At 51.9% G+C, this 63,617-nt stretch overlaps 1 protein-coding gene across 3 annotated transcripts; it reads left to right on the top strand.

Moving 5' to 3' along the window:
• The first annotated feature begins 8,761 nt into the window (after positions 1 to 8,761).
• Positions 8,762 to 63,361, top strand: ACSS1 (acyl-CoA synthetase short chain family member 1). 3 transcript variants are annotated; one of them, XM_024238604.3, is made up of 14 exons: positions 8,763 to 9,424; positions 19,047 to 19,143; positions 38,675 to 38,874; positions 46,008 to 46,183; positions 46,557 to 46,709; positions 48,098 to 48,245; positions 49,480 to 49,617; positions 54,425 to 54,517; positions 55,578 to 55,690; positions 55,989 to 56,115; positions 56,784 to 56,911; positions 57,059 to 57,122; positions 60,228 to 60,346; positions 61,692 to 63,361. In XM_024238604.3, exons 1-14 carry the CDS (start codon positions 9,094 to 9,096, stop codon positions 61,869 to 61,871), a joined length of 2,067 nt encoding a protein of 688 aa, XP_024094372.2. In that variant the 5' UTR covers positions 8,763 to 9,093; the 3' UTR covers positions 61,872 to 63,361. The 3 variants fall into 3 exon arrangements, with proteins under 3 accessions (XP_054397628.1, XP_024094372.2, XP_054397630.1); XM_054541653.2 differs by lacking the exon at positions 46,557 to 46,709 and having other exon boundaries at positions 8,762 to 9,424; XM_054541655.2 differs by lacking the exons at positions 8,763 to 9,424; positions 19,047 to 19,143 and adding an exon at positions 37,020 to 37,264.
• Positions 63,362 to 63,617: the final 256 nt, after the last annotated feature.

The raw sequence follows: 63,617 nt of genomic DNA, 5'->3' as shown, positions 1-63,617 counted from the left end.
TGTGGTGTGTGTGGTGTATGTGTGTCTATCCCATGCCCCATCTCTTGCATCCTCTTTTCTAAATTTTCTTTCTTTTTTACTCTATGCTACAATTTCTATTTAATGGGAAAATTTAATTAATTCGGTTATTACTGATATGATGTATGGACATATCTCTTGATCTTATTTTATATTTCTCAACTTGCCATCCTTGCTTGTTCCTTCCCCACTCCACCCTTTCCTGTTTTGTTTTGTTTTTTAAATTGACCAACTTTTGTTCCATTTCTTTCACCAATGGTTTGGAAATCACATACTCTTTTTAGTTTTCTAAGAATTATACGTAAAATTTAAACATACCTAATCAACATGTGTTTCTATCACTATGTAGAGTTAGCCTGCATTTATATCATTCCTCCATCCAGACAAAAACTTTTGCATGGCTTTACTTTACTTCTACTTCGCCCTGGTCCCCAGCCAAAAAACCGACGTTTTCCCCAGAGCACCTTCCCAGTGCTCCCATCTGCCGTCTCAAGCCACTTCCCAGGTCTGGCTGCCATTGTCAGAAGCTACTGGACCGGAAATCTACCAAAACGTCAATGCCTGCTTGCACGTAAGTCCAGGATAAAGTTAATTCTAGTTAAACTAATATGAAAAGAAAACCACAAAGGGTGTTCCTGACTATATCCCTCAGTTATAGTTTCTGCCTTGAATTCCAACCCATTTGCCTGCTACCTGCCAGGGGCTCCTCCTCAGAATTTCTCTTCCACCAAGGGATTTGTGTTTTCCCAATTTATCAGACTTTTAAAGGAATCTGTCTATCTATCTATCCATCTATCTATCTATCTATCTATCTATCTATCTATCATCTATGTATCTTCTGTCTATCATTATCTATTATCTATCATTTATCATCTATCATTATCTATCTACTATCTATCTATCTATCATCTATCTATCTATCTATCTATCTATCTATCTATCTATCATCTATACACTTCCCATACCCAGTCCTCCGTCTTGATGGAGTATGTATCTTTGCGAGGGCGAACAGATTTCTCATATCCTCATCCAGAATTCCCCGAGTTCAGGACTAACACACTGCCTTGGCCATAGTCAATCTGTGTTGATTAATTTACTAAGGAGACAAAAGCTATTCCGAGAGGGCTCATTATTAGGGAAATGCTCCTGGGCTTCCTTTGATGGCGATATGATCTTAAGGAATGCGTGAGTTCTTCTGGTTGGCTTGTCCTGCGGAAGACTTGACAGATTGCTTAGATAGGCTGGAAAGCAGCATCAGTTACAGCGCCAGGGGGCAGTGTTGGCCAGCTTTACAATTTCTCAACATTCAGCCCGGTAAGAAATTTGACTAATGCTATTAGTTCCTCATCAATAGATACACATCCTCTTGGGTCCCCGCTGGTGTTTTCAGGGCTGGAGCTGTGTTTCATCTCTCTTTGGGACCCACAGAAACTGGTCCCTGAGAAAGCCATGTCCAGCCCTAGCGATCAGCACCTTTGCAGACTAATTCCTCCCCTGCCTGTGGTCTCTGCTCAAAGCTGTGACTGCATCATAAACCTTCACACTTGAGTTTGAGCTGAGAGGCTGGGAAGCCCAAGAAGTTCCTGAGGCGGTAGGCAGAGATGCGATGGCAGTTTTAGTGACCTTTGCCTTCTCAGGACAGAGCAAAGGGGCCGACAGCTCAGATCTAGACAAAGGCTGTTTCCTGGTTTCCCTCTCCCCCTTGTAGCCTCTTATCATGGAGGGATCAAGAAACCAGGTGATTGCTGCAAAACAAGCAACCGAGCAATATCTGCGTGACCGCTCAAGCGGTGCATCTGGCTCCCAGACCACTCAGGGGACAGGGTGGGCCACCAGCAGGCATCAGGACCCCTGGCCCTGCATGTGTGTGGGGACTGGTTCAGGCTTCTGCTGGACGATGAAACTACAGGGCAAAGCCATGAGGGCAAGTGGCCCCTGGTCTTTTGGGCACAGTGGAAAACCTGCTGCTGCCGGTGCCTCTGCCTGGGTGTGGGAGTCTGTTTCTCTGAGCACAGTGTTGAACTTGGGACTATCCCTTTTGTCCTCTGGACTATAAGCCTCCTCCTCTAAGGTCCACACTCTAGTTGTCACTCAAATTCAAACTAAAGCAAACGCTGAGTTCTAGCTGAGGATCCATTTCCTAGCTTCGCCTCTCAATTTTTAGTTTTATGCAAGTCAAAATCTAAACCTTCCCAGCCAGAGCTGGCTGCCATTCTCAGAAGCTACCGGACTGGAAATCTACCAAAATGTCAATGCCTGCTTGCACTTAAGTCCAGGATAAAGTTAATTCTAGTTGAACTAACATGAAAAGAAAACCACAAAGGGTGTTCCTGTCTATATCCCTCAGACATGGGCTTGGGTGGCTATGTCTCTGCTCCAGCCCTAAAGTAGTGTGAGAAACAGCAGTTGTCCCTGGCCCAGAGTGACGGCTCTCCCTTGATGGGGGTGGGGCAGTTGTGAGACAAAGAAGACACTGAACGGAAGGAAGGAGGGCAGGAGTTCTCCAGAGCCAGAGTCCGGTGGTCCTTAGGGAAATCTGTGGAGGGCCCCACACTGGCAGAGGCTGTGATTTTAGGAAAGGAGAAGAAACTCTGGTTATTAAGTCTGGCATGTCCTTAATAGGACTCATACACCTCTTGGAATTTTAGAGCTCAAGGATTCAGAATTTGGATCTCATTGGTTCATTTTGCAGATGAGAAAACTGAGGCCTAGAGATGTCAGGGGCCTTGCCACATGGCAGGTTGGAGGCAGAACAGAGGGCAGAAGCCAGGAGGGGTTCTAGGTCTCTCTCTTGGCTCCCTGTCTAGTGCTATCTGTACACTCAGGAGCTCCATGAAGGAGGAAGCCATTTTTGATCCACACAGGAGGCAGGACGGTGGCCACAGCTCAAAGTTCTCAGAGCTTTGCCCTTGGAGTGACCCCAAGATGTCCCTGTGATCTCAGAGACTTACAGCTGTCAAATAGCACTAAAAGTGATGCCTGGCCTTGAGTGAGAGCAGGCAGTGTGGCTACCGCAGTGGGGGACCCCCAGGAGAGGCAGCTTGGGAATGGGGAAGGGCATTGGCATGTGGGGGGAATTGCTGTGCCCCCCTTGGCCCTGTAGGCCTGGCAGTTAGGGACTGTTCTCCCAGGTGTAATGATTTTCATGGTGTCTTCCTTGAACACTGAGGGCTGCAAGGGGTCTTGTGGGGAAGTCCGTTCTATGGGTGGTGGATGGATGATGTCCCCAGCCTTGCATGCTCATGGATGGCTGGGGTGAGTGATTAAGAGTTACCAGGATTTGGTGCTGCTGGAATTGAGTTACCATGTCGCTCGTGCTGACCAGGAGCTGCCCCACCACAGAGCCCAACTGTTCTGCCTCCTGCACCGCCCTCAGAGCGTCAGAGAGCATAGCTGCCTGGCCGGGCATCCCACAGCCCCAGGAAGGACGCTGGGCAGTTGCTGGATTGCACTCCCACTTCCCAGCTCTTCTTGCACTTGAGGCCACCCTCTCTCATCCTGTGCTTCACTGTGTGTTGTTGGGTTGACCCCGCAGGGTCAGGGGCGCACAGCACATCTGCAGGGCTTGGTGCACAGTGCCACAGTGAATGAGGCTATGGTGTGTTGCAGCCATATGGGATCCTCAAGCCCCCTGCTGAAGCAGATGTATGCACAGACTCCACATACCTCATCCTCACCCGGAGTTTGTGGGGACATCGAGAAATAGGAGCCAGAAGGGAAGGGAGCCCTGTCATCTTGTGAAGCTGCCACCAGGGCAGCCCTGGAGATATAGCTGAGGAAGCTCCTTATTTTTTCTTATGCAATTTTTTTTTCTGATCTTTTTATCTATAGGTAAGCTTGCTTAAAAGAACTTTGGGTGGCCTGGGAACTTCAGGACGCTTCGCCAATTACCAGAGGAAGATAAGGCCTGCCCAAAACCGAGCAAACCAGAAACAGTGGCCCCTGTCACCTTTAGATCATTAGCATATCATTATAATGCTAAAGTCCCCATTCATAGAAGAGAATCGTTGCCACTTTCTGCACACGTGTCGTATGAAGAGCCTGTTCATGATCTGCACCTGCGTGTCTGAAGTTTCTCCCTACATAAGCTTACATAGCCCCTGCCCCACATCTAACCCTGTTACATTCCCCAGCTTCCCACCGCTCTGGAAGAAGCTGTCTTTAGAGCAAGCGCTCTCTCCTTCTCCATGCCTGGCCGGGAATAAAACCCGCTTGCCCTTTTCCCCAATCTGGTGATCTTTCTTTGTAGCCGATGCAGAGTAGAGAAAGAACTCAGTGAACTGGTGACGAAGCCAATTCCAGACTCCCAGCATCTGGGTCCTGTACTTGCTCTGAGCTCTGCCATGCTCTTCTTAATTCTGTGTTTTGGTTTTACGGTGCATTTCAGCTATTTGAACAGTGTCTGTCTCTCCCCAATTTGAATTGTGACCTGCTTGCTTGCAGGGACTATAACTGGACCATCCTTGTCCAACTGACAGCCCTCAGCTCTTGATGGTGCACATGGGAGAAGCTCACAGGTTTCTTCTGAGTGTCATTGGAAAGAGGTGTGTGTGTGGAGTCACAGAGACAAATGAAGAGAACAGGAAGAGGGAGAGATGGAGGAAAGAAAAGGAAGGGAGGGCTTTACCAGCTCTTTGGAGACCACTGAGTGCACAGGGAGTGGGTGGGGATCCGTTATCAGCCAAGACTGTTTCTTGAGCATCCGAGCACTGTGACTCTGGAGTAATGGGCATGGCAGGAGCTGTGAAGGCAAATGGCGAAGGCCGTGTTGGTGGGCTCTCTGTCCCTAAAGCTGTTAAATTAAGATGCTCTGGACGCTATGGCTCTGCTACCTACTAGCTGGTGGCCTCGAGTGAGCTTCTGTCCTCCTGCTTATTTTCACACATGTATAGCGAGGGCAAGAGCATTCACTGCTGCAGGTTGTAGGGTCAGTAGTCACAGCTGTGTTGGCATTTCTGGCCTAAACATCAGTCCCGAGACAGAAGCGAATCCCGGATTCCCAAGAACCCTGCCTCCGAAGCCCTTCGTGTGTCTGCAGCCCCTGCCTGACAGCATCCAGCGTTCCAAGGTGAGCTCTCCTGAAGTTGAGGCCAGTGGCTTCTTAGGGAGAAGATGTGACCAGCACTGCCCATATAGCCTGCTGCCCTCTCCAAACCTCTGAGGGTCCTCCAGGATGCAGGGCCAGGAGCGGGTGCTCCTTGTGCTTGTTCAACCTTGTGCTTGTTCTGCGAGAGTTGATGACTGGCTGCCAGGAGGGAGGCAGTGGGGACGACCTTGGCCTGGGCTGTGACACTCAGAAGGAAGGTCTCAAGGCCACCTCTAGTTAACTCGGGCAGCAAGAAGTGCAGTTCTGCACCACCTGGTTGGTTCTGACATGTTTGGTTCTGAAATGATCACTTCTTCTTATCCAACCAGAAGGAACGAGGTAGTATTTATTTTAAAACAGAATTAGTTCTATGTACTTTTTTCATTGCAATTGTAGAAGACCTTAGAAACGAAGGTAGTGGGAAGAAGGAGCCATCGCCCCGTGCACTCTCCATGGGGTGGCTGTTGGTGCCAGGCCCAGTCACAAGCAGCATAGCTGGTCTCTTCTCTCACAGGGCTCCCTCCTGGTAGGAGGACTGGGAAGATAAACACAGAGCTAATAAGTAACAGCCATGGAGAAAAATCAAGTCGGGGTTGGGACTAGGGAATGAGGGCGGAGGTATAACTTTATGTGGGTGACAGGGAAGGAAGGGCTCTTGGATGAAGGGATGTTTGAAGACACCTGAAGGAGGTGAGGGGGAGTCTCTGTGTACATCCGGGTGGAGCATTCCAGGCAGAAGGGACATCGTGTGGCAGTCCTGAGGTGGGAGCCTGCCGGGTGATGGGAAGGACAGGAGGAGGCTGATGTGCTGGAGCCCCAGTGAGTGAGGGAGAGCAGAGGAAGAGGGGACGCTGGATCAGGGAGGGCAGCACTTCTCTAACATGAATGTGCATGCAGCTCCCCTAGGGCTTAAGATGCAGATTCTGAGGCAGCAGGTCTGAGATGAAGCCTGGCATTCTGCATTTCTACAAAGTGTCCAAGTGATGCTGCTGGCCCATGGACCACACGTTGAGTAGTGAGGCTATGGCCTGTGGGCCAGGGAATGATGTGGTCTTTGTTTTGAGGAGACTGGGGAGCCTTTGGATTGTTCTAAGCTCCAGAGCAAGTTCCTCTCATTCTTGTTTTAAAGGAATTGCACTGGCTGCTGGTTAGGCTGTCAAGGGCAAGGGTGAAAGCAATTTGAAGCCTACTGAATAATCCTAAAAGAGATGGGTGTGGTTGGGATGGTAGCAGGAGGGGATGGTGATGGGGGAAGAGGTTAGTGCTGCAGGTGTTCTGAAGGTGAGCCACAGGATTTGCTGACAGGCTGCATGTGGAGTGTGAGAGGGAGGAATCTAGGATGACAAGGGTATGAGCCCAAACAACAGGAAAATGCCATTTCCGTTCACTGACATGGAAGATCTGTGTTGTGGGGAAGAATCCCAGGACTTGGTATGTTTCAGATGTGAATGAGACATTTGAATACAGGACTGAGATGTGGAGGAAAGGTCCAGGCAGGAGGTGTCAATATGAAAGTGAGAGGCTAGAGAGCTGGCTGTTGTTTCCTAGGGGGCAGGGGAGAAAGGGGGATTTGAGGGCTGAGCTCCTGGGCACTTCAACACTTGGAAGGCAGAGAGAGGAAAGGCACCCAGTACAGGGCACTGAGAGGCAATGGTCAGTGGGTGAAAGAACCATGCATTTTCCAGCCTCAGTTGTATCAGTTACCACTGCTGAGTTACAAACCATCCCAAAATTTAGTGGCTTAAAACAAAAATTTATTCCTTCTACAATTCTGTAAGTGGACTGGGAGGTTCCTTTGCATTGCAGGTGTTATCTGGGGTGACTCATGAGGCTGCCTTGGCTGGGGCAGGAGCCTCCCCATTGGCCTCATTCTTGTCTGGGAGTTGGTCCTGGCTGTGGATGGGGCAGCTTCATCCTCTCCCTGGGTCCCTTCCTCTGGAAAGCCAGCCCCGCTTCCTCACAGCTAGCAGCTGGGTTCCATGGGAGGACAAGCTGGGGCTGTGGGGTCTCTCAGGGCCTCCACATGGAACTGTCAGAACATCCCTCCCACCAGGCTGTACTGGCCAAAGCAATACAGCCAGCCAGGGTCCTCCTCTGGACAGAGCAGCACACCATCACGTGCAGGCGTGGGAAGGAAGAGTTGGTGGCCGTCTTTGGAACCCCCTGCCACAGTTAGGAGCTTTCTCAGTTTACAATTTTACTACCCACTGACCTCTGCCTCTCAGTGCCCTGTACTGGGTGTCTTTAATATTCTATTCAAATGGGAACTTAGGCCAACGAGCTCCGCACTGGGGGCACTGGGTGTTAGTCTTGCTCTTCCCTTAGCCAGCCGCATGCTCTTTAGTAAGTCCTTTTATTTGTTTGGGCTCAGTTTCCTCATTTTTTCCACCTGGAGTTTGACAGTTGGTGGGGGTGGACAGCACTAGATAAGTTTTAAATTAAGCAGACTAGTCGGGTGCCGTGGCAGACGCCTGTAGTTCCAGATACTCAGGAGTCTGAGTTAAGAGGGTCGCTTGAGCTCATGAGTTCCAGGCTGTAGCGAGCTGTGATGGGAACCACTGCACTCCAGCCTGGGCTACAGGCCCTATCTCTAAAAAAGTATCATAAATAAATAAACAAAGGAGAAAATGCAGGTCAAGCGCTAGCACTGTGCAGGGCATGTGTTATGCTAGTAGATGTCACTGATTCTCCAGCCCTAGGTACACTCCTGTCTTCTCTGGCAGACAGCAGCATTCCCCAGCAGGGGCTGGTGGCTGGCCCACGAGGAGGCTCCGCCAATGGCAGGCTCCTCCCCTCTGTAAGCCCTACAGCTCAAGGGAAAGAAACTTTCTCATTACAAAGAACTCAAGAAACCAGTTTTCCAAAACCTCTCTTCCCTGTGTTTACCCCTTTGTTATGAATTTACTTCTTGGGTGTCAAAATATTTAAGAACTCGGTGGAGACCAGTTTTATACGTTTCCTTCTGTCCTTCCTGGCTCCACAGCTGCAAAAACATCATCCCCACTACTGAGCTTACTATGGGGCCACGCAAGAGTAGACGCTTGACAGACATTATCTAATGTATTCCTTACTGCAGCTCCCCACCCCCGCCGTCCCCGCCCCCCAGGGAGACATTACTTCCGTCTTCCCCTAAAGGAAAACGAAGCACAGAGAAGTTAAGGAACTTGCTCAAGGTCACAGAGTTTGAACTCAGGCTACAGATGCTGCAGCAACAGGAGAAAGTCCTCACCGCCCCATATCACCCACCACCGACCCCCAGCAGGACGTGACCCCCGCCAGGACGGAGGCCGGCAGCTGGGGGGCTGGAGCATGGGACCCCAGACCACTGACTCAGGCTTGCGCAGCCTCCTGGCTTCTAGGCTCCCCGCCAGCCCCTTTCGCGTGCCGCTGAGACGCCAGGGGAGGGGTTCACTCTCAGGGGCGCACAAAGGCATGAAAACCTTGGCTTCAGCCTCTGAGATGCGGAACTGACCGACCTATTGTCTTGGGACCCACCAGTGCGCTTGGGTGCACCAGCCCCCTTAACGTTGTTGCCGGCTCCCTCCCGGCTCCTCCCCATCCCAGAGGGTCCCCTCGCCCCAGGCCCTGAGCTTGCGTCCTGGGCCGCACGTGCCTCTGGCAGCTCGAAGAAGCTGTCGGGGCTTGCAGGAGAGCGTGCAAACTGAAACCAAAACAGGCCGACGCGAGGAACGTCCGGGTGGGACTGCAGACCCGCCGGAGCGCAGCGCCTGGGCCAGGGCCTGGAACCTGCTCCGCCCCGCGCTCCCCTGCACCCCTTCCCCACGCTGCTCCCCTCTTCCTAAGCGGACCCGCCTCTCCCGGGCAGCAGAAAAAGGGGTGGGACCCGGGCGGGCTCCGGGAAGGGGCCCTGGAGGAATGGATGGTGGCCGAAGGGCGGAGCAGGGGCGGGGCCCGCGGAGACTCCAAGGGGGGCCCCGGGAGTGAGACACCCACTCTGGGAGCACAGAGAACTCAGGTAGTCTGGCTAGATGGCGGCGCGCACCCTGGGCCGCGGCGTCGGGAGGCTGCTGGGCAGCCTGCGAGGGCTTTCGGGGCAGCCCGCGCGGCCGCCGTGCGGGGTGAGCGCGCCGCGCAGGGCGGCCTCGGGACCCTCGGGCAGCGCCCCCGCAGTTGCAGCGGCAGCACAGCCCGGCTCGTACCCCGCGCTGAGTGCACAGGCAGCCCGGGAGCCGGCCGCCTTCTGGGGGCCTCTGGCGCGGGACACTCTCATGTGGGACACCCCCTACCACACCGTCTGGGACTGCGACTTCAGCACTGGCAAGATCGGCTGGTTCCTGGGAGGCCAGTTAAATGTCTCTGGTGAGTGGGTTTCGGGAGACCCAGAACGCCCCCAACTCTTGGGTCCCGAGGGGACTCGGAGCCTCTCGCCAGCGGCAGCCGTCCCCGGGCAGCGCGGATCGCAGCCCTGCAGGGGCTCCTCCTCCGGTATTCCATCCGCTCCGCCCGCTCTAAGCAGTGGCTCCACGTCACTCCGTCCCTCATCCCATCGGGCCCCAGATCCACGTGCCCAGCTCGGGCCGGCGCCCGCGGGGACCCGGCGGCCGTTTGGGACGCCCCGCTGCTGGCCTTGCTCGGCGCGGCTCCTCGCTCTGCGGACTCCAGAGTTGCGTTACCGGGTGCATAGCTCCGCGGAGCAAGAGCCGGCGGGTAGCCGAGGGCTACACCAGAGCGCCCCGGAGTCGGGACTTTCCCATTCCCATACCGGGGTGGAGGGAAAAACAAAGTGGTGGCGGTTGTCACTGCGGGCTGCGGTGCCCGGGGATCAGCCTGGGGACAAGCCCTGCCCACGTAAACAAACAGAGCTGTGGCGGGCGACCTGGGGAGGAGGAAACCCGGCGTGGCAGCTGGAACCAGTTATTTCTTCGCTGCGGGCCTGGGGCCTGTGGGCGGGAAGGAAGTAACGGCGGCCTCCCCGTTCTCGTTATCGGCCTCAGAGAACTGCACCCCAGCGACCTGGGGCCTGCTTTGGACCCGCGGGGTCTGAGGTCCCGGGAAACTGGCCCCAGCAGTCGCCGGTGGTCAGTTGTTTGGAACTTGCTGAGCAGAGGCCCCTGCTGCTCTGCTAAGATTTGGGGCTGGGGGTCGTACACAGCACCCTTGCCCCCACCTAAGGCGCTGACTGGGCAGCGAGGGGGAGGCCCTGAACTGCAGGCAGGGCTGGCCACGCAGGGTGGGTGCCAAGTGCGAGGTGGGCCCCGGATGCAGGGTGGGCCTGGGTGTGGGGCCTGCGGGGAGGGGCTGGCAGACACGGTGTTGATTAGAGGGATGCAGGCCAGAAGGGTGGCCATAACCAGCTTGCTGGATTTGGGAGTGTTTAAGAAAGGACCTGCGCGTCTTTATGGCAGGGTCACCAGGGCCCCATTTTCTCCAACTCCTCCCTCAGTTGTCCCTGTTGTTCTGCCCCCCCAGCCCTCAGTCTCCTCGTTGTGAGGATGGGGGCAGTCATGCTCAGAGGTTAGGCTGAGTGCTGCAAGGTGTGCAGCAGACCCAGCGCTTACTGGTGACCCATAAGCAGTAGCGATTTTAGTTTAACTTCAGAAATAGTCATACAATTATAGGTAGTGTCTTGCAGTTATTTTTCAAAGAAATTGAAAGGAACTTTGAACCTACCCCCCTCCCCGATATTGTATATTACTTTGCTGGTTTAATTAAAATGAGTCATTTACTAGATAAGTGTTTTCTTTAACATTGAGTCAGCAGCAAGTGCCCTTGAACTAGTGGGAGAAAAACCAAACCTTTTGGTTTGCAGAGTTGGGGCAATGTGCCCTTGAAGGAGACTAGAGCAGCTTGCCCAAGGACAGAGGTGGAAAGTGACCTGCTCTGGACTTGTGAGGCCAAGGTCATGGGGAACATTCACAGTTGGCCTGTGCACAGTTGCAGCCCCACTCAGATAAGACAGTGGGGCGGAACTCCTGGGGCCAACAGCAAGGACCTTCTGAACCTCGCTCGGTCAGAATCAGGGTGTGGTCAGCAAGCATTCTTTTGTCTCCTTTTCCTTTACTTATTTCTCCTGATAATATGGCCTTTATGGCTACCTTAGCCAGAAATTGAGCTTCAGAAAACTAACTTGAAAAACAGCTTTTCAGCAGCTTTCTCCCCTGGGATGTGCATGCCCTCCTGTTCATGGGTCAGCAATATCTCTTTCCTTTGCCGGTGTCTGCAAACCATAGAGGGGACAGTACGTAAAAGGGCCAGGCCAGGCCATGACTCTTCTGGGAGCCTCTAGAAAGTCGTGGGATGGGTGAGAACACTTTGGCCTGATCTGTCAGCTGTGTGTGATAAAGTCAGATGGTTTGTTCCAAAGGAATATCACTCTTGAAGAAAGCTTCACCTCACCCCCTCAAGAATACCAGTCGTTCTCAGCACATGGTCCTCAGACCTGCAGCATCAGCATTACCTGAGAACTTTTGAGAAACACAAATTCTGGAGCCCATCCTCGACATCTGGAATCAGAAACCTTGGGGTGGGACCTGACACCCGTGTTTCTAACGAGCCCTTCAGGTGCTCCAGAGGACACTCAGGCTTGAGAACCACTGGTCTGTACGCCTCAAACCAGGGCAGATGAAGGCACTTCTAAAACAGAATTGGGATTAGTGTCCTGGCCCTTGCCCTATTAAACAAACAGCAAGCAAACAATGGGCTGTGGATGGTGCAACACAGTTTCGTGGCTCCAGGTGTCTTTAGAATCATGACTCGGGTTGATTTCTTGCTTTCCCTGTACTGTACTTTGCATGTTTCCTCATCTGTAAAACAAGGGCAGTATGTAACTGAATTCTGTCCTGGTTACTACTGATGTACATCAAACCACCCCTAAGCTTAGTGGCACAAGATAACAACAATTTTATATTCCTCGCAGAGTCTGTGGGTCAGGACTTTGGACAGGGCCCGATGGGGATGACTCATGTCAAAGGGCAAAATTATGACAAATTTAGTTTAAAGATCTTAATTCACTTTATTCGTGATTATAGAATTGGGAAACACACCATTCCATAAAACAGAATGAATGTTTGATGAGCTGAACAGAGAAGGATGGTTTTATAGACAGAAGGGGCTGAAGAATGCAGACATGGAGAATAAAAAGTGGACTGGTTATTTCAAAGCTACTTTTGTTGTAAAGGTGAAAGTGGAAGGAGCTCCCTTATCACTCCAGCTTGTTTGGAGATTTAGCTATCTTTCACTCTCCTTGTTTCTTAGAAGGCTGGATAAACAACTTAGTTTCCACTTGGTGACACAGCACTTTAGCAAGAGTGACTCCATTTTTGTGTGATCTATTGGGCCTCATGCAGCTCAGTCCAGACCAGTGGCCTCCTATACATTTTATTTAACACTTGCTTCTGCTCCTCAGTGTCTGAGGTTGGAGTCATCTGCCTGTTTCTTACTCCCAAGTCTGGGGCCTGGTTTGGGACAACTTGCAGGCTGGCTTCAGCCAGAATTGTGGCCCAGAGCACCTCCTGGGGCTTGTCACAGCATGGTGGCTGGGCCCAGGCGATGTCCTGCAACCAGAGGTCCAAGAGACCAGCACAGATGTTCTTAGGCATCTTCTGACCTGGGGAAGGGGACCTGACTGTCTGCACCTGTTTTGTTATCCACAGGAGTATCTATCAGCACACCCATCCCAGGGCTGTTAGAATGAAATGAGGAAACGCTTGTAAGGCACTCAGCACTTTCTTAATACATTATACATCCCCAATCACTGGCCATTTGTTATTTATTAATGAAGCATGTGGGGAGGCTGTGACCTTGTGCTTGGCCTTCAGCAGTGCTGCTGAGAGAGCTGAGCTTCATCTGAACTGGACCACATGGGCTTGCATCTGATCGGCCTGGGATAGGTGGGGAATAGGCTTCGGAGAGCATACAGGTGGCTGAGGTGGCTTTCAAAGCACCATAGTATCCTGCCCATCCCACAACTCCAATAGCCAGGCGAGGTTATGGTGTCTGAGACTCACCAGGCAGGGTAGATAGAGTGTCTGTGCCCTTCTGTGACTTGCTTCTATTGTGTAAAACTGCCTTGCAGAAGGTTCTTTGGAGAGCCAGGTTCTAAAAGGCATTATTTCCCATCTGTGAAATTTGGCTCTGTCCTTTGTAGGGCTCTGCAGCTGTTTTTGCCCTGTGGCATGCCAACTCAAGATGTCAGGAAGTTGTAAATGCAGAACCAGAGGGTAATGACGTGTTGCTTTCAAAACACACAGCTAAGCTCTATTTTTAAAACCCCCAATTTTAAGAGATGTTTTTCAGTGTGTGTACTCTTAAGTAAGAGTGTAAAAATCCTCTTTGTAACCAAGCATTGAGCACTGGGAAATTTCTTGGATGCTTTTTGGAGATTAATTGCAGGAATAGAGGCCCTTTTGCTGTAGTTCCTCTGTGTTTGCTGTAGTTTCCTCTCTGTGGCATGCCTCCAATCGTTCAGAAGGCAGGACACTGACAGTGGCAAGACGCTGTGCGCCTGTGCTTCATTTTCCTCCTAGTGATTCCAGTGATTAAAGTAACTTTTATAAGGTTTTTCAGGGAACTCTACATGAAAAAGGATCCCCTAATCTTAGGAGGAGGATCCTCCTGAGGAATCCAAGTCCTCCCCAGCTGTCAGGGGCACGACTTACTTTAAATAACAGATGTTTTGGGAAAATTGTCCAAAACAATTTTTGTGACTGACGTAATATCTCAAAGCTTGCCAGGGAAGATTGCTATTAAAAGAAAGTCCATTGTGGGCCAGGCGCCGTGGCTCATGCCTGGAATCCCAGTACTTTGGGAGGCTGATGTGGGCAGATTGCTTGAGCCCAGGAGTTTGAGACCAGCCTGGCAACGTAGTGAGACCCCCATCTCAAAAAAAAAAAAAAAAAAAAATTAGCCAAGCATGGTGGTGCACACCTGTAGTCCCAGTTACTTGGAAGGCTGAGGTGGGAGGATCCCTTGAGCCCAGGAAGTGGAGGTTGCAATGAGCTGAGATCACGCCACTGCACTCCAGCCTGGGCAATGGAGTGAGACCCTGTCTCAAAAAAAAAAAAAAAAAAAAAAAAAGCCCATTGTGAATAGTAACTCCCTATTCAAATTGAATTTCTGTATGCTGGGTTCCACTTTCAGTTAGGGTGTGTGAGTGTGAGGGATGTATTTGAATAACCAACAAGAGTACTTGAAAATTCCTACATGTGTGTCAGGATTGTAATGGAAATCCCAATACTCTTATAATGCCTTTTTAAAACAAAATACAAAACCCCTGCCCCAGCCACGGGCATTGGCTGACTGCATCCAGCTGTGTTAGGCCCTGGGTGGGGCCCTGGGCATCTGTGAGCGAGATGGAGTGCCCTGGCTGGCCGGCCGGCCCTCTGCTCCGCATGGCTTGTCGCATCCTCATGGCACCAACATGAAGTGGTTGGTGGTCCCATTGCACAGATTTGGAAATAAAGGCTCCAATTCATGTATAGCAATGAATAATCCAGAAAATGCTCAATACCACAGAGCCCACATTCTAATGAGGAGATGAACCGTAAGTCAGTAAATGAGTAAGTCCACACTGGGGTGGGAGGGGAATTGTGATGTAATTCCCAACGCCGGTCTCCATGATAAAGGAATCTTAGGGACGCGGTCCCTGCCCTTGAGGAATGGCATTGTGCCCTGTAATGGGGACCACTGGGCAGCATGGGGAAGTGTGAAATGGTGTGGGCCTCTGAGAGGGGAAGGACAGGTCATCCATCATGTGCTGGGAAACTTGGGAAAGGCCGGAAGTAGGAGGTGGAGTTTCAGCTACACCTTAAATTGCCATAGGTCCTTGCCCAACTCTTCTTGGAAATGCTGAGAAATGGAATTTTCTTGTCTCACTGCCCAGTTCTTTGGGCAGATTTTTTTTTAAACTTTCTTTTCCTCCTCCCTCTCTTCCCGCCTTCCTTCCTCCTTTCCGTCCTTCCTCCTTTCCGTCCTTCCTCACCTTCTTACCTCCTTCCTCCCCCTCCCTTCCACCTTTTCATCCTGAAATCGAAGCACTAGCAGGAACCATAACTATGTGCGAAGAGCCATGTCACATGGGTGTTAGGGCCACTGTCCCCCCCAAACCCCACATGGAGCTTTCTCCAGGTGCTTGTGTGGTCTGAGCACCAGCTGTGGTGGCCAGAACAAAGACGGGGGGAGGGTTGTTCTGTTTGCCTTCTTGGGGGACACCTTGACTCCATCTGACCCACAGCCAGAAGCAACCTAATGGCACCTAATCCTTCCAGTCCCACCCAGACCAAGGATCATTATACCCACTCCAAGGATTAGGAAATGGGTTTGGATTAAATGATATGTGCATTGTCTGTGGTTAGTGAGTGGCTGGACAGGGGCTGGACTTTAGACCCTGAGTTTTTAGTGGTGACTCCAGGCTGCCAGCTACTGGCTCATGAGGCTGGCAAGTATGTGTAATCAACCCTGTCCCAAAGGAAAAAGAAAACCATGGGAAATCTGGCATCTGCGTAGAAAGTGGATGTGCATGTAGCTCCATGTGCACACATTGTCAGAGTCGGGTCCCAGGACCAGCAGTGGCTGCATCACTAGGATATTGTTAGAAATGCAGATGCCCAGAGTGGGGGCGGGGCACACCGGCTGCAGCTAACACGCCCTCTGGGGACTTCTGATGCTACTCAAGGTTGAGAAGCACTGATTTGGGCCAAAAAAGAGAACGTCTTCTACTTGAGGGATGAAACCACAAAGACAAGAAGAGGTCTGCTCCCTCCCTTGGGCATGAGGGGACCACCTGGTGCCAGTTACACCCCAATATGACCCTTTGGCTTGAGGACGCAAGTGGTCTGTTCCTCAGCTCTGTGTTCTGGACCAGGCTACCTGAACCTAGACCTGAGCAGGACACTCAGCCCTCGCCCTAGGGAGCGCAGCAGGCAGTGAGCATCTGGAAGAGTTGGGGGATGCGCAGGGTCCGGGACAGCGAGGTGCTCGGGAGAGTGAGCACCTTGGGCTGAGACCTGCAGTGTGGGTGTGAGGAGGGCACAGCGCCCCAGGCAGGGAGAAGCCACAGCAAAGTCCCCAGGGCAGGGGAGCTCACCAGATGTGGCCCGGCCAGCAGGGAGAGGCAGGTCACTGGGGCCTTGGTGGCCACTTTTTGAGCACCTTCTGCATGTGGTGAGGCACCTGGGGGACACTGTGTTTGGGACTCCGTTCTGATCTGCTGGACTCAGGTCACCTGTCAGCCCTGGAAAGACAGGGACACAGGGCTTATCTCACGGGCCACCCAGCCGCACCTGGGTGCTGTCCATCCTGGGGCTGGCCTGCCCCTCTCCACCTTCCTCACCTCTGCCTTCCTGCTTGGTATAAAATGGTGCAGGATGTCCTGCTGGGCTGGGAGGCTGTGAGGGCCTGTTTGAAGTCGGGCAGTCACTCTCTCTGAGAAGAGTGTCCTGGTGCCCTGACTGCTGTGGGAGCAGGTGAGGCGATGAGATGAATGCCAAGACGAAGTGTCCAGCGTGGTTTGAGCCCTTCCTGATTTGTCCTGGCTGGGACCTTGGGCAGGTCACCAGGCCATGCAGAGGCATTTGCTCATCTGCACCTGGGCAGGCCACTCTTCCGGGGGGTTCCAGGGTCAAATTTGGAGTGCAGCAAGTATGTCAGGCAGAGCTTTTCAGATGTGAGAGTGGGTTCACATCTCCTGGGGCTTCTTATGAGGCTGGTTGGGACTCAGCAGGTCTGGGTGGGGCTGAAGGTTTGCATTTGTGACCAGCTCCCAGCGGGGGATGGTGGGTACAGACAGTGTCGATCCTCAGCTGGACATTCCCAGGCTTGTCACAGCTGCCCAGAGTCACTGGAGGTGACAGTCAGGCAGCTGGGTGTAGGACCCTCTGTGGAAGGATGGTCTCCTGGAATTGTTCAGAAGCCAGAAGTCCATGGCTTTCATGTGAAAGCTCTTGATTTTTAAATATTGGACTGGATTCGCACATGCATGCCCACACACCCTGGTCAGGGTGGTTAGCACAACTGTATGCTGGACTCAGCCTGGGGACCACGTTGGCTAATATCTGCTGTACCCATGTATTAATTTTCTCCCTGGAAGTTGTGTTGATTTTCCATCTCCTTCAGGGTTTACATGATCCTGTCGCCTGCCTGAATTGGCCTCACTATTCTTCTCAACGGTTCTGTCTGCCATCTGTAAGACCAAGCCTGATTCATCCCTCCTCTCCAATTCCCCCACTACTGGCAAAGCTCGCTTCCCTCTCACTTGTTGCACAGAGCAGTTCTTCACCGCCTGGTGAAGAACTGGACTGTTATCGGGTGACTTTGGAGGGTAGGGTGGTGGGACAGACTGTGGAGCCAATCTGCCTGCGTTGAATCCAGCTCCGCTGCTGTGTGACCTTGGGCAGGCAGCTTAACTTCTCGGGGCCTCTGTTTTCCCATCCATAATGCGAGAAGCTGGTGGTGCGGGCGCTGTCTCCGTGGAGGCTCTTGCAGTAATTATTGTTTCAGCCCCAGGCTGCTCTTGACTTCCCAGGGTTTGCCTTCCCAGGGTAAATTCAGCTCCAGTGCCCTGTTTGGACAAGTGTCATGAGCCTGCTGCCACCAGCCTTGTGTATTTGGTCACTTTTGCATGTTTCTTACGTTTGCATCTGTCTCCTGCACCCATGGCAGGGGCGGCGAATCTGCCCTGGCATTTCCCTCAGTGCTCAGTGTGGGGCCTTGATATCAGGATTGGCACCCAGGACTGGTTGGGTTAAACCATCTCAGGGTTGTATGCTCCTTCTCTTTGCTCCTAAGAGACTCCCCAACACCCAGCAAAACTTTGTGGGGTTAATGCTGCACTTGGCATGACCACAGTGAACAGAGGTTAGCGTGCCTACCCCCTCAACACACACAGAGATGTTGTGTAAATTCAGGTCTGCCACTGATCCCCTTCTCAGTTTGTCTTCTTGTTTTTATCTTCTTCTATTTTTTGGGCATGTCTTCTCTTTTATTTTTCTGTTAATAGTAGTTCAAAGAACTTTCCTGTGTCTGTTACTAGTATTAGTAATTTTTTCCTGGAATCTGTCTTCATTTGTTACATTTTTTGAGGTGTAATTTACAAACAGGGCTACAGGGGTGACCCTGAGAGACCAGGTGGGTGGGTGCTGCTGCCCCTAAAACCATTCATGGGGCTCATGTCCCTGCATACCTGGGGACCCACCGATGGGCCAGTGCGTGAGGAGAGCTGGCTTGAGGGTTGCCAGAAGGGGCTCAGCTTTGGAATCTAATGAGTAGTGACCAGCCTGCCAGCGGAGGAGCCCTGTGCTGCTAATCTTCAGTCTCACGGTGTGCTGCAGAGCTGTTTCTGCCGGAGGGTCATGTGTGGGAGCTTGGGTAATGGAGAGGGAGGGAGCAGAGCCTTCTGCAAAACCAGGACATTTCCCCATCACGAGCCACTTCTTGGAACAAGGTTGGTTTACTCGGTGCCAGTGGAACAAGTGGGGGAGTTGGGTCCTCATCCCTTCTTGCACCTTTAACCTTGGGGGCAGGTCAGCACTGGGCACATGGGAACTGCAGGAGCCAAGCCCTGAAACGGGAACAACCTGTTTGCACTGAGTGTTCTTTCCAACAGCTCAGTCTGCAGTGCCCAGCCCTGGCTGCACATCAGAACCAACCATGGGGGCTTTGAGGCTTTGAAGGCCCAGGGCCCATTGGATAGGGTCCCTAGGGGTGGCCCAGGAGATGCCAATATGCAGCCAGGGTTGGGTCCACTGGTGTGAAGCAACCACTTCAGAATATTTGCAGGACATCACCTTGTACCTCTGAGATCATGTTTGTTCATCCTTCTCCTTGCAAGGGGGTAGAAACATCATCACTGATGAGGACAGGGTCTCTGTCAGTGGAAGAAGAGAGAGCCACAGCAAACTAGACCCCCGCTCCAACCCCTCAACCTGGCCGAATTCTCACTCCAAAAGCACCAAGTGTAACATCCGCAAACCCTCTTTTTGTACAGTCAACTGCTTGGACCAGCATGTTCGGAAGTCCCCCGAGAGCGTTGCTTTGATCTGGGAGCGCGATGAGCCTGGAACGGAAGTGAGGATCACCTACAGGTACTGTGTGCCCTCGAATGTTCAAGGTGCGAGGGAGGTGCCCAGCCCGGTCCTGTGTGCTGAGTCTGGCTGTCAGGGAGGGGCCGTCTGAGTCTCAGGGAGTGCATTTTGGCTTTGCAAGTGCTCTCTTATCCAGGAAAAGTAAATGTGAATGCAAGCAGAACGAAACACAGTAAAAGCCGGTCTAGCCTGCCTGGCCACACTCTCAGCGCCTTGTGAGGATGGGACAATAAATAAAATCATCTTCAGAAGAGTTGTTTTGTTTTTAAGCTCATCTTTTTAGTCTCTGATTCCTTAAGCAGATTCTATGTGCCAAGCATGCTTCAGATGTGGTGTGCATTGGGGGGTCTGCACTGGCCTTCACCAAGCTGCTTCCTGTAAGGGCTGCTGTGTCGGTGCAGCACCTTGGTTCTCCATGCAAACCCCCTTTGCCTGAGGCTCACCTTACCCTTACAGAGATGCCTCAGGCCCACTGTGCCCCTAAACTGCGAGTTCCTAATCCCCATCACACACAATCATTGAGCGTGATTACTCTCCTGGGGGCAGCTCCAGGGTCTTCTTGTCCAATTACTTAGCAAGTCTTCACTGGGTGCCTTCGTGTCAGTATGGGCTGGGGTATGTTGCAGTAACAAACAATCCCCAAGCACATGGCAGAGCATGGCTGGGTGGCCACTGTGAGCTGAATAGTCAGGAAGGCCTCTTGGAGGAGGCAACGTCCCAGCTGAGGTCCTGTGGGCCAAGAGGAGCAGCCCTGAGGAGACAGGGGCAGACCTGGTGCAGGGGTCCCAGAAGTAGAGGGAAGGTGCACGTGGCTGGGACACAGGAGTGAGGGGACGTGGAGGAGGAGCATTCCGACAGGCAGGTCCGCACTGGGCAGCCTGAGAGCAGTGGTCACTGCCCTGCCACTTGGGTGACCTGGGGGCAAAGGGGCACTTGTAGTTTCCTGTTTCATTCTTGAACTCCAATTTTATCACAGACCAAATTCACCAAACCTGCTAAAACCACGCTTACGCTGACTTTTGGAGGCAAACGAGTGATGCTAGTGGATCTGCTGCGGCTCCCGGTGGGTCCTGTCCTGCTCGTTCCTCCCCTCGGCCCCCAGGAGCCCTCAGGCCCATCATAGCTCCACCAGCCTCGGCCAGGGCTCCTTTGCTGACCCGTCTCCCCCACTGGCCAGACTCACAGCCTATACAGCATGCATTTCTTATCTCTAGTCCCTGGTTGCAGATGCCGTGTGGCCCATAGGCCAGCAGCATTCTGCTGCCCGGGAGCCTCGGGCCTCACTGGACAACTGAGCGGCCCCCCAGGTGGCCCCTGCACACTGGAGTGTGCTTGGCTCTGAAGACCCAAGCTGCTGCAGCCGCCCCTCGCCACGGTGGGCCCAGCTCCATTTGCCCGCGAACAAAGCCCCTTCTGAGAAGGAACTTGAGGCTTCTGCCCCGGGAGTAGTTCTTCGGTAAAAGATGAAAACCCTCTGTTGGGGGTTGGGGACTAAGGAGCTAACTGGACACCTGGAGGTCCGGCAGGGAGGGCCCAGCCATGGCACTCCCCGAAGGGCCAGTTTCCCTCCATCAGTCTGTCAGGTGTGCCTGGACCCCGGGGCAGGCGGGCTGTGTGCCACGCCCCATCGGCTGGACGCTGCCCGTGGGCGCACTGAGTGCGTGCTAAGTAGCGGTTCGGTCTGTGAGCGGGGCTGGAGCCCTGTGGAGACGTGTGGTTAAACATAAACCATGTGAGAATTCTCAGGACCGCAGCCAGCCTGTGGAAGCTAAGGACAGCTTCAGGTCCATGGCACTGAAATGGCCCTGGCAAAGTATTTATTACTCTGTCTCTAAAAATAAACAGGGGCCGGTTGCAGTGGCTCACGCCTGTAATCCCAGCACTTTGGGACAGTGAGGTGGGTGGATAACTTGAGGTCAGGAGTTTGAGACCAACCTGGCCAACACGGTGAAACCCTGTCTCTACTAAAAATACAAAAATTAGTTGGGTGTGGTGATGTGCGCCTGTAGTCCCAGCTACTTGGGAGGCTGAAGCAGGAGAACTGCTTGAACCTGGGAGGTGGATGTTGCAGTGAGCCAAGACTGTGCCACTGCACTCCATCCTGGGTGACAGAGCCAGACTCCATCCCAAAAAAATAAACAGACTTCTTCTAAAATGGTTTTGCAGACTTTAGCCAAGCTTAGTACCAAGTGGCCATTTCTATTTACTGTTTGAGTGAAAAGTGTTACCTGTAATTGCAGCTAGTATTTGAGGGATGTGAGTTCCTCATTGTCCTGGTCATGCTAGGTTTCTGATGTGAGGTTTTCTTCTTCCTTTCTCTGAGGAAAGCCCCCAGACATTGGCACTGGTTGTCCTCCCGACAGACACATCACTGCCACTGAACACCGTGCGTTTCTGCCCACGGGCCTCGTGCCACAGCACTCGAGGTGCCTAGGATGGTTGCAGGCCTCCTCAGCTGGAAGATCAATGTCCAGACTAGCAGCCTGGGCCCTTTAAAGAAACCCTGTGGGGCTGGTAGAGGTTGGGATGCTGGTGTCCACGCAGGAAGCTTGCAGGCAGTGAGGAAGTCTGTGTGTTACAGTCCCAGGTGACCTGGCAAGGGAAACCTCCCGACTCTGACCTCCACCGTGACCTTAGGCACAGGTGACACTGGGTCAGCACAGGCAGATGCAGCCCTGGGACGGGTGCCCATGGCCTTTACCCTGCAAGTGGAGGATTTGCAGTCCCTGCTTCCCCAGGTCCTCGGGGGTACAGGGTCAGCAGAAAGAGGCACGTTCTAGTTCTAGTTCAGTACCATCCTGCTGCTGGCCTGTGACCTTGTGCGGCTCCCTAATCTCCCCGGGTGTGACTTTCCCATCTGTACACCCAGGGTAATTATCACAATGGAGATGACTGTAAATTAGGTACAGGGAGATAACAGCCTGAACGCACTAGCAAGCAAGAATAGCCGTGATAATGATGTAGCTGCTATTTATTGAGTAATCACTGGATTCCAGAGCTGTTTTCAGCATTATAACTGGGCAGCGAGGTTGGACCTCATGCTGGCTGGCTTCAGGGCTCGGGAAGGAGGGGCCCCTCCCCTGCCGCGGTTTTGCCCTGCTTCCTCCTTCACAAGTGCAGTGCTCACTTCCCACTGGGAGGTGAAGGGCTCAGCCTGGGACATCTGCACCCATCTCCCAGGGCAGTCTGCCGCCCAATTCCAGGATCCCAGCTCCATTTCCAGCCTTCCTCCACCCGGAGCCAGCTGAGGCAGCCCTTCTCCCCTGGTGAAGGGCACGTTGAAAGCCCAGGGCAGGACAGTGCCTGCCAGAGGCTGTAGGCCTGCTGGCCCCAAGGCTGTGGGGCCAGGCAGCACTCTGGGAGGGCAGTGGCTCTTTCTGGCTGTTTACCTGCACTTCTCCAGCAGGTGCCCATTTTATTTTATTTTTAATTATTGATTTTTGAGGCAGGGGCTCAAAAATGTCACCCAGGCTGGAGTGTAGTGGTGCTGTCACAACTCACTGTAGCCTCGACCTCCTGGGCTCAAGTGATTCTCCTGCCTCAGCCTCCCAATAGCTTGGTGTGTGCCACCAAGCCTGGCTAAGCTTTTTATTTTTTGCAGAGATGGAGTCTCTCTATGCTGCCCAGGTTGGTCTGGAACTCCTGGGTTGGAGTGATCTGCCCACCTTGGCCTCCCAAGTACTGGGATTGCAGGCGTGAGCCACCGCGCCCGGTCGGTGCCTGTTTTAGAAGACTGTCCTTCACACTGTAGTTCACATGGGCAGGTTCTAGAGACCCTGGGGGGTGGCCATGTGGAGAAATGCAAGTTCCTCTCTTTTGGAAAAGCGGTGGCCCAGGTAGATGAACGAGGCTTTGAGATGGCTGCTGCCTAGCTGGTGTGTTTCTCCCTGCCTGGAGCCGGGAGCCTGGGGTCTGGGCCAGGAATTCCCAGGCTAGGGTTGGACTCCAGGTGCAGGAAGCAGCCTGAGGCCCCGTGCAGGTCCAGATCTTCTCAGCCAGCAGGGTGTGCCCCCACACAGAGGTGAGACCGGACTGTGGGTGCCAGGCTGGGGGTGCCTGCAGAGCCTCCAAATCAGTGAACCTCTTCTCTGAGGGTCTCTGTAGGGGGATGTGAACTTGAACTTGAACTTAAATGAGAGCATCTTAAGCCAGAGGACCAAGTTTTAGCTCTGGCTTGTCCTATGGCCTCGGACCCATCCCTCTGGGCTTTGGTGTCCTCATCTGTAAAAGGAGGGATTCGATGGCCCCAGTGTTCCAGCCCTGGCAGGCGTGCGTGAAGCATGGAGGAGCAGAGCTGGGCCCCGAGTCTGCGAGGAAGCACAGGCATCATGTGCCGCTCTGGGAGCTGTTCCCCCGTGGAAACTCCCACTGGTGGGGGTGATTTCTGTGGCTGTTCCTTCCTGGCCTTTTTATTGGGTGGGGTCGTGTACAGTGAGAAACCCCTGACCAGAGGAGCAGAGGGTATGTCAGGCCTCCCCCAACCCCACCTGCCTCAGTCCCAGGAGCCTGAGGGAGGCTTTCACCCTGGGTGTGCTGGGCTGGGCATGGGGTTTTACTGCATATCTGTGCAGCCTGGTACCTGATGCGGAGGCCCGCAGGGCTGTGCATGACGGGGCCTGGCCGTTCACCCTAGGGAGAGGGAGCTGCCACACACTCCAGCTGTGGTGGGGCGGGGACTGAGACTGAGGCCACCTCTCTGAGAGGCTTGTTTCTGTTGTCGGCCCTGGATGTCATCAAACACAGCCATTTAGGGGGGTCAGAAGTGGCTGGTCCCTTGGGGGGAGCAGGAAGCAGGAAGTCCTGTCACAGACACTTAGGTGGAGAAGACTTTGTGGAGGGTTGAGTTTTGAGAGGCAGAGGAAGGGGAAGTGTGGTGAAGGCAGGAGCGGGGGACTGGTGAGGACACGGCATGGGGAGGGGCCGGGGTCTGGGAACTGGTGGAGGCGGGAGGCTGTGCCCTGCCCAACCTGACCCTGGCAGGGGGAGGGGCCAGAGCTCGGGACCTGGTGGAGGCAGGAGGCTGTGCTCTGCCGAACCTGACCCTGACTGTGGACCTAGAGCCTGTCACTCCACCTCTCCCACCCTTGGTTTTCTCATTTGCAAAATGCAGTCACACTTCTCTTCCACTGGGCTGCTGGGCATGGAGAGGGGCATGTGGGATGAAAACCAGAGGGGTGTCTGGAGGATGAGGGTCCGTTTCAGCTGTAGGTCGGGGCCAGGTGAAGGAAGGCCAGCAAAGGGTTTCAGACTTGAAGAAGGGCAGGACATGGGTGGCCCCGTGGCTGCTGGGGCCGAGAGTGGGTGGGTGGTGATTTCAGGGGTGATGGTACTCAGCGGGACTTTGCCTGGGAGGATACGTGCATCAGCTAAAATGTGCCCCCTCCCCATGTCCCTAGTGGGTGACCCTTGCCCCTTGCTCTTCTGCTCACCTCCCAAGTTAATTACCCTAGTGAGCACACTCCCTTATGAAAACATCAGGGCAGCTGGGGGAGGATCCTAACTCACGGGAGGCTGTGGGGGAGCAGCCTCGCTGATCCGTGTGTGACACAGCGGCTGTCGTGGAAGGCAAACTCAGTGTGGTCTGTGGGGCTCCCAGGGTGGGGTGAGGCGTGGAGTCCCGGCCTAGCTGCCCCACCTGAGAGGAGGGTGCCCGGGCAGCCTCTGAGACTTGGGCTGGGATGCTTGGTCTGGAATCTGCATGCTACAGCCAGAATCTGATAGGAACCCATGTTACTTGGGACGGGCTATTTTTGAAGCAGCATCCACCTTTCCTCCAGCCCCAGGCTGCGGCTGCTGCCACTGGAATATTTGGGGTCTTCCTACGCATGCTGACTGTGCTCCCTTGCGTTCTCCTGGGTGCTGAGGTCCTGGCACGTCGTAGTTTAGAAAAGCCCTATCTTCAGACTGCAGCACAGTGACCCACACTGAGGGAGTTTATGTCCACAGAGACCTCTTTGTTGGGGACGGGACCTTTCTGAGAATTCTCTGGGGCACAGCGTGCCGAGGTTTAACTCGCAGGGCACGCACACGAGCAAATGCCTGCTGTGGAGCTGGATCCCAGCTTTTGTGACCCCTTGCTACCATGCAGGGGCCTTTGGGGATGGCCCAGTTCTGGGACTGGGAGGAACAGCTGGCTGAGGGGAGGGGTGGGAGCTAGCGGGTGATGGTGAGGAGGTGGGGGAGGGGCGTGGGCTGGTGGGGGCACAGCCTCCCTAGTGGGAGGGCCACGCCTAGAGATGAGTCTGCGAGGACCAGGACACGGCTTTGTGGCCCCTGTTTTGCATTTTCCCTCCTGCTTCTGCAGGCACTAGGCAGGGGGTAAGTGACTCGCAAATTTGCTGTGGGCTGCACTGTGGGGTCCCTCGGTCCTGCCCATGTCCAGTCCCCACCAGCACAGTGTGGGCAGCACAGAGGCCAGTGGGTGAAACCTTCTCACCTGCCCAGAACTGCAGCTCAGCTCAGCTCACCCCCATCCCTTCCCCATGGGGGAGCTACATCTTCATTCCCAAGTTCCTGCCCTTGACACTGCCTCCCGCCCTGCTAGGCAGACACAGAGTGAAGGTGTCACTATGGGTTAGATGTGGGGTCCAGTGCATGGAATGGAAACCAAAGCTCATTCAGTAGTGAGTGTGCCCCTGTGGCAGGGTGCCCAGTGCAGCCCCGGGTAGGGGATGGCAGTGGGGTGAGGATGGACTAGACCTCCCAGCTGGCCCAGGAACCCCTAATTCCTGGTAACGGGCCTGCACACAAGGCCTTGGATGGATGGGTCACCAGCCCTCCATCCTCCTCAAGTCACCTGGTGTCTCCTTGGTGTACAGTCTGGCCTTGCCACTCTTACCCTGCCTCTGTGGGTCTGACTTTGGCAGGAGCTGACACCAAGGATCTCAGTTCATATTGATGTTTGCCTGGGACCCTGATTTTTAAAGCTGGGGACTCTGGTATCAACAGAGCTTTAGGAACTTGGGAGTTCATGCAGCTGAAAAGGTCCCCCAGCTCTGGCTGTGGTGGATGTATTGAGGAGTCTATAGTCCCATCAGAAGTGGAGTTCAGGTGTGAATGGGACCCCTGGGCTCTGCGGCTGAGGCTTCTGGCCCTCCACACACCTCTAAATAAACATTGTCCTTGTGTGCCCAGGCTGAACTCCGCTGCATGCAGACAGGATGCCCTGTTGCTGGCCAGGGCCATGTCTTCCAGGTGTCTGGGGCCTCAGAGACCAGCAGACACTCATCAGACACTGACACCAGCTGGGGCTTAAGGGGCTTATGCCAGGGGACTCCAGGACCCCTTGTGCAGGGTTCAGGGACTGAGGGCCGGCTGCCAGAGGAGGTAGGGTCAAAGGCTGTGGAGTTACTGGTGCCAGGACAGGGGGTGGTGGCACGGTGCTGCTGGCCTCTTGGAACAGGGGCCTCCCCTGTCATTCTTTCTCCTGACCCTCCCCACGGCTGTCTTGACCTCATCTGAACATGGTGACAGTAGGGGTTCGGGACGGGTGGGGGCTTGACAATTTCCCACCAACAAATCCAGTCTAGTTCCCCTGAGAAGCCTAGAAAGAGGTTTCAGGGCCAATGGCAGATATGGTGAATGTGTCTGCCCCTTGTTTGGGCCAGCACAGTCCCACTCTCCCTGCTGGTTCTGCGTGGAAGAAGCCTTTAGGGGAACAGCCTCGACCAAGGGAGGGAGGCCGTGTGGACAGGGAATTCAGAAGTGGTCATGTGGGATCTTCTCAGACGTGAACGTCCTCAGGAATTCCTCGTGGTCTCCAAACATGCCAGGGAAATCGCCAGGCAGCTTTAGCAACTGTGTCACTCTGGTTGGAATTTACAGCTGTGATTTCCAGCTGCAGGTCATGCCTCAGAGTCCCCTGGGGAGGGTTTCTAGTGAGACAGTACCCAGGCCTTGCTTGGGCCATTCTGAGTTTCTGGGAAGGCCCTGGGAATCTGTATTTGAAAATGCATCCCCAGGAATGCTGCTGCAATGGCTTGTCAGAAATCTGTCAGGATTCACTGTTCTTTTAAGTGGAAAGGGAGTTTAGGCAGGGTGCTTCCAAATCCCTGGGAGGTAGGAGGAGCAGCCTCTGGAAGGACCCTCAGCCCCGACGTCTGGCACAATCAGAAGGGCCTCCAGAGACCTCACTGGCACTGCTGAGTTTCCAAACACACTGCTGCAGCTTCGGTCCAGGGCTCAGGAAACCACCGTTGCTGCTGGTTTACCTGTGTCTTGGCACCCTCACAGCGAGCGGGACTGCCCCAGGAAACCCAGCATCCTCTAGCCGCTCTGCACAGCAGCACGCCTTGCAGCCGCTCCCATGCGCAGCTGTCTGATGCAAGCTGATTCACAGGTAGAACCTCGGGAGCAAGGGTGACTATGGTGGAGGATGCCAGGCTGGCATGGATGGGGAGGGAGAACACGCTGTGGTGACCACAGGCAATTCTGGGCCAGCGGGTGGGTTGTGGAACCTGACTGGGCTGACACCTGGGCTCCACAACCCACTGTCAGGGCAGGAGGATCCCACCTGTACCTTCTTGGATCCCAGGCCACTCGAATGGAGCCTGGCGTCCTTCCTCCTCATGCAGGTGACCAAATCCTTAAAGTCACTCCAGTGTGCAAAGGCCTTTGGCCACCACAGCTGTTCAAAATCTGCTGTAACTAACAGGCTCTGGTCTTCACCCTGATGTATTTATTCCACCCACGGTGGCCCACCTCATGTGAATTCCCTGTAAGCCAACCTGCTTTCAACAAGAACAGTCTTCTATCTTCACATTAGAAACCCATTAGTTTTTTGGACTTCACAACTAAATTGTGGGACAGTTTTCCAGGCTAACATTTTGTATGGTTTCTGGCATGTTTTCCCGGTGCGAATGGGGCCACTTTTGTGGAAGGGCTCCCCTCCCAAAGGGGTATTCAGCCTGGTGCAGATTCCAGCATCCCTGGAGTAGTGCCTTTGAACAGGGATGAGCTGCAAGGCCATGTGCGGTGGCCTGGGGACAAGGGCTGCCATGGAGAGTCTGTGGGCGTGCTCTCAGCCCGTGGCCTTATGCCCGGGAGTACCGTGCCATCTATGGAAGCCCAGTCCTGAGCTTATGCAGACCCTCCATGCCATCTTAAACCCAGGGTCAGAGGGACTGTGGCCTGGAGGTCACACAGCGTGGACTGAAAAAGCTGCATGCTTTTGCTCCTCCCCTTCCTTCCAAATTAACAGGTTTTTTTTTTTTTTTTTTTTTGAGACGGAGTCTTGCTCTGTCACCCAGGCTGGAGTACAGTGGCGCGATCTTGGCTCACTGAAAGCTCCGCCTCCCGGGTTCACGCCATTCTCCTGCCTCAGCCTCCTGAGTAGCTGGGACTACAGGCGCCTGCCACCACGCCTGGCTAATTTTTTGTATTTTTAATAGAGACAGGGTTTCACCGTGTTAGCCAGGATGGTCTCAATCTCCTGACCTCATGATCCACCCGCCTTGGCCTCCCAAAGTGCTGGGATTACAGGCATGAGCCACCGCGCCCGGCCAAATTAACAGGCTTTTATTAGCAATTACTTATCATTAAATGAATAATTATTCAATAAAAGGAATTAAATCATAAATTATTAACAATTATTGTTTTATAAAGGGGAAAATTAGTTCAAGTGAACTTTAAGGGTGGCCCGGGGTGGGGCATCTGGGCAGCTTCTGGGGTGTGGCTGCAAAGAGAGAGGAGGAGGCTGCCCCTGGGGCTGGGTGGTTTGGGCATTGGGGCTGCAGGCTCCCAGGCTGGGGCTAGTGTCGAACGGGCTCCGTGGAGCAGTTGTGTGTGCATATCTTCCTTGTCCGGTCAGTCCTATCAGGAGCCGAAAATCAGCGGTGGAAATATTTGCACCATGATCACTGGCAAATGTTATAAGTCAGGGCTTCTTTTGCAGAGAAACTGGCTGTTATCCAGCACAGCACTGGGGAGCAGGAGCCTCCTGTTCTTTGGAGGAGTTTGATGCTTCTCTAGGCTGTTGCCAAGAGGCAGGGAAAGTTGCCGGGCCTGAGGCAGGTATGCCAAGCGGCTGTGCTCTCTGGATTTCCACCTGTGTGGCTGTGTCTGCGAACTTCCCCTCCAGGGCTTACTCTCCTCCAGGTGTTAATCTGGAATGTTGTGTGGACTCCCAGGAAAGCCTGATAAATAGAAGGACCCCCAACCTGCGTCCAGGCTCTGGAGTGTTCTGTGTGAATTTGGCTGCCCTGTGTTGTGCTGTGTCTGTGGCAGCCGAATGGGCTCTGGTAGAGCCATTCAGAGAGACGGAACAGAGGGCATGTGGGGTGTGCAAACCTGGAGTGGGACCTGAAAAATCTCCTGTGGTTTTTTTTTAACCACAGGGGAAAGTGAATGTTTACAGAATGTTAAAACCTACATCCTTTTCCAAATTCCACAAGGGAAAGGACTCACTTCTGTGGCTTTCTCCCAGGAGGTAAACAAGTCTGTCCAGCCAGGGGTGAATGTTCTGCCAGGGCACCAGCTGTTCTCGGGGCTGGCTTCCAGGACTTCAGTCCCCCAGTGTGCTCTTGTCCTGGGCTGCCAGCCTGCAGGAACCTCCAGAGTTCTCAGGCATTGACACCTGGTTCCCGCAGTCATGTGAGCTGGGCTTTGTGTCTGGAAGGGAAAGAACTTCCTTTCCAGAGACAAGACTTGGGCCAAAGGCCAAGTGCTGAGGTCGAAGGGAAAACCAGGCGTTAACAGGAATGAGGACAGAGCTTCTCTGGAGTCTGGCCTAGTACTTTCGTCCTACAAGGCTTTCTTAGAAGCTGACTGCATCCTGGGCTCTGGTCAGAGGAGAAAAGAAAAACTAAGGATGTGGGATTTGACCTGGCTGTGCCTGGGGAGGCGTGCCCTGGGCAGCTGGCCCTGAACGAGGAGCCAAACACTGAACGATGAAGGAAAATGCCGTTCCACACCCACCCTCAGCCCTGTCCTCCATTCTGGGGACAAGAAGAAAGGCTCGATTGAACCCCCATGAGTGTGGGGACTTTGGGCACTTCTCTTGCTAACTTTCCCTTTTGAATGAGAATCAGCCTCAGGTTCATTCTTAGAATAAATTTATATTAAAAAAGTGAACTAACTCAAGAAAAATGTTACATGAATAATTATAGCATTGGCAGATGGCAAATCTTTTGAAGTTTGGGAGCCTTTGCAATAGGAATGGTTCTGATACTGAGGAGCTGGCTGACAGCAAGGCCCCTGGAGCTGGGCCTGGGTTTGAATCCTGCCCTGACTCCTTCAGCTGAATAGCCTTGAGAAAGTGGCCCAACTTCTCTATGCCTCAATTTCCTCATCAGGAAAGTGAAGAAGGGAAGGGGAGCTCAGAGCCTATGGGTTGTTGTGAGAGTTAAGTGGGTTCTCCATGGGAACCTGCTCCGTGGGAGCAGCCCTGGGTACAGGATACTTGCTTGATAGCTGTTCTGTCCTTGTTCCATGGGATGGGGCTGTGAACTGAGGGTGGGGTGAGGGCAAGTGGGAGGAGAGGCAGGGGAGGGAATACCCCCTGGATGCTGAGGAGGTAGGAGGCCTTGGGCCTGGAGAGGAGGTTTCCTGTGCTGGCAGTGGCAGGCAGTCATGGCTGGAGAAGCTTAGGTAGCCAGCAGGGGGGCAGTGACAGGACGACATGGCAGATGGTGGTAGGCTGTGCAGAGCATGTGGAGTGGACCTGCTTTCCCTCTGGCCTTTTGGAAGCACAGGCCTCGGGCTGAGTGCCTGGAACCCCCAGACTGGCAGCAACCCCAACTGTAGGAGGTTCTGCATCCTTCTCAGATCTACTCCCGCCCTCAGCACCCGCCTTGGGGGCATGGAGCAGGCAGGCTGTGCAGGTGAGGGCTTCCTGCAAGGCATTCACACAGCTGAGGTGCATGTGCCCTGAGCCGGCGACACGGAGACTGCAGCTTCCATAAGGCAAACCAGCATTTTGCACCTGCCCTCCAGAGAAGGAGGTGCCTGAGGTGCCCACCTTTCTTAAAGGTCCATCAGTGTTCAATAATTCTCTTTTTCCCATGTCTTGTATTTTCTGCAGTCATTATGGCCACTGTTCACAGGTCACCTTAAAAGGTGCCTGCAACTTCATATTTGGTCTCCACGACCACCTTGGTAGTGGGTCCTATTATTAGACCATTTCACAGATGAGACAATTCAGGCCCCAGTGGTGTGGGGGGCTGTGTTGGGAACCCTGCTCTCTGATCAGTCATTGTTTGGCCTCCCGTGAGACTCCTGAGTGATAAGCTTGCAGGTTCAGCACTTTCCACAGAGTCTAGCAAAACCTCAGGGAAGAGACTTTCACTTTCCATAAGGAATTTAGAACACACATAGCTTTAGTGATCTTGTTACTGGCTGAGCTGGCATCACTACTAGCAACTCAGCTCATGTCTCCTGGGGGCCCAGGCTGTGCCTGGGTCCGCCTTGGCCCAAGGGACCATTCAAGTTCAAGTGCGGCTGCCACTTTATGTTTTCACGGCAGCTTCTCTTTGCTAAATGTCATGGTCATGACATCAAATAATGACGTGAGAAATTTCATACTTGGTTTATGAGCCCTGCTAGCTGACTTCCTGGTCTTCTGTTCTCTCAGTGGTAGTAAAGAGCAGAGTGAGCAAATCTTACCACCATTGAATGACAGTCGGTGGCTACAGTAATGTCAGGGCCAGAGGAGGCTGCCAGGAGAGAAGGGGTCTGTTCCCCAGGCCTGGGTCCATGAGACGTGAGCTGGCCATCCATGCTTTGTGTGGCCTTCCACGCTCCTCCTGTATGAGAAGGGGTCAGCCTCGCCAGGCTTCCCTTCCCTAAGGCCGATCCTTTCTTCTCTTGCTACGTCTATCTTCCTGACACAGCATGCTGAAGAAAATATCAAATTCTAGAGACAGCATAGGAATATCCTTTCAAGTTTTGGATCTAGACCATGGAGTTGACCTTCCCCAGCCCCCGTCAGCACCGGTGCTTGGAGAGAAGTGACTGAGCCCAAGGAAATGCTTTGTGTCTGTGAGAGGCCTTCACATATCAAGACAATTACCTGGGTTTACTTCCCTTATTGGCAGAAGAAAATGAAACATTTCTCTAGGCTGGTTTCTCAGAGGGGGCTCCTTCCCATTTGCTTCTCAGAGCGGCAGCACATCTTCATGCCAGTGTGATGCAAGGTGACAGCAGCCTAGCCCCTCAGGGGAAGGGGGACACAGGGTGTCTGCAGGGTGGGTGTCGCTCTTGGCTGAGGTCCTTCCCACTTCATGCTCACCTGCTGTGCCCATTTGCTCAACAAATATTTATTGAGTACCTTGTATGAGCTAGGTGGATTCCAGGAGGAAGCCAATAAGCAAAACCCAGATCTCTACCCAAGCAGACCTTGTACTTGATGGACAACAAAGTAGTCTGTTAGCTAGTGTTTATTTCATGAATACTGAGTGCCAGAATAATTGTAAGCAATAAGCAATCATGCAATCTCAATTTCTTTCTTTTATTTTCCTCTTTCTTTCTTTCTTTCTTTTTCTTTCTTTCTTATTCTTCTTTTTTTTTTTTTTTGACAGAGTCTAGCCCTGTCACCCAGGCTGCAGTGCAGTGATGGGATCTCAGCTCACTGCAATCTCCACCTCCCAGGTTCAAGCGATTCTCCTGCCTCAGCCTCCCAAGTAGCTGGGATTCAGACATGCAGCACCATGCCCGGCTAATTTCTGTATTTTTAGTAGACACAGGGTTTTGCTATGGTTGGCCAGGCTGGTCTTGAACTCCTGACCTCAAGTGATCTGCCTGCCTCAGCCTCCCAAAATGTTGGGATTACAGGTGTGAGCCACTATGCCCAGCCTCAATTTGTTTATTTCTTAAACACGACAGCACACACAGGACTTACTTACCCTGGGCCTTCATCAGGAAATGTCTAGGAGGAAAAGACACTTTCAATATTAACCATGACGAAACTAGCTCTGATTGAAAGATAGATGAAAAAATAAATACCAGTGTATTTCTTCCTCTCTTTTCGCTGAACTCTGTTTCCAGCTGTTTCCTGTTTTGGACTAATTTTAAATTCTGAGGCGGGGGTGGGGGGCAGGGGTGCATTTGTACCGTCTGAGTTCAGGCAGTTATCATGTTGGTCACAATTACTTGCAGTCAGATTGTATGTTTAGCATTGCATAAAAGTTATTCCCAATTGATGTTAAGAGTTGGTAATAAGTCTTCTTCCTTCCCCAAGGCCAGTCAGCATTCTCCTAGTGTTAAGCACCAGGAACACAAGGCCAAATTTGTATTTTTGTGCACATCATTTGCATACGTCTGCACCAAAAGCTTGACCCGGCAGAGTACATTGCAGACAAACTTAAATATCCTGCTCAGTACCTGAACAACAAGTGTTATATTTCTTCTTGGACTTAAAAGTAAGACTCTAACTCATTTTAGTGACTCAGAAAGCTGCATGTCCCCGTGGTTTGGAAACCCACTAGGCTGCTACATAAGAGGATCCTGCAGGTAGTGAGGAAGCCACTGTTTCCTGCAACTGTAGCCCAAGGCACCAGTCACTGAGTGGCTGCATTATCTTTCTGATACAGAAACAGTAACATTTCGGTTTGTGGAAGTCTGAGAAATTATGAATATCCAAAAACATGCTTTCAAATAGTTCCTGAGTACTTGGAATGGCAGGATCACTTACTTGAACAACATTTATTTTTCAATGATTTGAAGACCTAGGTTTGCTGACCGTATTTTCCAATAATATATGTCTGGAGGATATTGCTAATGAAAAATGAGAGTTTAAACTTAAAAATCCAGGCTTCAAAAATCGGCTCGGTGTGGTGGCTCATGCCTGTAATTCCAGCACTTTGGGAGGCCAAGTCCGGTGGATCACTTGAGGTCAGGAGTTCGGGACCAGCCTGGCCAACATGGTGAAACCTGTCTCTACTAAAAATACAAAAATTAGCTGGGTGTGGTGGCGCACGCCTGTAGTCCCAGCTACTCAGGAGGCTGAGGCAGGAGAATCCCTTGAACCTGGGAGGTGGAGGCTGCAGTGAGCGGAGATGGCACCACTGCACTCCAGCCTGGGTGACAGAGCAAGACTCTATCTCAAAAAAAAAAAAAAAAAAAAAAAAAAAAAAGTCAGCTGGAAAGATGGGGAGAAATTGAGATAGAATTAGATTGGGATAAATGGAAAGCCTGCTTTAAAAAGACACAAAACATTTCCATGGCCATAATATGAGAAAGCCCTAGTTAAAGGGCATCTGTTACATGCATTAGGAGTTGGGAGGGTGCAGGTTAGTGACCTCATGTTGAATTTGAACCACCTGTCAGGTATTTTAAAAATGCATATGGTCGGCCCGGTGCGGTGGCTCACACCTGTAATCCCAGCACTTTGGGAGGCCGAGGCAGGTGGATCATGAGGTCAGGAGATCGAGACCATCCTGGCAAACACTGTGAAACCCCGTCTCTCCTAAAAATACAAAAAAATTAGCTGGGCGTGGTGGCGGGCACCTGTAGTCCCAGCTACTTGGGGGGCTGAGGCAGGAGAATGGCGTGAACCCAGGGGGCGGAGCTTGCAATGAGAGGAGACTGTGTCACTGCACTCCAGCCTGGGCAACAGAGCAAGACTCCATCTCAAAAAAAAAAAAAAAACAGCAAACAAAAATCCATATGGTCGGCCTGGTGCGGTGGTGGCTCATGCCTGTAATCCCAGCACTTTGGGAGGCTGAGGTGGGTGGATCACCTGAGGTCGGGAGTTCAAGACCAGCCTGACCAACATGGAGAAACCCCATCTCTACTAAAAACACAAAATTAGCTGGGCGTGGTGGCACATGCCTGTAATCCCAACTACTCAGGAGGCTGAGGTGGGAGAATCGTTTGAACCTGGAAGGTGGAGGTTGCGGTGAGCCGAGATCATGCCATTGCACTCCAGCCTGGGCAACAAGAGCGAAACTCCACCTCAAAAAAAAAAAGATGGTTAAACATAGAATTGAGGTCAAGGGTCTGGGTACCCACATTCAGCTCTGGGAAGGCACCATGAGAATGTGGGGGTCCACTTGGAAGTCTGGGGGTATCTACTGAGACTGAGTGCCGTCATGGAGGGCTCGACCAGAGAACCTGGGGGAGGAAAACCTTCCAAGAGGACGAGGGGCAGGGAGTATTCAGGAATTTGAAAAGCTGTCATTGAGAAATTGGATTTATTCTGGGAAGCTTTAAAGGTCTGAAGTAGGACTAAGGGGTGGAGTTTGAAGAGCTGCAAATCTTGGTCCAATTTTTGGTAGACTGTTTCCCTATTAAAGTGACAGAGAGGTGGCCCCATGAGGTGAGCTCTGGCAGTGTGACGTTTAAGCAGAGGCTGGGCTGCTGTAGGCCAGAATGTGGCTGCCAGATTTCAGAACCCCAAGGAGGCTGCACTGCCTGACTTCCAAGGATCCTTTCCACTTCAAGGTTTATGACCTTGGCAGAGAAAATAGGAAGGGAGAGAGCTCTGAGATTTACCTGGATCAAATCCTTCATCAGAAGCCCCTCCTCTGGACTCAGCAGCAACAGTGTGAGACTCACCAGACCCTGCTTCAGCTCTTGGGCCCATGTTGAGGCCCCTCAGTCTTCCACGGAAACCTGGTCTCTAGACCCTCCCTGGAGGCTGTCGTTTAGCTGTCCAGCTCCAATGACTGGGTGACTTCTGCCCCTATAGGGAAAATCCACTCTTCTTTCTGCCCCAGTCCTCCTCCCAACAGCCAATCTATCCAGAAAGCTCTCCCTGCTGCTCTTCCCTGCCACCCCCAGTGGCTGTACCACCAAGCTGAGCTGCTCAGTGCCCTGTACACCTTCACATGTGCCGTCATTTCCTCATGGGAGCTGTGCTCCTGGAGGACACTCTCCCTGTCAATTCCTTTCTCCAGTGCAAACACCCCACTCACTCCTAAGGTGCCTAGAATGGGATTTTTAACATCTCAGGAATTCACTGAAGTGAGTTAGCTGATTTTTGCCATTTTAGAAAACGATTTCAAACAAAGATTTCTGAGAGTTTCCATCTGATGGGAAAGACGATAGCTACTGAATGTTTGGCAGAGTTCCAAGTCAGTCTTGGTTTTTATTAATACTTGTGACAGCTGTACAAGGTGGAGGGTGCTTGCTGTTTCTCAGATGGTCACATGACAGCTCAGAAAGATAAGCTCCCATGCCTAGTCAGCTACTACAGAAAGCTACCCCAGGCCTTTCTGTAGGGACAGTCCAGTGTCCTTTCTTGGCTTCAGATTGCTGCCCTCCGTCTGCAGAACAGGGACTGAATTTCATCGCCATTTACTGGTGAGCATACATTCAAGACTTCATCTCTCATAGCAGCAAGGCTTAAGCTATCAGAGCTATGAAAACGGAATCTGGCCAAAGATGTTGAGTGACGCTTCCCTGCTATTGACCACGGCTCCCTCTTCAGCCGGTCACAGGCCACCCCAGCCTCCTCCACGGAGTAGCAGGAGTGTTTCTGAGCCCTAGATTCTGAAGAGCTTGGTGCTGGGGGTTTTCCGGGGGAGTGTTCCGTCTTTTATCATAAACCTTGGCAAGGGGTGTGTGGGTGGGGCGCCACTGAAAGGCGCCTTTGTCCTCCTTCTGAAAGCCTGAAGGGAAAACGATGAAATCCCACAGAAGAGGCCGCTGGAGCCAGGCTGGGCAGGCGTGCTGGCTGCGGGGAGAACTGCGGGCTGGCCTTGCGATCTGGTTCTCATGTGGTCCCCTCTGCAGATGGCCTTGAGAAGAAACAAAGGCCTCCTTGAGGCCCCTGCCTGTGATGCGGACAGCTCATTTTCATTCTGCTGTGGTTTCCCGGGTGGCCTCGTTGAGCTTCACTGTTCTTGGGAGCCCTTTCCTTGACTACCCTTTGAACAGAGGAGAGCTATGCAAACACGCTGCGAGGGGCCTTGCGAGCCCGAGGAGGGTCTGCTTTCTGGGCCCCTGCAGAGGGCAGGGGTCGCGGGCTGGTGGCCTGCCCCGCCCAGAGAGAAAGGGCCTTGGCTTCCCCTCATTCTTCCTTCTGTTAGCTGTTTTTATTGCAAATAATTAATTAAAGTCAGTACAGCAAGAGTGGGAAAGTGGTTAATGCAATTGCCAGGTCCAGAGTCAGAGGGATGAGGCGCCGAAAGGAAAGACAACCTTGGGATCGCTCCCACTTCCTCCACTTCCCGCTGCATGGCCGGCAAGTTGGCGGCTCTCGCCTGCTCCCAGGTTTCCCAGAGTTGAGTATGGTTGACTGTGGCTGGACCAGGTTGGGTCACGTGTCAGCCCTGAGCCAATCAGCTTGCCCAGAGAGATGATGCGCCCTGAGTGGTGGGTGAACCTGGTGATAGGGCCCAGAGTGGCCAGAGAGGAAGGGCACGCACACCCCATAGACTTAGGCGACGTGGTGGACGACCTGAGGGCTGGGCGGGGGTGCTGCTCACCTACCTTGTGCCCAGTGCTTTCCCTTCCCCTTGTCCATGGTCCCCTAGCTTGGGGAGAAAGCAGGGTGCTTGCTCTACCCGCCGGTGCTGTCTCGGGGCTGCAGGGAGATGTGGCTGCCCTGCATGCGGCCTTCACTCCCGACTCACTGTGGCTTTGCAGAGCTGGAGTCCGCCCTATCTGGGCTTGGGGGCCTGCTCCTTGAGAGCGTTGTTTGGTGCCCCTGGACTGTGTTGATTCAGAAATCTGGGACCTGTTGTTTCTCGACTAAATGTCTTATCAGATCAGTCTTTCTTTTGGAGGCAAACATTTTCGGAAGTTTTGGAACCATGATGATCTATGCCTCAGACACTTGTGGTCCCTGAGAAGCTGCTGCTGGAAAAAGGGGTCCCCATCCAGATCCCAGGAGAGGGTTCTTGGATCTTGCTGGGAAGGAATCCAAGGCGAGTGGCAGAGCACGGTGAAAAGAGATAGTTTATTGAAAGCCTCTCAGTTACATAGTAGGGTGTCCTCAGCAAGAGGAGGAATGCCTCTGTTTTGTTTTTTTCTCATATAGGGGTCTTATCTATGTAAAAGCTAAGCTATGTCTCCCTGCGGGTAGGCTGACAAAGTGACATTTATTACTTTGTTGATTGAAAGAAAGCTATCCTTGGCATTTTAGTGCATAAGTACATCAAAGCATGCCTATAATCATCTTAAAAGCATATGTTATGCAATATTGGGGCATCTGGACATTCTCTTGTTGCAAGAGGTTGTCTTTGCAGGTATTAAGCTGCTTCCTCAGCTGTAAACATCTTATGACTGTGGGTCATGACTGGCAAGGAATGTGCCTTGCTAGTTTTAAGATGGAATTGATTCTAAAATGGTGTCACCATCGCTCCCCTACGCTTCTGTTCCTCTAACAAAACCCTGCCACAAGTGGACTTAAGGATAGCCTTGTCACCCTAGCAATGTGGCAGTGAATCTCTGCCAATAGCAATCTACAAATGTTAAAAACTTTTCTTTTTCTGGAAAAGTACTTTCCATGCATTAAGTATTCAAGTGCCTGTTATCCTGGCACTGGGCTGGGTGTATACGACATAAAATTTGCAGTATTGCTCCACCCCCAGACTGCTCTGCGTTTTGGCCCTCTTCCGTCTCTGATGACTTTCTCTTCCCTGTGCTGCAGGGAACTGCTGGAGACCACGTGCCGCCTGGCCAACACGCTGAAGAGGTATGGAGTCCACCGTGGGGACCGTATTGCCATCTACATGCCCGTGTCCCCATTGGCTGTGGCAGCAATGCTGGCCTGTGCCAGGATCGGAGCTGTCCACACAGTCATCTTTGCTGGCTTCAGTGCGGAGTCCTTGGCTGGGAGGATCAATGATGGTGAGGAGGTGGACATGGGGAGGGAGGAACCCTGGAGTTCCCCGATCCTTGTTCCTGGGGGCCTGGCCATCAGTGCAGAGACCACCAGAGTGCAGACATTAATAAAATGTTTCACAGACAAATGACAGATCGTACTAGGGACAGGCACATGGCCGAATGAGAATTTGTTCTGTGGGCTGAGATCTGAGTGCATTGTATTTAGCCAGGTGAAAAAGGGAGAGTTCCAGTTGGAGGGAAAAGCAGAGGCACAGGCCAAGTGGAGGAGGAGCGCAGCATGAGGGCCTAGTGGATGTGGGTGTAGTGCAGCAGGAGGGAAGTGTGGAGGTGGGATGAGGCTGGAGATGCACAGGGAAGGTCCTGCAGGTCAACAACTGAAAGGCTTCTATCCTGAGGAGCGAAGGGGTGGACCATCTTTGGGGATCTGGAGTCAGGTGAAGGGGGTCTTTCTGTCTGCATGTGGGTCAGTGTGTTTTGGACACTGTGCAGGACAATAACTTCCTTGTTTTGCTGTTGTCAAAGGACTGAGTGTCTGGATGGTGGCCCTATGTCCATGCAGTCTGATCTCTGCTCCCTGCTGTCTCCTAGAGGGAGTCCCCTGAGCTGGCTTCGCAAGGCAGGTGCCAGGTTCCAGGGGCCATTGAGAATTCTTGTGTCTCATAGTAAATAGAACTAATGGGTAGAGTTCTCAGACCCCTGTTGACCTCCCTCTGTATAAAAGGCCGGGAAGCCCTTCCCCTGCCTTTCAGTTTCTTCCCCCACGTTCAAGGGTGACGCTGCCACCTCTTTCTGTTTTTCTTCCTCTCTCTAGAACTCTGTAATACCAACTGTGTACCAGGCACTGTTCTAAGCACTCTACAAAGATTATGTCCTTTAATTTACCTTAGTTTTCATAAGTATTTTATGCAATAATACTATTATTATTCCCCTCCCCTAAATTTACTGTTGTAACCATCTTAAAGTGTACAATTCAGTCACATTAAGTACATTCACAGTGTTATGCAGTCATCATCAGTATCTAGTATCTGAAGTTTTTCATCACTCAAAATGTACACTTTACACCCATTAAGCAGACATTCTCCATTCATCCATGTTGTGGCATGTATCGGTATTTCATATTTTTAATAGGTGAAAAATATGCATTCATTAATTGATGGCCATTTGGGTTGTTTCCATTTTTTGGCTATTGTGAATAGAGCTGTTATGCATGTTCATGTATAGGAACACCTGTTTTTAATTTTGGGGGTATATACCTATGAGTGGGCTTGCTGACTCATATGGTAATTCCATGTTTAACTTATCAAAGAACTGTAAAACTGTTTTGCTAAGGAGATGCACCATTTTACATTTCCACTAATAGTGTATGCAGGCTCCAGTTTCTCTGCATCTTGTTGTTTTTCACTTTAAAAAATTATAGCCGTCATAGTAAGAATGAAGTTGTATCTCATTGTGGTTTTGATTTGCATTTCCCTAATGACTAATAATATTGAACATCTTTTATATACTTGTTGGCCATTTGTATGTTTTCATTGGAAAAAGTCTACTTAAGCTGTTTGCCCATATTTTAATTGCTTGTTTGTCTTTTTGTTGTTGAGTATGTAAGTTATTTATATATTCTGAATATTAGACCTCTATCAGATATATGATTTGCAAATATTCTCCCATTCTGTGGGTTGTCTTTTCACTTTCTCAGTAGTAAACTTTGGTGTATACAAGTTTTAAATTTTAATGAAGTCTAATTTATCTATTTTTTATTTTGTTGCTTGTGCCTTTGCTGTATTATTTGAGAAAACATTGCAAAATCTAATGCTATGAATATTTTTTCCTATGTTTTCTTTTTTTTTTGAGATGGATTCTCGCTCTGGCACCAGGCTGGAGTGCAGTGGCATGATCTCAGCTCACTGCAACCTCTGCCTCCTGGGTTCAAGTGATTCTCCTGCCTCAGCCTCCCGAATAGCTGGGATTACAGGCACGTGCCACTGCACCCAGCTAATTTTTATGGTTTAGTAGAAACAGGGTTTCACCATGTTGACCAGGATGGTCTTGATCTTTTGACCTTGTGATCTGCCCGCCTCGGCCTCCCTGTTTGTACGTTTTCTTCAAAGAGTTTAAGTTTTACCTTTTTACATTTAGATCTTTAATTTTGAGTTGATTTTTGTACAGGGTGTGAGGTAAGGGTCCAGTTTCATTCTTTGTCCTATGGCTATCCAGTGGTCCCAGCACCATTTGTTGAAGAGGCTGTTCTTTTCCCTGTTGAATGGACTTGGTACTCTTGTTGAAAATAGTTTGACCATATATGTGAGGGATTATTTCTGGGCTCTCTATCCTATTCCATTTATCATATGATTACCTATGTATCTATTGTTATCTCAGTATCAAACTGTTTTGACACTGTAGCTTTGTAAGTTTTGAAACCAGGAAGTGTGAGTCTCCCAACCTTGCTCTTCTTTTTTCAAGATTGTTTTGGCTCTTCTGGGTTTCTTGTATTTTCATAGGAATTTTAGGATTAGCTTTTCCATTTCTGCAAAAAAAGATGTTGGGATTTTGATTGCATTCAATCTGTAGAAAAATTGGAAGATATTGCCATATTGCCAATATTAATCCACAAACATGGGATATCTTTCCATTTATTTAGGTATTTTAAAATTTCTTTCAGCAATATTTAGTAGTATTCAGTGTACAAGTCTTGCATATCCTAGGCTAAATTTATTCTTAAGTATCTTATTCTTTTATGAATTTTTATAAATGGAATTGTTTTCCTAATTTCCTTTACAGATTGTTCATTGCTAATATATAGAGATACAGCTAATTTTTGCATAGTGATCTTGTATCTTGCAAATTTAATGATTTATTAGCTCTAATAAATGGTTTTTTGTGGATTCATTAGGATTTATACATATTAGATCATGTCATCTGTGAGTAGAGATAGTTTTACTTCTTCTTTTCCAATTTGGATGTCTTTTATTTCTTTTTCTTTTTCTTTTTTTTTTTTTTTGCCTGATCACTCTGGCAACAACTTCGTTTACAATGTTGAATTGCAGTGGTAAAAAGTGGGCATCCTTGTTTTGTTCCTGATCTTAGGGGGAAGGCTTCAGTCTTTTACCATTAATATGATGTTAGCTGTGGGTTTTCAGATGCTCTTTATCAATTAAGTTCCCTTCTAGTCCTGGTTTTAAGTGTTTGATCATCAAAGGGTATTGGATTTTGTCAAATGCTTGCTTTGCATCAATTGAGATGTGTTTTTTTCCTTCACTGTAGTAGTGTGATGTATTACAGTGATTGATTGTTGCATGTTGAACCACCCCTTCCTTTCCTAGGGTAAGTCCTGATTGGTCATGGTGCATTCTGTTAATATGCTGCTGGATACAGTTTGCTAGCATTTTGTGGAAGAGTTTTGCATCATTGTTTATATGAGATATTTGTCTGTAGTTTTCTTTTTTGTAGTAATCTTTGTCTGGCTTTAGTATCAGGGTAATGCTGGCCTCATAAAATGAATTTGAAAGTATCTTCTTCTCTTCAATTTTTTGGAAGAGTTTGAGAAGGATTGGTGTTAATTCTTTAAATATTTCATAGAATTCACCAGTGAAGTCATCTGGTTCTGGTCTTTAGAAAGGGAAGAAGATGGGTAAACTGAGACGCAGAGAGTTTAAGTGACTTACCTAAGGTCACATACCTAGTAAGTGACAGAGCCAGGAGTTGAACACAGACATTCTGCTGCCATAGTTGATGCTTTTGGCATTATGCTAAGCTGCCCCTTTCCTTTCTTGCTGGTGTGGCCATGGTCACCCAGTGCTTCTGTTAAGATTGTTTGAAACAAGCAATAGCAGTTGACTCTTGGTGACTTCAGCATGTGGGGATTTAGTAGCTGTGTGCTGGGGCAGCTCCCAGAACCTCAGAATTCCTAAACAACCAAGCATGGGAGGGCAGGGGCCAGGACTCTGTCCTGAAGAGGACTCTGCCCTAATATCCTTCAGCCTTTTTGTGCAGCTCTGCAGGTGCCAGGTTCCTGGGGACAAGATTCTGTTGAGATGGGTATCTGTGTCCTCTTGGGTGAATGAGGGGCTGTTTTGGTTTTCTATTGCTGTGTCACAAACTACTCCAAAACTTAGTGCTTAATACAACTGAAAACAATAAATTTTAGTATTCTAATTCATGGGTCTGTCGGACAGGAATCAGATGGGGACAGGGGAATGGCTGTTTTCTGCTCCATGACATCTGGGACATTAGTCAGGTTGACTTGAAGGGTTGGGGACTGGCGGGCCTGTCTTTCTCTCCATGTGGCCTCTCCACGTGGCTGACTTGGGCTTCCTCATAGCCTTGCAGCCTCAGCAGTCAGGCTTGTCACATGGCAGCACATGGCTCCAAGAGGAAGGAAATAGCAACTGCCAGTGTTCTACAGGCCAGGCTGACACAGGCCTGGCATCACTCTTGCCTTACTAGATTGGCCAAACCAGTCTGTGGCCATTCCAGATTCAAGGGGAGGAGATCTGGATCCTGCTTCTCTATAAGAGCAGGTGAAAGAATGTGCAGCCATCTTCAGTTGGCCACTGGGAGGTGGGTGCATATTGTGAGTCTGACTGCCAGGCTCTCACATGTCTGGGCAGCCACCTCAGTCAGCAGGCGCAGTTCCAGAGTTCAGTCCCCTGGCCTGGCTTCCAGGCTTGGACCATCCCTCTTCATTTGTCTTCCTTCTTGCTTTAGGCTGCTTGAGGAGTGGAGAGTGTTGCAGGGGAGGCTAGAGGTCAGGAGAATGGCTTTGAGAGAGACTGTGGGGGTAGAATAATGACCCACTCAGATGGCCACACTGTAATCTCCCAGAAGCTGTGCTATGTCACTTGCATGGTGAAAGGACTTTGCACATGTGAATAAGGCAATAGGATATCCACGTGGGCTCCATCTAATCCCACAGCCCTTAATGCACAGAACTTGCTCCAACTAGAGGCAGAGGAAGTGAAGCAGAAGGGGAGGTCAGAGAGATTCAAAGCAACTTTACCCACTGTTGTTGGCTTTGAAGATAAATAGGGCCACGAACCAGGGCAGGTGGTGGCTGTAGTCACTGAGAATGACCCCTGGCTGACAGTCAGCAAGGAAAGGGCGACCTTAATCCCACAGTCGCGTGGAACTGAGTTCTGCCAACCAGTGAAATGGCCTGGAGGTGGATGCTCCCCCAGAGCCAGCACATAGGAGCCAGCCCTGTCCTTGACTTTGGCCTTGTGAGACTCTGAGCAGAGAACCCCGCCAAGCCTGTCCAGACGACAGAACTGTGAGCTAAAAATGAGTGTTCTGAGCCACTAAGTTTGTGGTCATTTGTTATGGAAGCAGCAGAAAATGAACGCAGATGCTGGTACCTGCTCAAAATCAGGGAGGGAAAATCGAATCCTCCCAGAGTGGCACGTGGTTCCTGCCAGCACTCAGGCTGTGGCCCAGCCTTGGAGGGCGCCAGTGGGCCAGACATGCTCATGGTGCTCAGAAGCTCCTGGGTACCTCCTAGAGGCCTCTCCTGGAGAGCCTATTGGGCAGGGAGGCCCTGGACAGGTGCGAGTCAGGAGTGAGGTGTGCATCTTCGGAGGCAGGGAAGGAACTGCCTGCTGTGTAGTGTGATTTCAGCATGTTGCGTGGGCTGGGGTCATTGTATCCTGAGAGCTCCTGACCCCCATGAGCTTTCTTTGTCTCCCATCCCCTTGAGAAAGGTTCATTCCTTCCTGCTGGTCCATCTCCCTTCCTCGCCCATAGGGGGCTCACCTGGACCAACCCCTGCTTGGGGATGTAGGTCTGGAAAGTCTCTGATAGGCTCCACCCAACTGACTTGGTTTCCCCAGGTGAGCTATCACTGAGGCTTGAAGGGCAAAGAGTGTGTGTAGCCACGGCTCTTGGTGCCAGATGCAGGGGTGGCTGCATCTGGGCAGGTCTAGGGTATCTCTCTGACTCCCGGATGGCCCTGTGTGTGCTGGAAAATTCTCAGGGAACCCTCATGGCCATGACATCTCCAGGGCTCTTAGGAGGAGAAAGGGTGGGCATGTTGTGCAAAAGTGCTTTCAGATTTATTTAGGTGGGACTCTCCCAGAGGGGATATTGAGACCAGAGTCTGTCTTGGAAGTGTGCTAGGGCAGTGGTGGCTCTGGACGGGAATGTGGCACACATGCCTCAAATGGCTCCACACAAAGGGTAGGGAGTTGCAGGATTTGTACCACAATTATGGAGAGCCATTGGTCGAGGGTTCACCAGCACTTCTGCCCATAGCTCTGCAAGAGGCCTTTGGTGCAGAATGACTGAAAGGCCCAAGGGATGTGGGTGAGGCCCTGCCAGTCAGGGTCACAGCTGGGCATTTATCCCAGGCTCTTCCTGAGGGGCTGTGTAGTAACCCCCTGCAGCTGTGATCCCTCTGGGTCATCCCGCACTGGGGCACAGCGTGGAGGACACCTCCTTTTCCTGGAGTCTTGAGGCCCATTGTGCGTGCACCCCTCTTCCCTGCTCTGGGCCTCCCCCTAGGTTAGCCATGGAAGCTAGGGTCCTCCTGGCTTCCCCCTGGGCCTGGCTGAGCACCACTGGTCATTGAAGAGCAGGTGTGGGATCAGGAGGGCCTTCTCCTGAAGGAAAGGAGGGCAGGCAGCTCCCAGTCATCCACTGGGGTGTGGTTTCTGATCTCTGGACAGTGAAGGCTCTTGGCCCACACAAGTCACTCTAGACAGGGCCTGGCCACATGAGCAACACCTTCGGGCTTGGCCTCTGGTTGTCTTGATCTCTACCTCTCGATGTTTCTCTGTCACCTTGATTGCTGCAGGTGGCATGATGGCCCCTTTCCTGGGGTTTGCTCATGGGCAGACAAGAGAGAAAGGTGGAAGTCTGGTTGGGAAACTGTCTTTATGCTGCTGACTCAAGGAGGAAGAGTTGAGCTTCAAACTAACTTATCTCTGGTTCCTTCCCCTTAGCTTCAGAACTGGACAAAGGCCTGGTGCTTCTTCATGGCACACAAAGGCTGGAGAGCAGGCAGCCCCTCACTTTTTCCATTGAGTCTTTTGCTCAAGATTGGACAGAGTTTCTCACACTCCTAGGCCTAGATGTCCTATGTGAGTCAGAGCTATGAGGGTTAAAGTCGGGAGGAGACTGATCAGAAATGTCTGTGTTGTCTCTGTTAGCCAAGTGCAAGGTGGTTATCACCTTCAACCAAGGACTCCGGGGTGGGCGTGTGGTGGAGCTGAAGAAAATAGTGGATGAGGCTGTGAAGCACTGCCCCACCGTGCAGCACGTCCTGGTGGCTCAAAGGACAGACAACAAGGTCCACATGGGGGACCTGGACGTCCCGCTGGAGCAGGTGGGTTACCTCGCTTTGCACAGTTTGAGGAGAGGTCATATCAACTTAGCTGGCTCTGAGGCTTCTCGGGTTGTGGTTCTCAATTTGGGTTCCCTAGAGGTGCCCAGGGTTCCTCTGTGGTATTTGGTGAGCTTGAGTCCTGACTGGGAAGATATAACTCCAATACGACAAGCATGTTGGAACACTTACTGTAACACAAATGCTTGCACCCACCCTTTTGTTTTGTGTCCTTTCCACGTTTGGAATTGAATTTGGACAGGTCAGAGCAGGTGAATTCTGAATCCCGTGTGTGGAGTCCTGCTGCGGAGGGGGAGTGCTGCTGTCAGAGAAGCTGAGTGCCCTTGGTGGGCTGTTTGTTTCTTCTCCCTGCCAGGAAATGGCCAAGGAGGACCCTGTGTGCGCCCCAGAGAGCATGGGCAGTGAGGACATGCTCTTCATGCTGTACACCTCAGGGAGCACCGGAATGCCCAAGGGCATCGTCCATACCCAGGCAGGCTACCTGCTCTATGCCGCCCTGACCCACAAGGTACAGGCCTGTGCGGGCGGTGCTGGGCCCTCGGCAGGGCTCCAGGCAGGGGCAGGGCTGGAAGTCCTCCTGCTGCAGAGCAAGGCCTGTAGGTGTGAGAGGTCAGTGTTTCTTCCTGGCCTATTCGGGGCAGGGCCCCTCGAGTCCTCCCACCCTACAGCTCCTCAGGGCCCTGGCTGCCTCAAGCCCCCACTGCACTGTCTGGAAACTTCCAGATAATCTAACCGTGTAACACAGCAGCAGGACACTAAGGGCCACTCACCCAAAGATTTTTAAAAACTCTTTTTAGAACAGATACAGAAAACCGCCCAAATTAAATGTGTGGCTTAATGAATTATTATAAGGCAAATCCCACTTTGATCAAGAAGTGGAAGGCCGCCGGTTTCTCAGAAGCCCCTTCCAGGCTCATGTGGCCACAGCCCCGTCCAGCATGTCCTGATGCATCTTGTGCCCCTGCCCTGTGTTTTTATTTTGATAGTTTTGTGACCCAGATGAGCATCCGTGCGCACTGTAGCTTACTGTTGCCAATTAAAATATTGTTTTTTCTTTCGTTTTGTTTTGTTTTTTTCATGGAGTCTCACTCTGTTGTCCAGGTTAGAGTGCAGTGGTGTGATCTCAGATCACTGCAACCTTTGCCTCCTGGGTTCAAGTGACTCTCCTGTCTCAGCTTTCTGAGTAGCTGGGATTACAGGCACCTGCCACCACACCCTGCTAATTTTTTTTGTATTTTTAGTAGAGACAGAGTTTTGCCATGTTGGCCAGGCTGGTCTTGAACTTCTGACCTCAAGTGATCTGTCCGCCTTGGCCTCTCCAACTGCTGGAATTACAGGTGTGAGCCACTGTGTCCGGCCTAAAATATTGCTGATATGTCTTTTAAGTCTTTTTAAGCCTATGCTCACCCATTTCCTTACACTTGGCCATTGTCATGTCCAGCCATTTTTCTCTGGTGTCCTTTGGTCTGGGTTGTGCCTGTTGTCCCTCTGCCTCTGTGTTTCCTGCACATGGGCAGTTAGATCCTGAGATGGGATCAGGCTCCACTCAGCTGCTGTGGAAGAATAAAGGGGATTCGGATGTCTGTCCTCTCATGTTCCTCGAAGCTGATGATGCTTGATGCCATTCTTGGCCTTTTTTGCTTTTATTTTTTGTAGTTCTTAAGGGGTTTAAAAAATCGTGGCATAAGGTAATGCAAAAAGGTGTCCATGTGTTAAACATACAACTAGACGGACTCTGTGGTGTGCCCACCTGTCCTGCTGCTGGAGGCCATTTGAGGAGCCAGCTGCCTCTCACAGCTATAGACTGCAACATACGCATGCCTATTTCCTAGTGACCTGGTGTGAACATGGTGGGGTTGGGGGCAAGCTCCTGATGCTCCTTTCCTGTCTCTGCAGCTTGTGTTCGACCACCAGCCAGGTGACATCTTCGGCTGTGTGGCCGACATCGGCTGGATTACAGGACACAGCTACGTGGTGTATGGGCCTCTCTGCAATGGTGCCACCAGCGTCCTTTTTGAGAGCACCCCAGTTTATCCCAATGCTGGTAAGGATGGTGAACCCTGTTTGGGACCCCATGCTGGTGTCAGGGGAGAGAGCCTGAGGCTCGAGGCTTGTGGAGAGGTTCATGGAAGCGGGACGCCTGGGCTCTGGAGAGGGTGTGGCTCTCCAGGTCCTGCTGTCGAAATGCCCGGTGGGGCCAGGCACCGGGTCTTCAGAAAGATCCGACAGGCAGCAGCAGGGAGTCTGACTTGGTGCTGGAGGTCATCTCAAGGCCCCTGCTCCTGTGCTCCTGCCCTCTGACTTAAACTGCCCGCCTCGGGCCATCGCTTTGGCATCCTTCTCACCTCTAGGCCGCTTGCCCAGATCTAGCCCTTTCTCGAAGCCAGGGCCAGCTGCCCGCCTCTTCTGCTTCCCCAGCCCTGCCCCCTGAGCCTTCAGGGCCATCCGTCAGACCACATTATGCATGGCCTAGAACCATCTCCATTAAATTGAGATCACTTTGAGGACAAGGTGATGTCTGGCTCCCTTGGGCATCGTCCTCCCACAGAGCACAATGTCTTCAAATATTTTCTTTAATGTAAGCAGATCATGGTGGCTCTGCCCAAAGGCTCCTGCTCCATGGCGCTGACAACTGTGCATGGACTGTGTTATCACCTCCCAGTGCTCCATCCCTGCCTTCGGGGGCTGGGTGTACTCAAGGAAGAAGTTGTAGGGGCAAGACCAGGGATTAAGGGCCATGGCCTAGGTGCTGTCTCAGGCCACCACTTCAGCCCTTGGAAGCTCAGTGTCCCATGTGGAGGGGATGGTGTGGGTGGTGGGTTTACAGGAATCAGGGGTGTGCATGCAGGGCACATGGCCCTCCTCCCTAGGATACATGCAGTGGCAGCTCTACTGTCACCAGGGGAAGCACCAGTCACCACTTTAGAGCCCATGTAAGTGTGACTGAGTGAAAGCTCTGTGTTAATGCTCCATGGGTTATTAAATCCACGTAGTATCGCCTTGAACTAGGCCATCACCCTAAGCCAGGTGAAGACCGTTCCTGAATGTGCCACTCATGGATCTGGGGAGTGCTTGGAGGAGAGCAGCCACTGGGGACCTGTCCCATGGGGCTTCTTTCCATCTTTCACTGGCAGGGGTGGGGGGTTGGGGGGATCCCTTTTATATGGACATACGTGCGTCTACACATGCCCAGCACTCAGGAAGTCTTGGCTGATCTCTGAGTTTAAAGTAAATCATGTCAGCTCTCCTGCTGACAGTGAATTTCGGCCTTTCTGTAGGTCGGTACTGGGAGACAGTAGAGAGGTTGAAGATCAATCAGTTCTATGGCGCCCCAACGGCTGTCCGGCTGTTGCTGAAATACGGTGATGCCTGGGTGAAGAAGTACGATCGCTCCTCCCTGCGGACCCTGGGGTCAGGTGAGCGGCCTGCCCTGCAGCAGGAGAGGGTGTGCTTGCCCTAGACCCTCAGAGCCAATACAGGCTTCAGCAGGACTTCAGTCATGAAGCTGCCTGGCTTTGTATGTGTGAATTCATGCAATGCCAGACCGGATCTGGTAGAAAGCACCAGCACTTCTTCCCACCTGTAAGCCCCTCCCCAGAGCTGGCAGCAGTTACCAGTCTGGGGAACAACATTCCAGACATTTTCTGTGCCGTTGTTTCTGTGCCCAATTTCTGTGGCTTAATCTTCATTAGGAATACTTACCCACTCAATAAGTTAAGGGCCAAGTCAGTTCTTTAGTGGCTGCATGGGATTTAATTGTATAACTTAGCTGGGTGTGGTGGCAAAGGCTGAGGTGGGAGGATTGCTTGAGCCCAGGAGTTTCAGGCTGCAGTGAACTAGGATTGCACCACTGCGCTCCAGCCTGGTGACAGAGTGAGACTCAGTCGTCTAAATAATAATAATAATAATAATAATAATAATAATAATAGTATAACTACAGTTTGCTAAACACTGCCCCATAGTTGGACCTTTTGATTGTCTCCAAGTCCGTGGAGTGGATACCATCCTGCACTTTTGCCCTGCTGTTACTGTAGACATTTCCAGGCAGACGGTTCAAAGCTTAGGCCTATTAGTAATGTTGATGGATATTGCCAAGTCACATGGAAACATTTTGGAAACGTGATGGTCGCGTGGTTTTGACAGTATCGGCAGTGTCTGTCCTTTGGGCTGGTGCCGGGAGGGACTGGGTGCCGGTGACTGCTGTTCTCTCTCCTGTCCCTGCCACGTTTCATGTCTGCCTTGACATGTGTGGTCACGCATGGTCAGCCACCAGCTTGGTGGCTTTTCACCGGGGAAGCATGCAGGGCAGTGACCATGGAAGAGTGTCCCATTCTGCCACATGCATCCTTGGGAAGGGAGCATGTACCACCCAGTGAACATGTGATTTCACTACTGCTGGGTGACCACGAGGCCATGCGGGCATCTGGGCCACAGGCTGAGAGGCACAGCAGCTGGGGCTGTGCCCTGCAGAGCTCACCACTTGTTCCCAAATATGAGATGGGGATGAGACCTACCTACAGGGTGGTGATGATGCCACAGAGGGTCAGATGTGAGCCTTAGTGTAATGTTTAGCATGGAGGTGATTAATGGGGAGAGCTCCTGAGGAATAGCAGGCACCCAATGACTCCTCCTCTTTTCCCTTATTTTCCCCATTAACAGTAAAAATCTTCTGTTTCTCAAAGAGCTTTCTAGATTAAAAAGCAGGAGGAGTTTGAATACTATTAATAAGAGCAAATATGTATTAAATGCCTTTATCTTCACATCAATCCTTTGAGCAAACAGCAGATGTTGCTTCACATTACAGAGAAGGAAGAGGAGGCACAGAGAGGTCAGAGAACCTGCCTGAGGTCACTCAGCAAGTAGGGCAGCCTGTGTTGAACCCAGCACTTGGTTCTAGAGTCCATCAAACTCACTCTGCCTCCCACCTGATTGATGGGCTCTGTGCCCCCACCCTGTACCCTCAACAGGTCCTAGGGTCCTGGTTCACTCTGCTTCCCTTCCCATACTGTCCCCTCCACCTCTCAGAAAGAGTATGGGGCTCCTTTCTAGGTGGTGTATCTTAGTTTGCTTTGTGCTGCTGTAATAGAATACCCTGAAATTGGGTGATTTATAATGAACAGAAATGTATTGGTTCACATTTCTGGAGGCTGGGAAGTCCACATCAAGGTGTTGACGTCTGGTGAGGGCCTTCTTGCTGCATCGTCCCATGGTGGAAGGGCAAAGAGAGGGCAAGAGAGAGCAAGAGGAGGTTGAACTCACCCTTTTATAATGGCACCAATCCCACTCATGAGGGTGGAAGCCTCTTGGCATAATCACCTCATAAAGGTTCCACCTCTTAATACTGTTACAATGGCAATTACATTTCAACGTGAGATTTGGAGGGGACAAACATTCAAGCCATAACAAGTGGTGAGTTTGGGTGGTCTCTCTTGGCATGCTGGAGCTGGGCTTGAAAGGCCCGTGTGATTCTGACTGCCTGGGCCATGCAGTGCTTGGGGACTGGGAACAAACAGCGGGGTGGCCAGGGCCATAGAAACTCTCCCAGATCCTCTAGGTGTTTTCAGCAGGGCCACCTGAGTGGGCCCTAGGCATTAGGTGTGGACAGGGCTGAAGGGCAAGATTTGGTTTTCCAGATACACTCATGGGATTTGTCTCCTGAAGGAAGATTCACGGGGTCCAATGACAAGGGGTACCACCCTAAGTGCATTTCAGGAAGGGGTGTGCTCTGGCAGCTGCATTAGAGTGGGATGTGTATCCCAGCAGCCTCTGCCTCACCTAGGGGTCCCCACAGACTTGGAACACCTCTGAGCCAGGGGGCCAGCCCCCAGCAGAGGCTCAGCTGGGTTTTGTGTATTTAGCTGGTTGATAGGCACATTCCTATTCCTGTTGCATAACCGGTTCTAGCCGCAGAGCCCTGCGGGAGGCCAGGTGCTAATCACACACCTCACTGTTCTGTTCTCGGTATACAGTGTTGGCAGGCAGTGTGGCGTCCTGTGATGTCTTGCACCTGGGGCTCCCAGCACCTCGGAGCAGTGCTGGGGGCAGTGTGTTCCACACCTTGGCCAGGGCCAGCGCTGTGCTGGCACACCTGTCGGTGCAATTCCACAGCCCAGACCCATTCCAGGCAGCTGGGATCAGCCCTCACCACATTTAATCTGTTGAGTCGTCAGAATCCCACTCACTCAAGACACTCCCCCTAGATTTGTATTTCTCAAAGCTTTTTTAAACTTTCAATTTCATAAGTAATACATGGATATGCTCTTGTGAAAAGAAGAAATTGGAGCATTGTACTTAAAGCTGATGTCCTTAGGAGCTGGGCGTGGTGGTACATGCCTGTAGTCCCCCGGCTACTTGGGAGGCTAAGATGGGAGGATCCTTGAGCCCCAGAGGTCGAGGTTGCAGTGAGCCATGATTGTGCCACTGCACTCCAGTCCAGGCAACAGAGCAAGATCCTTGTCTCTCTCTCAAAAAAAAAAAAACTGAAGTTTTCCTCGACCTCCGCTCCAGGGGTTGTTGCTCCTGTGCCTTCGGCCCTGTCTCCGCAGTTAAGTTCCTGTAGTGGATGCAGCTCTGTTAAATGATGTTTTCTTTAACACCAAAGTTACCACACCGTGCTATTATGCTGTAACGTTTCTTTTAAGATTGTAGAATATGCATTTTTCCACATGCATCTGCCCTGCTGTGGGGATTGCCCTGGCTTGTGTGGTCACATCCCCGTGGCTGGGTGCAGGCTGTCGGTCTCCCAGTGTGTCCACCAGCGCTGCGGGGCATCTCCCTGCCCCTTGTGGATGTTCTGAGTGCAGGTGTGACACACAAGACACTGAGCTACCCATGTGGCCAGCACTGATCATGCAGCATGGACGCGGGGGCCACTGCCGGGACAGGCTGTGGGTTGTAAGTTGTCCTGAGCAAGAGGCAACCACGAGCAGGAGAGTATTTCAGTGTTTTAGTGACAGCACATCTAGCCTGGTGAGTTCTGGCTGAGTGCTGGTCTGGTGTGGAAATGTCATGAGGTAGACACTGAGAATCCTAGGGTGTACACATATCTTCTTCCTTTCTATTGATATAATGTATACTAAAGGGTACAGATGTTAAGTGTTCAACTTGAGAGATGTTTACGTGTATAAGTGCTACAGAAATTCCTAGTCCCCCGAAGCCCCCTTATGGCTCCTCCCAGTCACGGGAGTTACCTGAGCCATGACCACAGTGTGGCCTGCATCACCACGGACAGATCTGGCTGCACTTGAACCTCAGCTGGGTGGGATCACACAGCGCACCCCTCCCTTGCTCAGCGTCATGCCTCAGACTCACCCATGCCGCTGTGGGTCGTGGAGGTTCGCCATCTTCTTTGCAATGTGGCATTCCTCTGCAGGAGCGTGCCATGTTGTATTTAGCCACCTACTCCTGAGGGATGTGTGTGGTTTCTAACATGAGCAGAGCTGCTGAGGACACCCTTTACATAGCCACTTCTGGTGGCATCTGCAGTCATTTCTGTGGGGTGTACGTCAGGGGTCATGTTTTGAGGTGTTTAGCTGTAGTAGATTCTGCCCCAAGCAGTTGCTCAAAGTAGTTGTATTGGATGTATGGAGTTTTAAATGTTAAGAGAAACATCCAGATTGCTCCTCAAAATTGCTGAACCAAATTACCCTCCTAATGGTGTCTGTGAAATCCTGTTTTCCCCACATTCTTACTGGCTTTTTGATATCAATCATCTAATGGTAAAAACACGTCACGGTCATGTGCATTTCTCTGATGACCATAAATATGGTACGTCTCACTGCATTTTCAGGTCTCCTTGTATGTTCTTCAAAAACAAAAATTACGGAGCTGTTTTCTCCTTAAAAATCTCTTTATTTGGCTGGGCACAGCGGCTCACACCTGTAACCCCAGCACTTTGGGATGCCAAGGCAGGTGGATCACCTGAGGTCAGGAGTTCGAGACCAGCCTGGCCAACATGGTGAAACCCCGTCTCTACTAAAAATACAAAAAATTAGCCGGGTGTGGTGGCAGGCGCCTGTAATACCAGCTACTCGGGAGGCTGAGGCAGGAGAATCGCTTGACCCTGGGAGGTGGAGGTTGCAATGAGCCAAGATCATCCTGGGCGACAGAGTGAGACTCAGTCTCAAAGAAAAACAAAAACAAAAAACAAAAAACAAAACTTCCTTTTGGTTTCAGGTTTATTTGCAGCCTGTTAACATCTTTTTCTTTTCTGTGTGGTTTCAGTTGGAGAGCCCATCAACTGTGAGGCCTGGGAGTGGCTTCACAGGGTGGTGGGGGACAGCAGGTGCACGCTGGTGGACACCTGGTGGCAGACAGGTGAGGAGGCCTGGGGAACAGGTTCCGGTCTAAGTGCTGGGTCTGCAGGGTTGGGTGTGAGGCTGGGACTGGGGTCCGAGCTCTCAACAGCAGGTGCGATAGAAGACGCATCAACGCCCGAGATTGCGGAAACCCTGGGGCCTAGAGTGAGGGAACTCAGAGGTCGCCTGGCTGCTGTTTCCCAGCTGTGGGACCTCTTGCCACAACTTCTCTGAGTCTCAGTTTCCTCCTTTGTGAGGTGGGGGTGCCCCCCACACACCCGGGTGAGGGTGAACTGAGGTGACACAGCCCAGCTTGCTGCCCAAGGCCTGGTGTGCAGCAGGAGCTCAGGGGCCATGTCCCTTCCTAGTGCCCGTTTCTGAACAGGGGAACATCTGATGAGACAGGCCCCATCTTCTAAGGTAGCATGAGTCTAAATTTAACTTTTAGTGGGAAAAGAAATTTTTCCTATGACATTTTGTTTGGATTTGTCCCCCCTTCTCTTGGGCATCTGACTTATTAGGAGGCTTGGGGCGAGAGACCACCATAGATGTAATGAATGTAACTATCTGAGGGCTCATCCTCAAGCCAGAAAATGAGGTGTTCCCATGGGACAGTCCTATCCATTCGGGAAAACCCGGGACAGAGATTCTCTAGCTGAGTCTCTGGGGCATTTTCCTGGTACAGGCTGGAAATAATGTGAGGGTAGGATTTGAGGGCATCTTTTTTCGTTGTTGGGTTCATGTCAAACAGGCGCTGGCCCAGAAGCAGTTCTTTTTCCCCATCTTCATGTGCAAGTGGGCTCTGCCCTTTCCCACTTCAAGCAAGGGCCTGACATGGCGAGGGGGCCTGCACCTGACTGTGGGATGCCAGAGCTCCTGGGGCTGAGGCCACCGTGGGGCCGCCTCTCGTATCCGCAGTGGAGGGCACCAGACCCACATCTGGTTTGCCTCAAAGATCGTTGTGCCCCTGAGGCGTTTCCTTGCCTACAACAGGGACAGTCCCACCCACCACCCACTCTGGATACACGTATCCCTGGGTCTGGGGCCAATTATGCATTTCTTTCTTGTCGTACCTGCAGAAACAGGTGGCATCTGCATCGCACCACGGCCCTCAGAAGAAGGGGCGGAAATCCTCCCTGCCATGGCGATGAGGCCCTTCTTTGGCATCGTCCCTGTCCTCATGGATGAGAAGGTGTGTATGGGCCTCCCCCACATGGGGGTCATGTGCTTGCCCTCCCTTGTCCCTGCCTGCCCAGCCCAGCTCCCTCCTGTGTGCCCAGGTCTATACCTGGCAGGAGGCTGCTGACCTCGCAGTGTTCACTGCAGCTGGTATCGTGCACTGGGTAGCGGCCACACAGGCAGCTTGGGGCCCTCCTCAGGGGCAGAGGGGAGAGCTATGGACAGCTCCCTTGAGGGCAGGGCTTGCCATTTTTTGGCACACTTCTCACCCAGAGCATGCCCTCTCTCATGTGCATGTCCGGGGTCTACAGGGCAGCGTCGTGGAGGGCAGCAACGTCTCCGGGGCCCTGTGCATCTCCCAGGCCTGGCCAGGCATGGCCAGGACCATCTATGGCGACCACCAGCGATTTGTGGATGCCTACTTCAAGGCCTACCCAGGTGAGCAGGCTGTCAGGGACCCTCTCATTCCTTTTCAGCTGACTGCTGGAATCTTATTCTCAGAAAACATTTTTAATGGGATTTGAGTGCAGCGTAGCACAGTGGCCAGGAACAGGTGCTCCCGAGGCCAGAGTTTGACTCCGCCCCCCTCTCCCTTTGCTGTACCTCCCTGGCTTTCCTTATCTTGACATTGGGAGTGATTCCCGGCTCGGGGACTTTCTTGGGGCTACTTAGGTGTGGGTGTGAAGTCCTGCACTGCAGCCAGGCCTGTGGTAGGATCCTGTTAGCTACGGCTGGGAGTTTTCTTCCAGTTTACTTTTATTTTTTCCCAGTTTCCCTTTTTGTCCTTGGGTTGGAAATTTGTATGAACGCTGTCTCCTCTGTCTTGTTGGAACCAGTAATTTTCAGTCTCAAGCTTGTAAACAAGACTCAGTGTTTTGGAGAAGCATCATGGATGTGCTGCTTGTATACCTTCTGCTCCCCAAAGTCTCGATGTCTTGGAGCCACCTGTCCATGCTCTAGAACATAGGAAAGCATCGGAGTTGCAAGGAGGGCCAATGGGCGAGACTTTGGCCGCGTGCTGGGCTGCAGAGCTTCACGCTTACTGAGGTGGGGACGTGGGTCCTGGCTCAGGGTTCCTGGTGCTGAATTTCCCTGCTGTGGTGCAGGTTATTACTTCACTGGAGACGGGGCTTACCGAACTGAGAGCGGCTATTACCAGATCACAGGGCGGATGGATGATGTCATCAACATCAGTGGCCACCGGCTGGGGACCGCAGAGATCGAGGACGCCATCGTGAGCACAGGCTGGGCCTCCCCCTTCGCTCCTGCACCTCCCTGATGCCCCTGTGGACCTGCAAGTCGGGGTGGGAGTCCCTGGCCCGAGTCACTTCTAGCCCCCGGGGCCGCCACATTTTACCCTTTTGTTCTCTGTTGTACACAGGCCGACCACCCTGCAGTGCCGGAAAGTGCTGTCATTGGCTACCCCCATGACATCAAAGGAGAAGGTGAGTGTTCTGGAGATGAGCTCCTCCATGATTCCTGACCCCACACCCATTATGGGCACCTCTGTACGAGGAGCAGACTCTGGAGAATGGGATGATAGGGGATACTGTGGGCCAAGCTCTCGGTGTTCTTCTCTCTCAAGTGGAAACTGTAGGGGAGGACGCTGAACAGCACTCGTGTTCGGTCAGGTTTCTGAAATGCCCTGGTTCTGCTGTCCTTTCAGGACACACATCCACAGTGGCCAAGACCCAGTTGGGTTTGGCTAAGCTTGGGGGGTTTCCCCCTCTGTCCATGGTGTATCTGGTGGGGACACCGTCCAGCCCCATTACAGAAAGTTTATGAGAAAATGTCCAGCCTCACGTGTCCTCACGGGCTTGGTCATAGCACTCAAGCCAGCTCTGCAGCCGCCATGCGTGTGTGCCAGAGTGTACTCTGGAGTGTGCAGGCTGTGTGCTGCGCTGGGACTCTTTGGACGAATCTGACCTGTGGTTCCCACTGCACAGTGACATGCTGGGGGAATGCAGAATGAGGGACTAGAATGGTCTTTACCAAGGCCTTGCTTTGTTTCGAGTCTGCCAGCTTCTTGGTGGCTGGGTCTGGGAAGGGGCGGGAGCACCTAGGTGTTGCAATGCCAGGTCCATCCGGGCACACTGCCTGGCCTGGCGTGACTTGGACACACACTGACCCCATGCCAGGGCACTGCTGGGCAGACTGGTTTCTCCTGCCCTGCCCAGTGGCCTGGGGTCAGGCTTGCCCTCCCGCTGGCAGGCCACCCTGTGTCACAGTGTGTCCCAGATGTCACCTGCCTCCCTGCACTTCTATGTGCCGTTGTTCCATTATTTGCTTAAATGCTCTCTTTAAATTGATGCATTGCAAGATTGAGAATTTGTTTCAGTGCTTTACAAACAGCATTTTCAGTTGCCATGGAAAGGCTATGCTGGTAAGGCTGGGATGTGGGAGAGAGCTGGTAGGGACCCCTGCCCGGTGACATGTCCAGATGTGATCAGGAGGGTCAGAGAGGACGGAGACAAGGACAGTTTCTCAGGTGTGACTAGGGTAACTTAGTGCCCCCCTGAGGGTACCTCGCTCTGGCAGGAGCCTGGGCCCCTCCTCTGAGGACTCCTGCATTTCACCTCTCTGGGCTGGGGGTCCACAGGGCACTGATGTGTCCTGGGATTTGAAAGCCCCATCTATGTCTGCGTCCAGTGGCTGAGCCAGTACTCCCTGGGGCCACTGAGAGGGGTCCGGGCATGGTCCACTGTGTCTGGGGGTTCAGCAGCCCCTGGATTGAACTCCATAAAGCAAGTGCAAGATCAAGGAAAGGACAATGGAAGTGACCTTTAGACAAATGTTTGGGCATCACAATCACTGTCTTTCATAGGGCAGCCTAGCCTTAGTTCTGTTGGGGTGGTGTTGGGGCATGGTCTGCTGTGGACGCTGCTGCCCAGGGCATGTTCTGCGTGTGTGGAGCTATTGCAAGTCTGGTGTTGCCAGGCTTCTTAATGTCTGCCAGATGTGTGGGGAGAATTTGTGTATCGTGTGTGATGATGTGCATTTTCTTGATTTCTAATGAATTTGAGTATCCCTTCTATAATTATGAAGAGCTGATGAACAGCTCTTGGTTGGCTCTAAAGCTGCCTGTGAATATCATATATTTGTCCCCACTCTCTCTGCTTTGCACCAGCTCTGAAAAAGGGCAGCCCCTGGACCTTGTCTAGGACCTAGACCCAGCAAGCCTCTGGTGCTGCTGGCCAGGCTCTTGTCTCTCTTGTCTCCAGTGTCCTGAGCCTTGCCTGCCTCCTCCTGGCTCTTAACTGGCTCCTCCACCCATGTGGAAAGTTTCCTCCCTCCAGCACCATCCTCAGAACTCAACAGTCTAGGCCTACTTCTGATCCCATATCAACGACCAAGAAGAGAAAAATGGTGTTCATTCTCTCAAAGATCTAACAGCCTAGTGGGGTGGCAGCAGGGGGACTAACAGCTGTTCCGGCATAGCATGTGCCATAAACTAGATTCATGGGTGGCATCAGGAAAGGCTTCACAGAGCAGGAGGTGGCTGAACTGAGTCTTGAGGGATGAATAGGAGTTTGCCACATGGATATGGGAAGGCCTTTCAGGCAAAGGCTGTAGGTCTTTACAGATCGTAGCTTGTTCAGAAAACCAATCATCCATTCATGCACTTAACAACCATGTGTTGAGCACCTCCTGTGTTCCAGGCATGGTTCTAGATGCTGGGGACACAGCAGTGAGTGAGAAGGTCTCTGACCCCATAGAGCTAGCATGCTGGAGGGGTCAAGAGTAGAGGAGAGAGACAAAGAACAAGAAAGATGATCACCAAGGAAATGACACAGTCAGTTAGGTGCTACATGCCAGGCGAAGAATGGGTGAAGGTGGCATGGGGAGTTAGGTGCTACATGCCAGGGGAAGAATGGGTGAAGGTGGCATGGGGTTGGGGCAGATGAGCAGTAGGAGACCACACATATATAGAAGCTTCGAGGGAGAGACAGAGCACCTTACAGGCCAGTGGGGATGGGTAGGCTATCAGGGATGGCACTGGGACGAGCAACTCCTTATATGGAAAACAATCAAATTAGATCCCTCTTCACAGTGTGAACCCTTCCTGGAACATGCCAGGGTACTGAAAAATGAAACCTAGTATTTATGCTAAAATGTGGGCTGGCCCGTGCTGCACACACGCCCCCAAAGGCTGGTGGTGCCCACTTGCTGTGCATCTGTGCACCTTCTCGTGGAAGTCTCATTCCATCAAACCACATTATGGCTTATTTCACAGATGAGGACACAGAGAGTGGAGGTCCTATGTCCCAGGTCACACACAGCCAGTCAGCATTAGAGCTGAGATACCAAGCTGTCAGCCACACATGTGCACTCACCTGGAACATCTGTGGAGCTGTTAGAATCGCTGCCACTTTTCGTGAAACTGAAGTGCATCTTTGGGTTTGCAACTAAAGAAACCAGCTGCTACAATGTCACTAACATAGGATTCAAAAGCCCTTCGGATTTCTGGCAGTCTGTGCACAGCACCCTGCCTCGGGAGTTGGCTCGTTGTCTAATATTTAATACGTCCCGAAACTTGGCTTTATTTTCAGCCGCCTTTGCCTTCATTGTGGTGAAAGATAGTGCGGGTGACTCAGATGTGGTGGTGCAGGAGCTCAAGTCCATGGTGGCCACCAAGATCGCCAAATATGCTGTGCCTGATGAGATCCTGGTGAGTGGGCCTCCCACAAAGGTGGGGCTGTGCTGCTGTGCTTCCCACAACTGTCAAGTGACAATGATCTTTTAGGAGCATATTACTCTTTTCCAATTAGCATCAAAACTGACACTAGCTGTTTGGTTTTCCTGGCTGGTGGTGAGGATGGTGTGTCTCTGTGTTGTCATAGAGGGAGAAGAGAGGGTGGGAGATGTAGTTCCAAAAGCTCAGCCAGCTTACTTGTCCAGGAGGTCGCATAGGCAGGTTTCCATGCTCAGCGGGCTCATCTGTCCAGGAGGTTGCCTAGGCAGGCCTACATGCTCAGTAAGCTCACCTGTCCGGGAGGCCACCTAGGCAGGTTTCCACACTCAGCCAGCTCACCTGTCCAGGAGTTCACGTAGGCAGGCTTCCACATCCAGCCAGCTCACCTGTCCAGGAGGTCACCTAGGCAGGCTTCTGCTCTCGTATGTTGGCATGTGCAGGCTAGTCACAGAAATGGGGCTGCTGGTGAAGAAGCTTAGGGATTTTCATTAGAGACATGGGGACAGTACCAGGGTTCTCCAGCCCCTGTGTGGTTCTTGAGCACTTTTCCTGGGGGCAGTGACGGAGATCGCAGACCCCCAACCCAGGGGGTCAGAATCAGGGGAGGATTGGGCTGTCTCTTCAGCCCTCGGCTTTTCATTCCTTCCTTTATGAACATTGCGCGCAGTGACTCTGGGTTTGGCGGCCCTCGGAGGCAGCAGGGCCAGGCTCCACTTGGTATTACGAGAGTTGACACATTTGGCCCAGTGACCAGAGTTTCAGGAGACCCGGACTCACCCTAGGTGAACTGAACTATTTCAAAAGACAGAATGACTGTCAAAGATCCCAAACACAGCTCTTAATGCATTGCCGTTTGCAGTGAATGGGCTGTAGTTGTTTGAGCATGCTCCATGTTAGCTTTTCAAACACTAAGACAAAATTTTTCTCTTAAGTAGTTATCACCTCTGATGTAAGACAAAACCTGCTAAGTGCTAAGTCCCAGGCCAGGGAATGGAGATGAGGCACCCAGTGGGTGTCACCTGGGTGCCTGCACATGGCACAGTGGCAGGACAGACAGGTGGCAGTACGGGGTTAACCTGGCCTGGGTGGACCCTGCCTGGCGGAGGGCATCGGGGTGGATTTCAGCTTAGGTCCAGATAGTAGGAGGATAAAGCCAAGACCTCGGGCCTCACCATTCTCTGGGGTGGAGGCTTAGACATCCACTGTGGATCCCTGGGAGGGCATCCCCCCTGAGCAGAGCCATTCTGATCTCAATGCAGTCCACACTAGCACGCAGGCTGGGCACCATCCACGCTCTAACACCATACCTGTTCCTTGCCAGGTGGTGAAACGTCTTCCAAAAACCAGGTCTGGGAAGGTCATGCGGCGGCTCCTGAGGAAGATCATCACTAGTGAGGCCCAGGAGCTGGGGGACACTACCACCTTGGAGGACCCCAGCATCATCACGGAGATCCTGAGTGTCTACCAGAAGTGCAAGGACAAGCAGGCTGCCGCTAAGTGAGCTGGCGCCTTGTGGGGCTCTTGGGATGGGCGGGCACCCAAGCCCTGGCTTGTCCTTCCCAGAAGGTACCCCTGAGGTTGGCGTCTTCCTGAGTCCCAGAAGCAGCCCCCACCCCACACATGACCCACACCGCCCTCACGTGAAGCTGGGTGAGAGCCCTTTCTCCCATCCGTTGGAGGTCCCAGGAATGTCACCCATGGACAGGCTATGCGACATGGCTAGGGCTGGTTCTGCCATCCTGAGTTTGGTTTCCTGGAATGAAAAGGTATTGCCATCTCCACTCCTCTCACAGGAAGGTGAGGCCCTGGGATAGCGCACCTGCTCAGATAACACAGGGCTAGTTAGCTAGTAGCAACCGTGTTTTCTCCAGATCTGTCTAGATACAAAGGGCAGAAATCTTATTTTCATACTTTTATATTGTGGAAGAACAACATGCAACACTCACATGTAGTGTGTGGATTTACTTGAACATGTTCTTTTTAACATGTAGTTAGGAAAATCTCCTTTTTTGCCTCTACTGGTGAGGAAACATGAGGATCAGAGGCCACATTTTTAATTATTGTCTGAATTGGAGATGTTTGTACCTCTGTCTAAACAGTTCCCTTGAGAACTTCCAAGCCTCTGGCATCCTTTCCTGGTGTTTCTCCTGTGCTTGGTTGTGTATAATGGAGCTAACTCCTAAGCAGTGGGGTGAATGTGGCCACCTTAGTTCTGAAGCTACTCCAGTTATGTTCTGTTTCTTCAAGCTGTGATCCAGAAAGATTTTTGTGCGCCCAGATGCCTCTTGATAGGAGAGGCAACATACTCCAAATAGTTGGGTTCTTCAGGGAAGCTATTAGAAACTCAGGTGACTTGTTAGAGCACTAACTTGGTCAGAGCCAAATCCTGGCAAACGCTGCCTGACCTTCACTCTGTGGTTGGGGCGGTGAGAACCACTGAGGTCCAATGATGAGACTTGGAGTTCTGGATCCAGTCTCTCTCTGTTTTAATGTGACTTAGGTGCTGTCAACATTAGCAAGATAATGGAAATCACGACGCCAGTGGGTGCTTACCTCCCTGCTAGGCATGCAGGGGCTGGCGGTTGGCAGGGGAAGGAGGCCCAGTGAGCCGGGTCTCTTAGGGCAGGGAGAGTTTGTCCTCTTTGCCCCACAGTCTACCCTTCAGGGCCTTGTGGCAGTGCCAGTGTTCGGGGGGTGTCTGGGCTACTGAGTACCCACTCGGTCGTGGCTGTGCTGGCCTCTTGGGTGAGTGAGCCTGTGATGCCCAGGAGGTGGTGTTGGCTGCAGCGTACACAAATACTGAGTGGTGGTCTTTTGTTACAGGCTTAGCAACAAAGCTGTGCCCTGGGCATGGGGGGCTGTAGTGTAGCTACAGTTGTGTGTTTGTGAAATGGCTTAGCTTTCCATGTTGCTGAGAGGAACCTGGACATGGTCCCGGGCATCTGAATGATCTGTAGGGGAGGGAGTTCAAATAAAGCTTTATTTTGTTCATTTCCTGTTTGTGGTGATTTTTTTTGGTCCAATAATGCTACTCTTTTTTTTTTTCCTGAATATAATCCTACAGACAAAATTGGAAGGGGCCTTTTCTCCTGGGGGGTTCACACTCACAGCCCTGACTGCTCCTTGGTGAGCTCACCTGCCTTACCAAGGATGGCTGACTGCACTGATGCATCAGCCACACGTGGCCACTTAACTGTAACTTAAACAGAATAGAAATTTGGTTCCCAGTCTGCAGTTGCTGCATTTC

This window comes from Pongo abelii, chromosome 21 (assembly GCF_028885655.2).
Source record: "Pongo abelii isolate AG06213 chromosome 21, NHGRI_mPonAbe1-v2.0_pri, whole genome shotgun sequence".
Lineage (NCBI taxonomy): Eukaryota > Metazoa > Chordata > Mammalia > Primates > Hominidae > Pongo > Pongo abelii.
This window is presented reverse-complemented; position numbering and strand designations above follow the sequence as displayed.

Excerpts from the sequence above, each read along its gene's own strand:
- ACSS1 (XM_024238604.3), top strand. The coding sequence starts at position 9,094 with ATGGCGGCGCGCACCCTGGGCCGCGGCGTCGGGAGGCTGCTGGGCAGC. Across the intron at positions 56,116-56,783 it reads CTACTTCAAGGCCTACCCAG|GTTATTACTTCACTGGAGAC; the intron begins GTGAGCAGGCTG and ends GCTGTGGTGCAG. Across the intron at positions 56,912-57,058 it reads CAGAGATCGAGGACGCCATC|GCCGACCACCCTGCAGTGCC; the intron begins GTGAGCACAGGC and ends TGTTGTACACAG.